At 41.6% G+C, this 72,089-nt stretch overlaps 1 protein-coding gene and 1 pseudogene across 2 annotated transcripts; both read right to left on the bottom strand.

Moving 5' to 3' along the window:
* Nucleotides 1-21,386: 21,386 nt before the first annotated feature.
* On the bottom strand, nt 21,387-25,765 carry LOC308385826 (B-cell receptor CD22-like). The gene is made up of 8 exons (XM_080865007.1): nt 25,735-25,765; nt 25,516-25,591; nt 25,005-25,388; nt 23,964-24,269; nt 23,630-23,890; nt 23,459-23,549; nt 23,258-23,303; nt 21,387-23,120 (listed from the first exon to the last, which is right to left on the bottom strand). The coding sequence occupies exons 2-8, from the start codon at nt 25,586-25,588 to the stop codon at nt 22,809-22,811; spliced, it is 1,473 nt and encodes a 490-aa protein (XP_080721133.1). The 5' UTR covers nt 25,589-25,591; nt 25,735-25,765; the 3' UTR covers nt 21,387-22,808.
* Nucleotides 25,766-39,298: 13,533 nt separating this feature from the next.
* LOC308385832 (B-cell receptor CD22-like) lies at nt 39,299-46,480 on the bottom strand (annotated as a pseudogene). The gene is made up of 6 exons: nt 46,438-46,480; nt 45,645-46,036; nt 45,030-45,335; nt 40,165-40,425; nt 39,875-39,966; nt 39,299-39,547 (listed from the first exon to the last, which is right to left on the bottom strand). The product of its transcript is annotated as a B-cell receptor CD22-like (transcript).
* Between the last annotated feature and the right edge of the window lie 25,609 nt (nt 46,481-72,089).

The raw sequence follows: 72,089 nt of genomic DNA, 5'->3' as shown, positions 1-72,089 counted from the left end.
CGCTGCTAACTTATCACCCAGGAGGGTCGGCCTGATGGTGTTGAAAGCACTGGAAAAGTCAAAAAACATGACCCTCACAGTGCTCGCCGGCTGGTCCAGATGGGTGTAGACACGATTGAGCAGGTAGATGATGGCGTCCTCTGTTCCGAGACGAGGCTGATAAGCGAACTGAAGGGGATCCAGATGTGGTCCACACCTCTCTCATGCTGTTCTGCTGGAGTTTCCACTCCAGCTTCCTCCTGTAATTGTCCTTAGCCTCTCTGATCTTGTCCTTTAGTAACACCTGGATCTTCCTCACCTCCTCTTTGTTGCCCCCTCTGAAAGCCCTCTTCTTGTTGTTGAGGAGGGCTTTGATGTCCTTAGTCACCCACGGCTTGTTATTTGGGTAACAATGAACAGTCTGAGCTGGAACAATGGAGTCGGTGCAGAAAGTTATGTAGCCTGTGATACACTCAGTAAGCCCATTGATGTCCTCGGCGTGAGGCTCACAGAGTGTTTCCCAGTCGGTCACCTCGAAACAGCCCTGTAGTTCCGCTATTGCCTCCTCTGACCACCTCCTAACAGTCCTGGTGGTCACAGGTTCCCTCCTCACAATTGGCACATAGCGGGGGGTGAGGTGAATCAGGTTATGATCTGACCTACCAAGTGGGGGGAGGGAGGAGGAGCTGTATGCATCCTTGACGTTAGCATACAGTAAGTCTAAAGTTTTCTCTCCCCTGGTGGGACAGTCCACATATTGTTTGAATGTTGGTAGTGTATTGTCCAGTGATACATGGTTGAAGTCACCCGAGATCACAATAAAGGCACTCGGGTGCTGAGTCTGTAGCCGAGCTATGGCAGAGTGGATAGTGTCACATGCAGCTGTGGGGTTAGCAGAGGGGGGAACATAGACAGCCACCAAGATGACGTGAGAGAATTCCCTGGGTAAATAATACGGCCTGAGTCCAACAGCACACAGTTCAGTGTCCGGGCAACAAATCCTTTCTTTGATTGTTATGTTGGCAGGGTTACACCACCGGTTGTTAACTAAAACAGCAAGCCCACCTCCTTTACGCTTACCGCTAGCGATGCTGTCCCTGTCCGCCCGAACAGTGTGGAAGCCTTCCACGGAAGCATTCTCATCGGGAATGTCCTGGTGCAGCCATGATTCGGTGAAACACATCAGGCTACACTCTCGGTATTCCCTCTGACTCCGTACCAGTGCTGAGAGCTCGTCGATTTTAATTGCCAACGATCGCACATTTCCCATCACGATAGACGGCAGACACGGTTTAAACCTCCTCCTCGCTTCGAGCCTCCGCTGTCTCACCGTCACCTTTTGTCTTCTCTTCTGTCCTTGACCTCTGCATCCCCGATGTGTTTTCCTCCAAATTTCAGCTGGTACTTCTGCGGGCCTGGCCAGCGAGCCGGCCGGCATCAGGGCGATCAGCTGATCTCTGGAGTAAACAGTCCGTGCGTGTAGGAGATGTGCCGCGGTCCCGTTCCATGATAAAAGTAACAGTTCCACGGCCACCAGAAGAACAAAAACTCTCTCAATCCACATGATTGAGTAAGAGATAGAAAACGGAGGAAAATACAAGTCAGAAAAAAAAAGAATACGTAAGAAAAAAGAAGAAAAAAGAGCTAAACTAAGAGAAAAGCAGGAGCGACTGTAACAGGCTGCACGCTGGTTGGCGCATGCGCCTCGGATGAGCGGCCCGTCCTTTGTTGTTCTCCGCGCCACGTAGAATCTCTGGCGGCCAGGAAGGGTCAGGTTTAAAAGTGTCCAAGATTAGATGTGCAACCTTGGCACCGATGTTTACAAGTGATCCGCTGTCGTATACTATAAGACTAGAGGATTTTGGGATGTAAACCAGAGCAAAAAATAAGTAAAAAACAAGAAAAGTGGATAGTCGGAGCGGAGCGGTCAGGAAGGCGTCTGGACGTGGCCGCGCCATCTTGCTTCTCCATATTGTTGGACAGTGCTCAGGGTATTTTATGAGTGTGTTGTGACCAGTGCCATCCTCTATGCTGGTGCATGCTCGGGCAGCAGGTTAAGCGTTGCAGATGCCAAAGGACTCAATAAACTGATATGCAATGCCAGTAATGTTGTGGGGACGGAGCTGGAGCTCCCTTAGGGTGGTGTCTGAGAGGCGGATGTTATCAAAAATAAGGACAGTGCTGGATAATAACTCCCACCCACTCCATGACACGCTGGCTAGTCACAGGAGCACTGCAGTGAGAGACTGAGATTACAAAAAAGGACCACTGAAGAAAAGAAATCATTCCTGCCTGTTATATCTCCCTGTACAACTCCCCCATCTAACACACCGTACACACTCCAATAGTTACACCCTTTTGCACATGCTTTACAGTAAAATAACAAATGACAAAGTTTCGCAGGTTAGAGTAAAATGTCCATCATATATACTTCACCTCTGTAATATTCTTGAAAGTTATAATTGAGCGATTTGTACTGAAATGTTCTGAAATGTTTAAACTTTGTAATATATTGTATTAATCTACTGTAATCCACATCATTTCCTTTGGGATTATTAAAGTATCCCAATTCTGATTATCTAAAACTAAAAAAGACAAAGAATGGTAAATGGCCTGTATTTATATAGTGCTTTACTAGTCCCTAAGGACCCCAAAGCGCTTTACATATCCAGTCATCCACCCATTCACGCACACATTCACACACTGGTGATGGCATGCCACATTGTAGCCACAGCCACCCTGGGGCGCACTGACAGAGGCGAGGCTGCCGGACACTGGCAGCACCAGGCCCTCTGACCACCACCAGTAGGCAATGGGTGAAGTGTCTTGCCCAAGGACACAACGACCGAGACTGCCCAAGCCGGGGCTCGAACCAGCAACATTCCGATTACAAGGCGAACTCCCAACTCTTGAGCCACAATCGCCCCAGAAGAAATAAGTTTATCTATTTCATGTTTGTGTATTTTGTTACATTTAGTGAGCCAGTGACATTCATTATCCAAGTTGTAGCTGACCTTAATACCATTTTAGATTAAAAACCAGAGATGGGTAAAAACCTTTCCAGGCTGAAAATTGAATTTGAGGTTTTATGCATCACTTTTCTTGTAAGGGAAATTGGTTCAATTTTTTTTTAAACATTATTAAAAAAAATTCTTCACATTTACACATCTGTTGTATGCTTTCATGACTGTGGATTACAATTTTACAACTTAGAAAATGAAATAAGTTTATAATGGGAGTGTGAATGATCATTATTCCATATTATCAACAGGCAAAACTAATTTTGCTTTGGGCTCTGACTCTTTCAGCTCTCTGAGGCCATCCCAGGCATTTTTTGTGATCTGTATCACATACTAATGTTTCAAGAATTAGTGAACATATGAAACATTCACACAATTTTAGACCAAAACTTTGAACCTAACCCACTGTGGACCAGCTTATGTTAACTATGAATATCTTTGGTGATCTGGGCAGAATAAAACATCATCTTCAAGACACTGAAAACTGACTTTAAGCTCAACATACCACACTACCCTTTGTAATACACCTACCCAGGATTTACTGTGTCACAAAACCCTTAGTGAGAATTCTGTGACTGTACTGCAAACACAAAGCATGTAGTAGTTCAACAACTGAGCAACCCAATTTTGGTGGCTATTGTCAAAGTTGGCAGACAGGAGCCAACATGCAGGACTCAGAAAACAAGAAACAAACTTAAAATCAGCTTTAATTACAAGACAGATCAGGAATAACAAACCCCAAAGTACTACTTTTTGGGGAAAAAAAACCCTATAGCAAGGCAGGGCACCAGTAGATAAATAGTGTATGAACATGATGATAAGAAACTAATTTTAAAAATGCTACAGTATTTGGAGGTTTTGAGTCTTCTGCTGAAACTTCCTGAGTTTCATGTAAACTAGTTCGTTATTGGACAGCTGCGACACTTTATACACTTTAACAGTTACCTAAAAACAAAAGATGTCAAAGCAGACATGTTGACTTTCACCTGTGCATACACTGTATCCTCCTGCTGTCCTTTGTCCTGATCTGATGCTTCATTTCTCAGCACAGAGAAGCTGATCTCTCCATAATGGATGTTTTCTTCTTCTTCTGATTTACTTGCTGGCTGCTGACTGGAGGTTTGGCTCTGCTGGAGCAGGTCAGGTTCACCCAGCTGCCTGCTGACACCAAACCTGATGGACTGATGGATGCTGAGGTGTTTTTAGGAGCATCTGGAGAAAAAATAAGAAAGTCATATCCCATAAATCATGTTGTCCTATAGGATTCAGTTCAACAACAAACTCTGATTGTCTTACATGAAACACTGAGAGTCTCATCTGTCTCTGCTGTCTTGGTGTCTTTTCCTTGGTTCACAGGATATCTGGCAGAGCAGCTGATCTTCTTTCCATCATGTGTGTCTGACAGAGTGATGTTCTGCTGGATTTTAGTTGTAAAGCTTCCATCTGTGTTTTCCTCTGTTTTGTTGTGAGAGTCTTGTTGGAGATTCCAGGTGAGTTGAGGAGGGGAGTGTGGACAGGGAGTGAGAGCTGAGCAGGTTATAGTGACAGACTCCTTCTCCTTCAGATCACCTGGGATTGCAATATTGGGCCTCCAAGGAGAATCTGTGGTTTCACATCAAGCTCAATTTTTACACTGATAATACAGGAAACACAGTCAAGTAACAGATGAAGATCAGTGTAGTTGTGTTAAAGTCTTAATTTTACATGTTCATGCTGTTCAGTCAGGAAATTATTTTATTCTGAGTTTATTATTTCCTCCATGTAGGAGAAATACCTGAGCTTTGGAATCAGCACAGTAAGCAAACTTTGTTTTTGGTTTTTTTTGCACTGAACTGGACAACACATTTTTAACTGCCAAATATAAAGTTAGTACATTTATGTCTTAGCTGTTAATATTCAAATCAGATTTTTTTTTTATTATCAACAATAAAATGAAAACTTTCTCACCTTTAATTGTTATTTTAAGAGGATCACAAACAGCTGTTGCTCTGAACGGCCAGTTCATAATTCTGAAGTAGTATGTGTTTGAATAAGTTGTGGTTAAGTTGGGAAACAGAGTGGTGCAGTTTTTCTCCTTCAGGTTTCCTGTAATATTCATTGGATAGATGTTAACTGTCCCACTGCTGTTGAAGATCACGTTTTCTGGATGAGCTATAATGTTGTTATCATCTTTAATCCAGACTCCAGAAACAGGTCTTGTGCTGTCAAACTTTTCTTGTCCAGCATCACTAAAGTTACATGGGATTTGTAAACAAGATCCACTCAGAGCTTCCATCTCTGTTGGTGCAGTGATGAACAGGTTTGAATCTTGAGGACAAGCAGCCAAAGTACCTGGAAAAAATCATACACATGATGGGAAACAGAATTATGATACACTGAGTTTATTAGACGTGTGTTGCAGTTCAGTTTCAGTTTTATTTGTCATATGCAAGTTAGCACAGGGTCAACATTGCAATGAAATGTATTTGACAAGCAGAAGACAAGTCACAAGACAAATGGAATATTGCACATGAGATAAAGTGGCAGGAGTGAGCAGCAGCACAAACTGAGCAGTACAAACTTTTTGAGTGGCAGTTAGTACAGTATTGCACGGAGTGATGTTTTTTTCTGTAAAGTATCTCCATCTGCACTGATCTGTCAGACTGTAAATGCCTGAAATGAGACGACTCACTTGGAATAAAGAGGAGACTCAGTAACATGATGCCTGTCATGATGTTCACAGACTGGACTGTCACAAAACTCATCACCTGTATAAAAAAAAACATAAGATCACATAAAGGTTTGATCAAATCAGGAACTTGCATTGTTTTATAGAGCAATACAAAATTTACATTTATTTTAAATCAGACAAACAAAAATAAAGCAGTTCTTTTTATTGTGATATAAAAATCTTGTAAGATGCAAAAAATGTTTTCTTACCTAATAATCAGACTGCTACAGAGGAGAAATGACAAAATAAAAGTCCGTGTGTGATTCCAGCAGAAACACAGCGAGTGAAACACTTCTCCGTTTAGATGTTGTAATGTCAAAGCAAACAGACCTGTGAAGCTTTTGTCTTTCTTTTTCAGTCAGTCTGCCTTTTATGTTCCCATTATGCACATGTTGTCAGTTTAGTAGCCACCACTTCCATCTGCCTGTTTATAGATTCACTTGACCGCCCACTCACACACTAACCTGTTCCTCATTCTCTCATTAATATTAATATTTGTGTCTTAGCTTTTCTGTTCTTCTTTTTGTGTCTCTGTGTGTGTCTGTACTCACACAGGTTACAGCTTTGTGTTGATCAACTTCCTCGATGTGTTTAGATCTTTCTGCTTTCATTTAATGATTCCTTCTTCAGTTGATCCACTCGGCCAATAGATGTCTAAATGTTTTTATATTTATTGTTTGTAGTGTGTTTCCTTCAGCACCAAAATAATTGCATATAGAGAGAAGGTAATTATGGAGAGAAGAAAACAGTTGGAAAAACAAAATGCAATGAACAGAATATTACTGACAAAGTGACAGCAAAACTAAAGAAAGGTGCCAGAATAGACAGTCTATTGCAGTTTGTTGTGTATGGGGCATATTCAGACACATATTCAGTAATTGCAAATTATTTACATGGCAGTGCACTACAGGCATAAATCTAGACCCCTAGATAAAACATTATGGGTCATTCCCACAACCACACACAGCTTTACTGTGTTCCAGAAAAGTATCCAATAGCGGTGACAACTGCTCCACAGTAGCAGGTGGGATTTTTCTTTTTTGAGGACGGCTCCTTTTACCTGTCACTACGGACGGTCTCTTTATGTTTTGATCAAGAGCCTTTTTTGGGCAGCTGAAGAGGAGAAATCCATCTTATGGCCAACCTCTGGCTGTATCTTGGTCATATTACCCAGCGAAACCCAGTATGCAGGTTCATCTGTAACAGTCCTCGTGCCACAGATCCGCACTGTTGCTTCTACAATAAACAGAAGATGGGTGCAGGTCTCCACGACTCCGGCCATACAGGTGCAGTGGGTGGCTTCAACCTTCCCTGTGATGCTCACAATCTACTTTATCATAAATGTAACAACGTGTTTATAAAGTTAGCACATGCATGTAATTTTTCATTTTTTATGTGTCCATCTAAAGAACGCTGTATGTTATAGTCTAACTCTTCCTGTTCTCTCTCAGAAACCTGCCTGCAGAAATTGAACCTAAAGTATGCAGTGCAAGGATGTAATCACTTTAGAGATGAAGAAAGCATAACGTTTGACTTTAAGTGACAATTATGGACACCTAATATGATAATGAGATTCTGCAGGTCATTAAAACTAAAATAAAATGTACTTTTAGTGACACAGGACACAAACACGGAAGAAAGATGTATAATTAGAATTATTTATACTAAACATGAATAAATCATTGCAATTTCTTTAACCAGAAAGAATAACTAAATCCTTCAGGACAATATCACATCAATGCACTGAATTCACTATGTTATCCCTCTAACAGAGCCTCCACATGTTCTCACTGTAATTTCCCCCTCATGACTGAATTTATGCTGCACTAATTTGAATGTTCGGTGGAAAATCAAACGCATTTTACTCACAGTACTCGAGCTGACTTACCTTTGTTTGAATGATGACGTACTCACAAATCTTGTACCCATGTGTGTGTGTGTGTGTGTCCCTCCAGAGATTTGTAATTGCAAAACTGGTTCACCTTGTACTCGCTGACTCCACAGACATGGTAGGTCTCCTTATTTCATACGGGTCCACATTTCCAATGCACGCTATTTTCTCTTTGCATTAAACTGCTTTTGCTTTTAAACATGTTTCTAGCAACCATCCTTCCAACATAGTGTGTTTGCTTTGATTCGTGGCCCAGGAAGATGGCGCCGCGCTCCCACAATGCATTGCGGGTTGACGTCAACTCCAAAGCCATATTCTGTGTGTGTGGGTGCATGTGTGTGTGCTTCCAGCCATACTATACATAGACATATGACCTTACAATGAACTTAAACTGCGTGTATGAGGTATGCAGAAAAGCAGAAGTAAACGTTTTGCTAAACTATAAAAGCAGGAATTTGTAATAGGTCATATCTCAAATGCACATTTAAAGGTGTGAAATCTTCACCTCAAGAAACAGAAAGGTTTGGTATCAAAAGCTATAATGGGATTATAACGTCGAGGCTGCTTCCTGTCATCTCATGGTACACAAGTGCACACAGAATCTTATCAGACCTAATAAGGAGATGATTCTTATCAGCATACAAATGATTATATGTTTCTAAGCACAAATGACAATATAAGAAAAATCTATTTCAACAAGCTGTTTAAAAAAAATATGATAATGCCTTATCGCCTCTTGGATGAACCTTTCAGAAAGCTAAACTGAAGACACCTGATTCTCCCAGAACTAGCCAGAGTTTATGTTGGAAAAAGTCAAACGCAAATCTATTTCTAAATCAGCAGTCTGGAATAATTTTACTCTATTTCATTTTCATTTTTGTTCCTCTTCACAGACTGAAGGAAGAACAGAAGCTGAACCTGAAGCTTCTCAGATCCAAAGAAGTGACATCACAAGAGTTCGTCACAAATGACACATTTCCACATGAATTTAACTAAAAAAACTAATGTCCAGCAACAAGAGATGAAAAGACTGTTTGAATGTTTATTAAAAGGACGTCACAGGAAGAATCAGAATCGGTATACTTTATTAATCCCGAAGGAAATTATGGGTTACAGCAGGCAGCACACTAATGGCGCATGCGCACTTACAAAGGAACCTTCTGACCATTACACAGGCATCACATTGGCATCACAATGTCAGTGAGGTAGGCTGATAGTAAAAAAAACAAAAAAAACAATGAAATACATAACATTAGGTGAGAGGAGGAGAAAAATATTCCACTCAGACTCCTAATAGGAGAACAGTTTGAGAACAGAAAAAAAACACCCCAGCACAAAAAGCACTTTGTTGGGTCCTCAGCTTCCATCTCGTCGACGCTCTTCTTCTTGTCAACGCTCTTCCTTACTCGCTTCTTCTCATGGTACCTGACACTCCTCTTGTGCCACATGGCTCACGCCATGTGTCAACTCCCCAATGAGACATGTACAAGAGTGTTGCACAGTCTCCTTAAAACAATCTCCAGGGTTTGTCCTTTGGAGCAGCTTCACTCCAACCTGTAACCCTGTGTATAAACATTAGTCAGTAATTAAATATTTAGCTTGTTTAACTCCCAGCTCCACCTGGAGCCTGTATCCTACAAGTCTTTAAGTTAAAACAACTCACATTTGCAACCAACTGCAACTCATAAGTGTAATAAAGTATTCAGCAACACAGAGAAAAGTATCATTGCAGGTTTATTCTAAACTCATTAAACCCCTACTTTTTTTTTTTCCATAATTTGCTCCAAATCATTGAACATCTCATCGTCATTCCACATTATAATCAGTGACTTCCCTTAAGTTTGTCACTCACCATGAGCCCAATAGTGGTCAGATAATGAGCCCAGAGATGGGCAGTTACTGTAATCCTGTACTGTATTACAGTAACTGTACTGTACTGTAATCCTGTTACTGTAATTCGATTACTTTTTTCAAGTAACGAGTAAAGTAAGGGATTACTATTGCAAAAATGGTAATTACATTACCGTTACTTTCCCGTAGGAACGCTGCGTTACTGCGTTACTAAAACCGTGATTTTTTTGCGAGAATGTCTCATGACAGTGACGTAAGCAAGTGCGACGTTCGTGACAACAGCTGTCTGCAGATCAACAGTGGATAATATATCGAGTGCGGAGAGAGTATGAGCGTGCAGCGTTTAAAGCGTGGAAGTACTGACCTTACTTTAAGTTTGATTCCATAAAAAGTGACAAAAACATTAGCGTCCGTTGTGCGTGGGAAGAAAACTTCTTTTTACAGCGAAAAAACCCTTAAACTTCCAAGCAAGCACCGAGTGCGCTACGACGTAATGGGAAATTCACAGAGAAACCCGTGGATTCTTCCACTGACCGCCGCGGCACACCTGCACCAGGGTAAACCTCCGCCTACCCTACTCCTGCTTTACAGGTGAAAATAGAGCAACAGGACCGCTAGTCTTTGATTTTATTTATTTTCTGCTGTGTTTTACTTGCATCTATTTGAAAGAGTGAGTGTAAACACACACAATATCTATATCTATATATATCTATCTATATATATATATATATATATATATATATATATATATATATATATATATATATATATATATATGTGCTGGAATGTGCAGAAAATAGGTTTAAATATTAAACAAATTTCTTCCAGTCAGAGAATGTTGCATATAATTAAATTTTTGCTTGATGCATAAAGTTAAAAGATTAAAACTAATAAAACAAGTTTTAAAAAGGGACTTTTCCATTTGATTACATTTTGTATGATGGATTATGTGGAAAAAGTAGAATTGGGCTGAAAGAGCTATTGCTTTATCACCTATTCAGGTTGTAAATCATGTTTTTAACAAGTAACTAAGTAATTAAGTAATTAATTACTTTTGAAAATAAGTAATCAGTAAAGTAACTGGATTACTTTTTGGGGGAAGTAATTACTGATTACTTTTTCAAGTAACTTGACCAACACTGAATGAGCCCTATGTAACTATTCTGTAACCACTGCACATCTGTTCAATTGTCACTTGTCTGTCTGTGCTGAATCCTCTACAAGCACTCTTAAAGGAAAACAAACATTAGCCAAACACACGGTTCATCCTGGTGGTCAGGCGTCGGTCATCCAGATTCCAGAGGTGCTGTAAAAGGTCATAATGTTAACACTCTGCTGTAAAAAGAAGCAACACTAGTTTCAAACACAGTATCACACTGTATTCACTTTCTCCCCTGTAACATTCACATTTTCTCCAACATTTTCTCAACAATACAGTGGGATTTCATCACCAACATATAGCCTGTAACCACAGTTTCCTTCACACAAAATCTCAGTAATCCTGTGGTAGAAAAACATTAAGTTGTGTCCTGCTGTAAATCACATGATCAAATCACATGATTAATCCTCTGTTGTAGAAAAGAAATGTAAATGTTATCGCTGGTGTATACACTCTTTCTCACAGTGATCTCTGTGAGCAACACAAGGTAGTGAATAACACACCCACGGTAAATTCAAAAATTACAGTTAAAAAGGTTAAATTTGCAGAGTTCACATAGTCATGTAACCCAAGTTTCGTCTCCTTCTGCTCCTGCAACAGAGACACACACAGATACATCCACACCTTTGTCACGTGGATGGGGGTTAACTTCACATAGTGGTGTTAAGTCAGTCAGTCTTGTCAGCTTTAACCAGCTTTTACCAGTCAGTCAGTTCCCCATTTTTTTTATTTTCACTCATTCATTCATCCATTGATTCTTTCTTTTGCTTATAGTGGAAATTATAGTCGCATTTCGTTTCCACCCTCAGCAAAACGACGACAAAAGAAGAATTTTAGATCGGATAGCCTCGCTGAATCCTTTTGGACAGGGACTTGCTTCCTTAATTGTCCCAAATAAGTGGCTTTCTCTTGAGCCCGTTTTAATTTTGGAGAAACTCACTTTGCAACTGTTCGCAACAACATGGTGTGTAGTTCTTCCTATTCAATGTTCAGATCTGCTTAGATGACAAAGAATATTAAACAAAACTTTCAGTGCACTGTGAAAGTAACAAAATAAAAAGAATAAAAGAAAGGAAAGGAAAGGCCTTCTTAAATCATGACACGTGTTCTTCATCTCAGGGGGATAAATCATACCACACCCAATTGGCAGGCTCAACTTAGTAATAAAAGACAAATCAACAGCCAGTTTAATCTCAAACATTCATCCAATCAGCCACACCACACACAACATACAGCATAACCCTGTTGTCTCATTACATAATAAGTTTCTTCTCATCTATAGGGAGTGCAGAATTATTAGGCAAGTTGTATTTTTGAGGAATAATTTTATTATTGAACAACAACCATGTTCTCAATGAACCCAAAAATCTCATTAATATCAAAGCTGAATGTTTTTGGAAGTAGTTTTTAGTTTGTTTTTAGTTTTAGCTATTTTAGGGGCATATCTGTGTGTGCAGGTGACTATTACTGTGCAGAATTATTAGGCAACTTAACAAAAAACAAATATATACCCATTTCAATTATTTATTTTTACCAGTGAAACCAATATAACATCTCCACATTCACAAATATACATTTCTGACATTCAAAAACAAAACAAAAACAAATCAGCGACCAATATAGCCACCTTTCTTTGCAAGGACACTCAAAAGCCTGCCATCCATGGATTCTGTCAGTGTTTTGATCTGTTCACCATCAACATTGCGTGCAGCAGCAACCACAGCCTCCCAGACACTGTTCAGGGAGGTGTACTGTTTTCCCTCCTTGTAAATCTCACATTTGATGATGGACCACAGGTTCTCAATGGGGTTCAGATCAGGTGAACAAGGTGGCCATGTCATTAGTTTTTCTTCTTTTATACCCTTTCTTGCCAGCCACGCTGTGGAGTACTTGGACGCGTGTGATGGAGCATTGTCCTGCATGAAAATCATGTTTTTCTTGAAGGATGCAGACTTCTTCCTGTACCACTGCTTGAAGAAGGTGTCTTCCAGAAACTGGCAGTAGGACTGGGAGTTGAGCTTGACTCCATCCTCAACCCGAAAAGGCCCCACAAGCTCATTTTTGATGATACCAGCCCAAACCAGTACTCCACCTCCACCTTGCTGGCGTCTGAGTCGGACTGGAGCTCTCTGCCCTTTACCAATCCAGCCACGGGCCCATCCATCTGGCCCATCAAGACTCACTCTCATTTCATCAGTCCATAAAACCTTAGAAAAGCCAGTCTTGAGATATTTCTTGGCCCAGTCTTGATGTTTCAGCTTGTGTGTCTTGTTCAGTGGTGGTCGTCTTTCAGCCTTTCTTACCTTGGCCATGTCTCTGAGTATTGCACACCTTGTGCTTTTGGGCACTCCAGTGATGTTGCAGCTCTGAAATATGGCCAAACTGGTGGCAAGTGGCATCTTGGCAGCTGCACGCTTGACTTTTCTCAGTTCATGGGCAGTTATTTTGCGCCTTGGTTTTTCCACACGCTTCTTGCGACCCTGTTGACTATTTTGAATGAAACGCTTGATTGTTCGATGATCACGCTTCAGAAGCTTTGCAATTTTGAGACTGCTGCATCCCTCTGCAAGATATCTCACTATTTTTGACTTTTCTGAGCCTGTCAAGTCCTTCTTTTGACCCATTTTGCCAAAGGAAAGGACGTTGCCTAATAATTATGCACACCTGATATAGGGTGTTGATGTCATTAGACCACACCCCTTCTCATTACAGAGATGCACATTACCTAATATGCTTAATTGGTAGTAGGCTTTCGAGCCTATACAGCTTGGAGTAAGACAACATGCATGAAGAGGATGATGTGGACAAAATACTCATTTGCCTAATAATTCTGCACTCCCTGTATGTGTACCCGATGGCGCGATATGGCAGCCTCGCTTCTGTCAGTCTGCCCCAGGGCAGCTGTGGCTTCAACCGTAGCTTGCCTCCACCAGTGTGTGAATGTGAGAGTGAATGAATAGTGGCATTGTAAAGCGCTTTGGGTGCCTTAAAAAGCGCTATATAAATCCAATCCATTATTATTATTATTATTATGTTAAAACTTCTTCACACACTAGAAGCTCAACAATCAGCTCACTCATTGAAAACCCCTCATCAGCATTCTGTTTTCTCCCAGGTTATGATGCAACCATCTGACCTAACCTCCAACTTGCAGTTGTCACACATGGAAATCAAATGTGTGAGAAGCTGCAGGATTCAAACAGAAGTGTAACTTATAAATACATGTTCATACTTTTATTCCACAATCAGAGAGAAAGAAACAGAGAGAGAGTGCAGGACAGACAGACAGGTGACAGTCTCAGGTGTATACATTGCTGCAAAACAGCACGAGAGAAGGAAGATTTAGTGTTTGTGTTATTACGAGTGCTAAACAAGAAGAGTTCCCAGATGGTACAGTGGACACATGTGTGACTCCTGTGATTAAAGCATCTTTCTTTCAGCTTAACGAGTGAACCGTCAGCTTGTTCAAACACACGTTAAAGTCCGTTTGGCTCGACACCACCGAACAGAGGCAGCAATATAACATAGCTAACATTAACAGTGCAGTGAATCCTGCTTGTGCCGTGATATTCAGGACTGCAAACCGAGCAGCATCACTGACTTTCAGCTTGTTGTGTTTGTGGATATATGACTGACTTTAATTATCCATAAAATCATCACATTCTCTATAAGATCAAGGTCAACTATTGAACGGCGTATATTTTGAAGTAAAGGCTTTTAAACCAAGTTAGTACAAACATCGCTAATGACACATAACTTTCCCGACATTTAGCCAACAGTAATGTTTTAATGTTCTTCATTCTTAAACATTTGCAAAAAACTAAGTGACATAATATTAAGTACTTTTACAAGTTTACTCTTCGGCCACTGCATTTCGAGCAGCGTTTGAATTGTACCTTAAAATGCGGCTTTGGGATACAGCCGTTGAGTTAGATACCGGTGGAAAACACCTACAAAGATAGAACAACCATACTCATATATATTCAAATAATTAAAAAAATGTTAATTTACCTGTTACTACCACACACCAAATCCAGTCATTGGTACTTCCTGGCTTGTGTAGTTACTAGGTAACAAGAGCTCAACACTGCCCCTAGCATCCTGGAGCACTTCCATTGTGTTTTGGAGTTTGCATGGGTTTTGGAGTTTGCATGTGTTTTGTCTCTAGGGGCCACTGTAGGAGGGGCCTTCGGCAGCGCAGTGGCTCCAATCAGGCGCTCCAGAACCTGGGTCTGCTGGTCCGCCTGCTCCTGCAGCTTACCGGAATGAAAATGTCGGGAGCACAAAAAATGATGGCAGAGAACTCGATATCAGCTCGTCTCACTGCTGCTATCCAAGCCTGACGTCTTTGTTTGGTAACATCAGATACATGAGCTCCGTCACGTTGCTTTTCCAGTCCATTTTCCAGCTTATTCCCTTCCCGATCGTGCAATCTAACATTGCAACCGACAACACAGCAAGTACGAGCCATAGCTGATGTTTCCGTGTGCTTTCGCTCCTGTAGCCCTTTGTTTGGCCAACTAAGGCTACGTTCACACTGCAGGTCTTGATGATCAATTCTGATTTTTTGATCAAATCCGATTTTCTTGTCTACTTGTTCACACTAAAAATAAAATATGACATCAAACGCGCTCTAGTGTGAACCCTCAAAGCGGCCCATATGCGCAAAAGCAGATGTCACAGACAACGCATTCCGTTCAGACTCAGACCAAACAGTATTGTTTGACTGATGGATCTTAATATAAAGACTTGTTTCGTACTTTACGTTCCCCAATTGTGCTTTAATTTATTTTGTTATTTACATATGGCCTAATAATTATCCTTATTGCTATTTTAGAGAGGAGCGGTGCTTCAAAGGATAGCGGCAGATTTCTGTCAGAATTTGCAGATTATACAGTACAAATAAAATGTTCACGTTTCTCCAACGTTGTCTTCCCAACAGTTTCACTAACATCTACACTGGATGGACAGGAAGCGTTCACGATGTCTTCTCCAGCACTGATAATTGGCATCTGTTTTGTGTCAGTGATGTAAAAGACATGACCATTCAAACAGCAGTCGCTTTTTAAAACATCAGATATGTATCGGATTCAATACCACATACGAAAGTGACCCAGATCGGATTTGTGCTGTTCAGACTGTCATACCATGATCGGATATGGGTCGCATAGGATCAAAAAAGTCGGATTTGATAAGCTTTTGCCTGCAGTGTGAACGTAGCCTATGATGGTGGTGATGATCGTGACCTCGCCCCCTCCCGTGACATCACGCTCCAAAGCCCTGTATGAGGTTAGTCATTAATATATTTCAACAACATGGGAATAGAGCAGCTAAAAGAGAATTCAAGATTAATAAATCAATTGGAGGAAGCAATAAGAATCAATTGTGTAAAGTTTGATTTATCTGACTGATTTGTTTCACTTAGTGTGCCTTATAATCCAGTGCGCCTTATGGTCCGAAAAATACAATAACGTTTAAACCAAAGCAGTGGAGTGGTTTGGTTTAAACTAGATTAAAACCAACAATGGTCTTAAAAAATTATATATTTTAAAACAAAAGAATTAAACACACTAACCGAAATTGGATTTAGCTAAATTCTGGACCATGTTTCAAGATTGCAGTAGCTAGATGGCTGATTGGAGACCATAACAGCTAATAAGAATTTTTGCATCCAAGTCTGTAATTGGTTGGGTTAGTGGCACACTTATAACGTGTATAGAAAGAGTTAAGGGTGCAGGGTGCAGAGGTGTGGAGAGCAAGAGTGAAACTGAGAGCAGGTCCACAGATGTCTATTATGGTCTGTCAGCACACTGATCAGAGATCTGAGCATGAGCCAATGCCAACAACTGAGCAAGAGGGGCTGTTATTGTGTGTGTGAAATACATTTCTTGCTCAAATTAAACTATTCTTTGCTCAAAAATAATTTTCTCCTCAAAATGTAACATTAGACTTGCCAATTTTCTTAGATGTGCTCAGAATAGAGGCAAAAAATAACAGCACAGTTTATTTTTGTGTTTTTGTCTCCCTCTAGGGTTTCCTGTGAAACAGTTGGATCCACTTTCAAGTTCACTAAACTGTTGAGAGAGAACAGTATTGGGCTTGGTACTAAAGAAAAATAATGTATTACACATTACCAGTTACTTTTCTTAAAATTAATGCTTTATGTTACTTAATTACTCACTGGAGAAAGTTAATTGTTACACTACTTATTACATTACATCGCTGTCACTCTAAAAACTGACACTGTCACATAATTAGCAGTTAACAATAAAAACTTAAAGATTACAGGCCCACACACCCACACAATGTGTGTCGCCCTAATGAAGACACACATACAATCTTTCTTTTAGTTTGTATGTATGAACACAAAGTCGACAACAGCGTGTGTTTTTCTTTGTTAACACGTTTCTGTAATGTGATCTCCTTTTAGACATTCATATTTTCTTCGCCTCAGAGTTGCTCTGTGTTGAACTGTTTTCTGGCTTGTTGACTTTCACCTCTGCAAACACCAAATCCTGCTGTTGTCCTCTGTCCTGCACTGAGTCAGAGGATGCTTCATAGCCTAGCAAAAACACGTTTATATCTCCATAATGGATGTTTTTCTTCTTCTCCTTCTGATTTACTTGCTGGCTCTTCAACAACCAGCTCTTCACTTATTTGAATCTATAAAATGAAACAAATAGAAAGTTTCATTTAAATCTATTAAGCAGCTGGTGGAGGTACTACAGTTCCTCACCGACCGCAGACAGAGAGTGAGAGTGGGACATTACACATCTCCAGCCCTAAATCTAAGCACTGGGTCGCCACAGGGCTGCGTGCTTAGTCCACTGCTCTACTCGCTTTATACACACGACTGCACCCCCGCCCACCAGAGCAACGCCATTGTAAAGTTCGCAGATGACACTACTGTGGTGGGGCTCATATCTGGGGGAGATGAGTCTGCCTACAGAGATGAGGTGGAGCGGCTGTCTTCATGGTGCAAGGATAACAACCTTCTCCTAAACACGAAAAAGACCAAAGAACTCATAATTGACTACAGAAGACACAAGACAGAAATCCAACCACTAATCATCAGCGACGACTGTGTGGAGAGGGTGGCAGACTTCCGCTTCTTGGGAGTCAGCATAGAGGGAAACCTATCCTGGAGTGTGAATACCTCTGAGCTACTGAAAAAGACACAACAGAGACTGTACTTTCTGAGAGTGCTTAGGAAGAACAACATCACACAGAGACTGCTGGTGTCTTTCTACAGAGCCTCCATCGAAAGCATACTAACGTACTGCATAGGCATATGGTACGCTAGCTGCACAGTGGCTCAGAGGAAAGCACTCCAGGGAGTAATCAACGCTGCCCAAAGGACAATCGGCTGCCCTCTCCTCAAACTGAAAGACCTACACAGTTCCCGCTGCCTCAAAAGAGCCCATAACATCATAAAGGACACCTCACACCCTGGACACTCCATGTTCGAACTGCTGCCTTCAGGTAAACGGTATAGAACAACATACACAAGGACTAACAGACTCAAACACAGTTTCTACCCAATTGCAATATCATGTCTCAATGCTACTAAAAGCAGATGACTTTCATTGCCCCTGTTGTCATTTGTGCCCTTGATGTTGGAATGCTTTCAGACATGTTTTGTTGGATGCGCTAACAAATTGACTGAGTGATTGATTGTTTGAGTGATATATCAACTAGGTCGTATGTTGAGTGTCTGTATGGGGCCTTAGGCCTGGATTGCTTGGGTGTATCTACGGTATGAGTATACTGTATTTTATATGTATTTCTAGCTTTTATATCCTATCATTATAGTTTTTAAGTATTTAATTATAGTTTTTAAGTATTTATCTTTTGTGATGTTGCACTGACCAGAGACATCTTTCAATTTCATTGTACCTGTGACAATGACAATAAAGAATATTCATTCATTCATTCATTCATTCATAACCTTCTGAACAGTTCAGTAAATTACAGGGAAGTTTAGTATTTCCTTAGAGTCTATTGTTGAGTTTGATGCTTTAATTTTAAGCACTTGTAAGACATAAGAGGCCATTAAACATGACTTAACTATCCTGTGTTTGAGGTTAAATATATGTGTAAGTAAACAGATAATTTAACATGCAGGTAACGTGTCAGTGACAGCAACTGATCATGTTTTCTACTGTGATGTAATATTTACCAAACAAAGATGATCAAGAAGAGTGACATCATCCCGAGGATTCCTCCAAGAAGTGACCACAATGGGAAGGAGCTACTATCCTGCTCTTCTGGTAAATAAACAAGATCAATATGAAACAAACAAGAGTTAAAGTAAACACTTGCCTTAATAAATATGATTCATTTTTTTTAAAAGACATAAATCTGTCACATAGAAATATTTTCTGAGCTTAGTTCATTACTTTTGGTACTTTTCGGAGTTCAAGTGGGTCTCAACATCCACAGCCGTAGTATTTAAGTCAGAGTTATAGATATACACAGTTATGTTTAATAAGTGAATAACACTCATCATCTTGTTACAGTCCAGTGTTCTGTTGGGTTCTGATGCAGGTATTGTAAGAGCCACTAATAGAAATAATGGCAGACCAAATGATTAAGCAATCTTCTTGCATAAACTTGTGTGCTTGCAGTCACTTTGCACAGACTGTGCCTTCAGCTTCCTGTTGACAAACTTCCTCAATGTGTTTAAATGTTTCTGCTTTAATTTAATGAGTCATTTATCAGTTGAACCACATGGCCAAAAGCATCCATTTAAATGTATTTTCTTTCTTCACCAGCACCAAAATCATAATCACATATTGTGAGAAACATCTCAGTTACACCACAGTAAGTACAGTTTGGCTGTGATGCAGCAAAAGCAGGTGGCTGATTCTTCACAGCTGAATTTATTAGTTACAGATAGCAATTATTTTAAGCCTGCTATAAGTAAATGTCACATATTCTTCTGTTTCTTTGTTAGCTAACTTTAGAAGTAAATATTATGAATGTTTTATGTCTATGCTTTGTGTTAACATAAGTGTTTGGGAATCATACATGTGAGCATATTTTGCAGCTTTAAATACTCAGCTTCACAGAGCTGCTTACATAGCAGCAGACTCTAGTTTTACTGGATAAAAGAACTTGTTTCCTTTGTTATAAGAACTCAATGATCTATCTACAAAGAAAATTCAATAATCAATTCTTTAAAAAAAAACTAGCATGATGTTTTTGCTGTGTGCTTTGTACCTAAGATCATTATTTAATTAAATGCATTTATTCATTTTAATCTTTTTTTTCCTTTTGACTGCTCTATAAAAGTTATTGTGTGTCATTATGTAGCCACACCCAGGCCTGATTACTGCCACACCTGTTTTCAATGAAAAAATCACTTAAATAGGACCTGCCTGACAAAGTGAAGTAGACCAAAAGAGCCACAGATCATGCCGCCATCCAAAAAAATTCAGGAAATGATAAGAAACAAAGTAATTGAGATCTTTGAATCTGGAAAATAAAGTTTGGTATAAAGACATTTCTAAAGCTGTGGGAATCCAGTGAATCACAGTGAGCCATTATCCACAAATGGTGAAAACATGGAGAAGTGATGAATGTGAAGCTGATTAATATTACCCCAAGAGCGCAGCAATGACTCATCCAAGAGGTCACAAAACCCAGAAAAACATCCAAAGAACTGCAGGCCTCACTTGCGTTTATTAAGGGCAGAGTTCATGACTCCACTATAAGAAGGAGACTGGGCAAAGATGGCCTGTATGGCAGAGCTCCAGGATAAAAACCACTGCTGAGCTAAAAGAACATGAAGGCTCATCTCTGTTTTGCCAGAAAACATAATTTTGATGCTCAACACTTTTGGGAAAAAACTCTGTGGACCAACAAGACTTTTGCACATCTGAGTTTGGGTTTTCTTAGGAATAAGCAAAAGCATCAGGTCTAGACATACAGATCCAGCAGTTCAAACTGATACAATGAGTTTTGGACAAGTTGTAGGTGAGCAATAGAGAAGAAAAGAAAAGAAAGAGAAGGTTGATGCAAGGGGTTCTGCTGTTGAAACTGGGTCTAACAACATGGCTTCTATGTGCCATCTACCTCTCGATGTCACTAAAGCAGTCAAGGAGAGGCTGGACGGAGTATATACCAGAGTACTTTAGTGCAAAATAAACTTGACTGTTGTCTGCCAAACAATGAAAGGAAATATGTTTTGAGAAAATAGTGTCAAGTGGCAGCAGGTGAAAGGAGAAAAGGAGAGGTCCAAGAATTAAGCCTTGTGGTCCTTACTGGGGGGGGGGGGCAGAGGTGGCGATAAAACCATCATTGCTGACACAGAGATGAGGATCTCATGGTCCAATGTGTCAGAGCACACAGTTCCCGAAATCAGTTGCTGAAGGAATATCATTAAATTCCCTTAGTAGTGTTGTGGTAAACAGTGTTGTGGTGAGTTTTATACGCAGACTGTAAAACTTTCAGGATTGCATGTTCATCTAAGAAGGATTTAGATTTTGGTTTAGGCATTTTTTCCAGGAGCTAAACAAAAAAGGTTGCTTTGACACAGGGCTAAAGTTTGACAAAGCAGAAGAATCAGGCTGGAGTTTTTCAGCATGTGTTGCACAACAGCATGTATAAAATGTTTGGCACTACTGAAAAATTCAGGGTCCTTCAAAGTAAACCAAATCACTGTAACACCATTTTTAAAATATAAGACGTTTTATAACAAAGTCATGTCAAGTCAATTTATTTATAAGAACAATATTGAAAAACCAGTAAAACCATAAGACAAGAAATAGAGAGAGTAGAGAGCTGTTGTTGTGGTGTGAAGTACTTGCGGCTGGTAGCTTGTGAGCTGCAGCCGCGGTAAATAAAATGGCTCAAAACCTCGACCCGTGGACTCGCCGTGTCTCATTCACATTCTTGAAGTCAGTAGATGATAGAACTGGAAAGTTGTCCAGAGTTCATAAGAATCTGACCAAAAATAACTCATTTAAATACCATTTATTTAACACCATCACTCTGAAATATGACTATAATTGATTTCAGTTTCGTGGGTTCTCCTCAAAGGATGAAGAAAGAAGTGAAGCAGAGCCTGAAAACGGCACTCAAATCCAAAAAGTGGCATCACAGGAGATCTTAACAACAGACACATTATTGGTTAAATTTCACTCAACACCAAAAGACAAAACTCTAAATCACCATTTGAATTTTAGTGTTCCATCACTCCACACTAACATGAAAAAACAAGAACACATTTCACTGAGCTCATCATCAGACAAAGCATCCACAACAATACTTGGAGGAACAAACAGGCACTAATAAGAGCCTTATTAGAACATCCAAATCAGAAAGCTTACAGTAGTTTATGCTGTGTCTCGCAGTGGTTTTTATATTATGCCATACGGATTTAGGGATATGCTGGTTAGACATGCAGCTCATACATTTAAAGATAAGATACGAATGTAGTCTGATTTACAGAAAAGTAATGGCATTTGCTCTTCAATGTGATCAATGTACTGTAACTTTGCAGCAGAAACTGAACTGCTGGGTCAATATTGACTTGTTTTAACATTTGTGGTGTGCTCAAGGCCAGAAAGGCCACTTTATGTGCTGTCTGGATCATATCACTCGGAGGAGTATTTGTAGGGTTCAGTGCTTTGTGGTCTGGGCAGTGGTATATGCTCATAAATAAGGGCTGAACATCAGACTAAAACAAAATCTGCAAATATTTGAAGTTTACACTCTCTAATTCTTAAGAGTTTTTTGTAAATCAAGTTCTATTTTCATGTGGAGTTTTCCTTCCTTTTAGATGTTGCAGCCAGAGATTAGGGAGACACTGTATGAATTGCAATATTGTTTTGTAAGCTTTACAACAGAGCTTGAAGCAATATGTGTTGGATTAAAATCCACCAGAAACTTTCTCTGTTCCATGAAACGTTGGGCGTAGTCAAACAATCATATTTGATTAGAGGGAGATTCATAATGAAGTGAGGTGATCTGGAAGTATCTGACTGGCCACTTTAACGAGAGCTGGTCAGATTATCACTTCACAGGTGAACTCTCAACATCATGTTGGTGATGTTTCTGATCCAGTGATGTTTCCAGAAATCTTATTCCACTAGTGAGACAGATATGCAAGCATCTAAATGAAGTTTAAAGGGAAAGCAGAACCCCCCCCCCCCCCAAAAAAAAATATGCAGGAAGTGGTTTGCTGGGTTAACTTCATTGATTTCTGTGTTTCTTTGTTAATGGACTTTGGTAATGTAATGTCTTAACACAGCTGTTCTCACTTATTCGGACCTCAGCGTAGAGTTCCTCTTGGCCATGAGCTCTCTGTGTTAAGCTGTTTTCTGGCTTGTTGACTTTCACCTGTGCGTACACCGTATCCTGCTGCTGTCCTCTGTCCTGCACTGAGACAAAGGATGCTTCATATCCAGGCTCAGAGAAGTTGATCTCTCCATAATGGATGTTTCCTTCCCCTCCTTCTGTTTTACTTGTCGGCTCTTCAACAACCAGCTCTTCACTTCTTTGACTCTATGAAATAAACCAGGAGGGTTTGTGGCTGCATTTCAAACTATTCTTATTGCTATTTTCAGACAATTTAAAGTGAACATATTGCCCTGATGAAATTAGTAATCATCTGAACAAACTAAAACTTCGTATTTTCCTACCTGAGTCTCTTGCTGAGTTTGGTACTTTAACAACCTGAGAGCTCTGCTGTAAAAGGTAGACACATCAACTATAGTCACTTAGTTGTTAAATATTTTTGTGAGTAAAGTTAAGCCTGAAAGGAAAAGGACATTTTTAATATGTAGCTAAAATATCCGTGACAGTAGCTGAACATGATTTCTGTTTTGATGTGAGATACTTACAAAGCAAAGATAATTAAACAGATCAGTAAGACCAACCCAAGGATGCCTCCAAGAAGTGGACCCAGTGGTAAAGAACCATTATTCTGATGTCCTGATAGAAAAATATGAAAAAAATAATGTTCCCAAAAAAAGATGTTATTTAATTTGCCATATGGTGTAGTTTAACTTTACCTGCAACAGTCACGTTAATCTCTGCTGATGTCTGATTACCCAGATCATTAGTGGCCACACAGTAATAAACTCCTCCATCTGTTACATTGAAGCTGTAAATCTCTCCTTCAGATACGTTCACAGCTCCATCTCTGCTCTTCTTGAACCAGGTGAAATTGCTGACTGGAGGTTTGGCTCTGCTGGAGCAGGTCAGCTTCACCCAGCTGCCTGCTGACACCAAACCTGATGGATTGATGGATGCTGAGGTGTTTTTCGGAGCATCTGGAGGAAAAGATAAAGTCCCATAAATGATGATATGTTGACAAAGTCCAACAACAAACTCTGATTGTCTTACATGAAACACTGAGAGTCTCTTCTGTCTCTGCTGTCTTGGTGTCGTTTCCTTGGTTCACAGGATATCTGGCAGAGCAGCTGATCTTCTTTCCATCATGTGTGTCTGACAGAGTGATGTTCTGCTGGATTTTAGTTGTAAAGCTTCCATCTGTGTTTTCCTCTATTTTGCTGTGAGAGTCTTGTTGGAGATTCCAGGTGAGTTGAGGAGGGGAGTGTGGACAGGGAGTGAGAGCTGAGCAGGTTATAGTGACAGACTCCTTCTCCTTCAGATCACCTGGGATTGTAATATTGGGCCTCCAAGGAGAATCTGTGGTTTCACATCACAAACGTATTTGTAAATCGATAATAGAGAAATACAGCAAATACAGACAGAGCTCAGTGTAGGTGTTTGAAAGTCCCCATACATGTTTCTACTGTACAATCGAGAACAAATGTAAAATGTATTCAGGTTATATTATTTGCAGAAAGTAGCAGACATGTTTGAGCTCTGGATTAGTGTTGTGATAATACAGGAAATACAGTCAAGACACAGAGAGTAATGTGGGACTTTTGCTGCATTCAGGGAATATATTTTATTAATTTTTTTTTACAATATGTTTATGTCATCTATCCTCTAAATATTGTTAATTACTTATTTACTTTTTTGCACAGTTTCATGTCTTTTAGGGTTTATTTTTCTCTTTCTGTTTCTTGCAGTTTTGATGGAGTCTTGGTATTTGCATAATACAGACTATAGTCCATATGTCTATGTATGTTAACATTGTGCAGTCAGGTTGTGTTTCGTATGTGTTTATAAACTTTACTAAACAACATTTATGCTGAAATGAAAACCTTTTTTATTTTTGACTAAATCCTTTTATTGTTCACAATAAAGAACACAAAAAATCATCTAAATACAAAACAATTACAGAAACATATTTTTGTTATATTGGACTTTGTTGTGTTGGATTTGTTTTTTGTTGTTTAAAACAAGGCTGCATTTAACTTTATATTTTTGTTTCAATAAAAATTGCATCGACTGATGAAAAGAAATGTATCTTACCTTTAATTTTTATTTTAAGAGGATCACAAACAGCTGTTGCTCTGAACGGCCAGTTCATAATTCTGAAGTAGTATGTGTTTGTATAAGTTGTGGTTAAGTTGGAAAACAAAGTGGTGCAGTTTTTCTCCTTCAGGTTTCCTGTAATCTTCATTGGATAGATGTTAACTGTCCCACTGCTGTTGAAGATCTCATTGTTTGGAAATTTATTAACATTGGAGTGATTTTTAATCCACACTCCAAAGACAGCTCTTCTGATGTCAAACTTTACTGGTCCAGCATCACTAAAGCTACATGGGATTTGTAAACATGATCCACTCAGAGCTTCCATCTCTGTTGGTGCAGTGATGAAGAGGTCTGAATACTCAGGACAAGCAGTCGAAGGCTCTGGAAAAAACAAACAAACAGAGTATATCATTAAAATGTTGAAATCTCTCAATTTTTTTCTCCTGTCCTCTCAACATCTTCAATATAAAGTTAACTGAATGTAAATGACTGAAATGAGTCGACTCACTTGGAATAAAGAGGAGACTCAGTAACATGATGCCTGTCATGATGTTCACAGACTGGACTGTCACAAAACTCATCACCTGGAAAAATATGAAAAAATACATGAATCCAGTGATGAATAAGGAACATGTAAATTCTTTAAAAAAGTAATTTGTTATTAAAAATAGAAACACAATATCACAGTCTGATATAAACAAACAAAACTGCAAATGTGTTTTCTTACCAAATGATCAGACTGCTTCAGCAGAGAGACGACAAAATAAAAGTCAACGTGTGATTTCAGCAGAAGCAAAGTGAGTGAAACACTTCTCTGTTTGGATGTTGTAATGTCAAAGCAAACAGACGTCTGATGTTCCCATCATGCACTCCAGTTTTTCAGATGCTGTACTCCTCATCTGTCTGCCCTTAGATGTTCTGATTTTAACTGTGTTTGTGATTAATTTATAGTTTACCTGAGTTTATCAATATCTCATGTAGACACAGGATTAAAACCATAGATGCGTGAAGTAAATAACACTGATCACTGATCTCACAGTGCAATGTGCTGCTGGGTCCGTGCATCCATGTGTGTGTTACTTTGACATAAATCAATTTTAGATGCTTAAGAGAAAACAATCTTAAAGCAAACATTACACAAAAAGAAGTAATAAAGAGGCCAAATGAAGAAATTGTGTTGCAGAAAGCTGTATGTCTACAGCTTTGTACACACACAGGTTGCAGAAACCTGTTGACCAATTTCCTCAGTGTAGAAAATATTTCTTCCTTTGCTTTGTGCTTCAGTCGAGACATTCAACCAAATGCAGATATTGGAATTTATTTAACTTTTTTATTTATTTCACGAGTGGCTCTTTCAGTGCCACAATTAGACACTAAACATGAGAAACTACACGCTAACAGTAAGTGCACAACACACAGACAGAAAGTATGAAGTTTAACATCCAAATGTTAACACTGAAAGGCTCAAAGGGCCCACTGGAACCCTAAGTTATTTTTCCTTGACCTTGTGTGTGTATTTTCTTCCTTCCCACTCCTCATAAGTGTTCTGGTACCCCAACATCTGACACAGACACTCATATTTTTGAGTTAGGTAGTCTTGTGTAGCATTGATTGTTTAAGCTGGGGACTGTTACTGGAAGCTTGCCCCGATTGGGAAGCTGCTGGCTAACACAAGCCAGGGCACTCTGATCATGAAGCATCCCCACCAGGATTATTTGTCTGTAACACTGTGGCTCTGATGTATCACACTTTAGGCCATTACTATTTTACTTTCCTATGTGCACCATGGTTTAATCATGAAAGCATTGTACATCCTCAGAGGGTAATTCTACAAGCACTAATAATAACATTAACCTCCTAAGACCCGAACTCTTCCACAGCATGCATTTTTAATTTCTCTTTGATATTTGGGCATATTGGGACCCGATGAATGTAAAAACAAAGAATTACCTGATTTTGGGTTTTTTTTTTTACCTGATTTTTGTTTCTAAGAAAAATGAGAGCAACATATGAGGATATTAGTTTAAAATTTCGATAGAACAGTAGCAGTATAATGTCCTCGTAAGTGGATATCAGGCTCTTCAATGCAGCACTGAACTCAATACATCCCGTAATAATATTTAGGAAGGCAACCCGCTACTGCAGTCCAAATTTGGAAGTTGGCTTATGTTTGATAATCAAAGTAGGAAATACTAATGAAAATCTTTCAGCTTTGAGATGAGATCATAGAAGATCGTTCATTCTGGTAAATGTCCCTGGTCATGTGTGTGGAGCAGCAACACGTGATATCTATCTCTCCTCTCTTCAACTGCTGTACAAGCACTTCTTTTTCTACAGCACAGACGAGTGTGCTGCTGGTTGTTTTGAGAACTGTTCATCGAAAGTGTTTGAGCACTGACTCAAGAAACAAGCTGCGAGGTTTGTTTTCTTTTTCTCTCATGTTTAGATTATTTTTCTAAATGCATGGCTAAAGACAAAGGGTTCAGCTGCTAAGCAGTCACATAGATGTGGTTAGTACCTGACAGTTAGATTTGATAGGCTAAACTGTTGCAGGAGGAATCTCGGTTGAGAGTGATACTGAGGTTGAGCTTAATTTATTTCTTCTTCTGCTCATGATATTATTTTCTGACAAACTCAACCTGCTCTGTTTCACCATCATTTTTAACTTCATCTATATTAAAAGCAGCAAGCAAAACATAAATTTCTGCCCTCATTACAAAGCACAGCTATATACTGAGTGAACACAAAATATCACTCAAAACATTTCCACTCAAAGGTTACTTGACAATTAGAACCAGAAGACAAATTGCTGTTTGAATATTTGGTGTTTATTTAACACATTTAAACAAAAGACAAGAGACATTAATACATTTATTCAAAATTAAATTAAATTTTAGCTGACAAACTAATTTTCAGTTATGACCAATAATATTGGAAGAAATCCTCTGCTGTTAAATATTCCTTGAATGAAATAAAGAAATTACTATTTTTATTAGAATGTACTAAAAGTGTTCAAATGCAGTAAATAAAGTGCTATTTTAAGGCACATTGTCCTTACTGGATGTGTTATGGTGTGACTCTACTCTTCTATCAGTTTTCTGTCTCTGGTTTGTTGGAGTGTTTTGATGAACCATCTGACAGAAATGAAAAAAAAAAAACCTTCCTTTTTGACTTATTACAGACAAGTTAATCTGTAGATTTGTCCTTTGTTCACAATTCAAAGACATGCTCACAAGCATTAAGACTACTAATGTCTTGAGTATATGAAGGACACCAAATAATATCTCATAATAATATGTTCACCTGTAATGCAACAAAGGTCAAAGAAGTTTGAGCCTAAAACCTCCTAAAACATAAACATTTAGACAAAACACTGTCTCCATTACCTTGCAAGGCATACTACCAAGAAAAGAGGTAAATCATGAAAAGATTGAACTCAGTAAAATAATTATTACTAACTTTACCTTTAACAGTCACATCAATCTCTACTGTTGACCCTGATCATTAGTGGTCACACAATAATGTTACATTGAAGCTGTAAATCTCTCCTTCAGATACTTTCACAGCTCCATCTTCTTGAACCAGGTGAAGTTGCTCACACCAAACCAAATTTCAGCCATCATCTCTGACATATTAACATATAACATAATGTAGTCCATAATCACTTTGTATGATTGAGATCAGGACTCTGGGTGAGCTATTTATGTTGAGTGCAGTGATGCTGGAACAGGAAGACATGTTCTACTAGAAGGACGTCCTGAAGTAGACTCAGGAAACACAGATTCACATAATGAGAAAAGGCTTCTTACAGACAACTGTACAAGAGTTCAGTAGAGACACATATTACTTGTAGAAACACACAACAAAGAATCAGCTCTTCTGCCCCACTCTGTGATGATTCAACAGCACATGAATAAATATTAATAATTCAAATTTAAGTCATTTCCCCTTCCCATCAGCCTCAGGGTAACCTTCATTTCCTCTGCTCTGTATTCCTCTCTGTCACATACTCTTGCTCACTGTCTGCTACACAGACACACGCTCTACAAAAAATGAAGTGGTTTAGTAATACACGAAGATGTTAATGAGAGTGTATCACTGTGGTATTTTAAAAATGCTATTTCATCAGCCTGAAACACACTGGCTTCCTCAAAATGCTTTCCTTACTGCTTGACAGCCACTGGTAAAACATACAATTAATCTAAGGCTTAACATTAGTAGTGCTTTTACTTACCTTAGTCCCCTTCCAGTAAAATATGTTGGTGGTAGTCCGATGGTATCAGAACTCTGCCGTCTACTAAAAAATGCTGAATGACAATGTTCAGCCATTTGTTTGAGAGCTCAAGCTAAAGCGCACTTAGGTTCAGCAGCAGGAACAGGATCCAAAACACATCAGTACGTCCACCTCCGAATGGCTTAAGTAAAACAAAATGCTGACTTCGGATCAGCCTAGTCAAAGTCTTAACCTGTACCTGAATCAGATGCTGTGGCATGACTTCAAAAGCAGTTCATATTGAAAACCCTCCAATGTTGCTGAATTACAGCAATTCTCCAAAGATGTGTGGGCCAAAATTCCTCAACATAGGTGTAAAAAACTCATTGCCAGTCATCGCAAATGCCTGATTGCAGTTGTTGCTGCTAAGAGTGCCCCGACCAGTTATTAAGTTTAGGGGGCAATCACCTATCAAATCAAATCACTTTTATTGTCACATCACATGTGCAGGCACACTGGCACAGCACATGCGAGTGAAATTCTTGTGTGCGAGCCCCACAAGCAACAGAGATGTGCAAACACAACAACACAAACGAGCAAAATACAAGAATGGCCAACCTGAAACTAATAAATATATGTACAATATATAATAGTGTATGCATTTCTGGATGTGTATACTAAATATTTTCCTGTGTGTGTGTGTGTGTGTGTGTGTGTGTGTGTGTGTGTATACACATTTTTACAAATTAAATAGTAAAAATAATAATAATAATAATAATAATAATAATAATAATAATAATAATAATAACAATAATAATAATAATAATAATAATAATAATAATAATAATAATAAAATATATAAAATATACAGAGTTGAAAATGTGCAAAACAAGTGGCATTTATATACAGTGTGGAGTGCATAATGTTGAAGAAAAGCTGTCTCTCAGTCTGCTGGTACGGGACCGGATGCTGCAGAACCTCCTTCCTGATGGAAGCAGTCTGAACAGTTTATGGCTGGGGTGACTGGAGTCCTTGATGATCCTCCCCGCTTTCCTCAGGCAGCGCTTCCTGTAGATGTCTTGGAGGGAGGGAAGCTCACCTCCAATTATCCGTTCAGAGCACCGCACTACTCGCTGGAGAGCTTTGCAGTTGTAAGCGGTGCTGTTGCCATACCAGGTGGTGATGCATCCAGTGAGGATGCTCTCAATGGTACAGTGATAGAAGGTCCTGAGGATGCGGGGGCTCATGCCGAATCTTTTCAGTCTCCTGAGAAAGAAGAGGCGCTGCTGCGCCTTCTTCACTGTTTTGTTTGTGTGTACTGACCACGTAAGATCCTCAGCCAGATGTACTCCAAGGAACCGGAAGCTGCTCACTCTCTCCACAGCAGCGCCGTTGATGGTGATGGGGGTGTGTACTTCTCTGCACCTCCGGAAGTCCACTATCAACTCCTTTGTCTTTGCGACGTTGAGGGTGAGATGGTTGTCTTGACACCAGTGGGTCAGGGCGCTGACCTCCTCCCTGTAAGCCGTCTCATCACCGTTGGTGATAAGACCCACCACTGTAGTGTCGTCCGCAAACTTCACAATGATGTTGGAGCTGTTAGTGGCTGTGCAGTCGTAGGTGTAGAGTGAGTACAGGAGAGGGCTCAGTACACACCCCTGTGGAGCACCAGTGTTCAGTGTGATGGGGGATGAGGTGATGCTGCCCAGTCTGACCACCTGGCGTCTGTCAGACAGGAAGCTAAGGATCCAGCTGCAGAGGGAGCTGCTCAGTCCTAGATCCTGCAGTTTCCTGTCCAGCTTCGAGGGAACGATGGTATTGAATGCTGAGCTGTAATCTACAAACAGCATTCTCACATACGTGTCTCTCTTCTCCAGGTGTGACAGGGCAGTGTGTAGTGTCAGGGCTATGGCACCATCAGTGGACCTGTTGTGGCGGTATGCAAACTGTAGAGGGTCCAGTGAGTCGGGTAGTGCAGAGCAGATGAAGTCCCTGACCAGCTTCTCGAAGCATTTGCTTACGATGGGGGTCAGGGCTACAGGTCGCCAGTCGTTCAATGAGGAGATGGTGGAGGATTTGGGTACAGGGACGATGGTGGCCATTTTGAAGCAGGCTGGGACTACAGACAGAGAGAGGGAAAGGTTGAAGATGTGTGTGAACACTCCAGCCAGCTGAGCCGCGCATGACTTGAGGACGCGGCCGGGAATCCCGTCCGGACCAGTAGCTTTGCGCGCGTTCACCTTCCTGAAGCACTTCCGCACATCCTCCTCAGACACAGTGTGTGCACTGACGTCATCCGCGGTGCGCACACTGTCCGGTCTCATGGTGTTCGCTGCGTCGAATCTAGCGTAGAATACGTTTAGATCCTCACACAGAGAGGCCGTGGTCTGCGGTGTGCTGGTTTTCCCTCTAAAGTCTGTGATCGTGTTTAGTCCCTGCCACATACTCCGAGGGTTGTCAAACTGTTGCTCCACCCTGTCCCTGTACTCACGTTTGGCTGCTTTGATCGTCTTCCGGAGTTGGTAATGTGCGTGTTTGTAGTCCGATGTGTTCGCGGAGGCAAAGGCGGTGTTCCGTGCCGCCAGTGCCGCGCGAACATCTCCGTTAATCCAGGGTTTTTGATTTGGGAAGGATTTAACTGTTCTGGATGGGACGACATCTTCCACGCATTTCCTGATAAATCCACAGACTGAGTCTGTGTACTCATCAATGTCTCTGGCGGCCACGTGAAACATTTCCCAGTCCGCGTGATCAAAACAGTCCCGCAGCGCAGACTCCGATTGGTCCGTCCAACAGTGAACCGCTATTCACACACAGCTATGTAGGTTTGGATTTTTTCCCCCTTAATCATAAACACCTACATTTAGTATGGAAGAGGGTTAGGGTCCCTGAAAGAAAAAACAAGAAAAAGTGGGCACGTCTTTTTTTTTCAGAATTCTGGAAAAAAAAAAAAAAAGAAAGATCTGAAACATGTAAGTGTGACAAAAATACAAAAAAAAAAAAAACAAAAAAAACAAACCCAAACAGGAATTCAGGAAGTAACACGTTTTCACACCATAGAGAGTCTAACGGTGTCATCTTTGGTGACATCTGGTGGTCAAAATTATGAAGAGCAGCTTAATCCTAAAAACTTGAACTGGACTGCTTCATGATGATGACCTGCTCTGCAGAGCTGAGCTAAAGATTTTGTTTAACATCACGTGACAGTTGTAATAGCAAGCTAAAACTTTGGTGCTTTGAACATTATGTCTATTTGAATAATAAAGAATTTCATTATAGGTTGGGAGCAAGCTTGTGGTGTGAGGTCCATGCCTCTATGTGCTCATGTAAATAACCAGCGGACCATTTATATAAAATATACAATAACTTATATGTATAGTTTATTTCTTATGTATATTTTTGACCTGGGGTTGCTTGTGAACTAGTTTTTATTTATTTGTCTATCCATGAAGCCAGGCATCTAACCAGACGCTCACTCTGGATTTCATGACCTTAGCCTCCAGTAATACAGCGAGGAATCTTGGAGGCGTTTTTGACCAGATGTGTTTTTATTCATCTTTTAATGCCTAAAAATGAATACTTAAAATACATTAAAAAAAATTAAAAATACTTTTTAAAAAATCCATTTAATACTGATTGGGAACATTTCCTGCAAAATGGAAACAAAATGGCATTGTTGGCTGGCTGCCACGAGATGGCGCCATCAACACTAAAGTTAGATGTTCAACGTGCCCATAGAGCTGAGAAATACTACAGTCAGAAAGTTGGAGTTGACCTGTCAGAGAAGGTGAAGACTGAGCTGAAGACACTGTAGGAGAGAGTTTAAAAGCCTCTTGACAGGAAGCCCATGATCACCAAGCTCACCAAGAATTATAAAATGTTAATAAATAAATCAAGAAACAAATTTATGAATGAATATGGAGATAAATTCTTCTTAAAAGGTTGATAAATGCATACAATATATTATAGTACATAACCCATAAGCCTAAACTGAGATATACAAATGTTTGTGAGTAATTTTACAAATGCATGTTTGAAGCCACACACAAATTCAAATTGATTCAATCACACATAAAATTGTCTGTGAAGGTTCTCAGTCATCCAGGTCATCGTAGTCAAAGGAGCTTGCAAAGAAAAGCGTCTGGACTTCTTTAAGTTGCTTGAAGACGTTTCACCTCTCATCCGAGAAGCTTCTTCAGTTCTAAGATCAAATGGTGGAGAGTCCCACACTGGAGAGACCAAACAGCCACTTCACAAGCGCATGGCACAACACAGAAGAGCCACCTCCACAGGACAAGACTCAGCAGTCCATCTGCATCTTAAGGATAAAGGACACTCTTTCGAGGATGCCAATGTTCACATTTTGGACAGAGAGGACAGATGGTTTGAAAGAGGAGTGAAAGAAGCCATCTATGTCCACTGTGAGCGACCATCTTTGAACAGAGGCGGGGGTTTACGACACCAACTCTCTGCCATCTATAATCCAGTTTTGAGATCCCTTCCTTAACGCCCACTCACATCCTGGGCCATCTGACCTCAGGAATTCGCATGATAAGGTGGGGCCAGGTTTCACAATGAACTCACCCGAAACGCTGGCTGATTGGAACCCACACCCAGTTTCACACCTTGGCTCAGGCGATTAGAGGATCATCAGGGGGTCCTTTTGTCCCTCTGTGGGGGGTTCCTCCCACTAGGTTTATATCTGGGACTCTCCACCATTTGACCTTAGAACTGAAGAAGCTTCTCGGATGAGAGGTGAAACGTCTTCAAGCAACTTAAAGAAGTCCAGACGCTTTTCTTTGCAAGCTCCTTTGACCACACATAAAATTATTTTACAAATGCATTTATATGTACAAAGCTGAACTTCCTACTGTATCTTTACAATTTCTTTGTTTCATATCAGACATAATGGCAAAAATAATTTGTGTCACAAATAATCTGAAAATCTGACACTTTTATCAATTAAGATAAAATATTTATATTTAAATAAATAATTTATAAACTGAAAATGTTTGCAGATGTGTTTTTGTGCTAGCTTCCCTATATGGGACATTAATTTTAACAAGCCTGCTAAATAAATAACAAATCAAACAAGAGCATGTCAATGTGTAAATACTGCATTAATTTGGCAACAAGTAAAATAATAGTAATGAAAAAGATCACTTTGCTCAGGTTGAGGTGTGGGTCATCAACCAATTGGAAGGACAGTGGATTGATTGCTTTCTCCACATGATAAAGTATCCTGACCAAGATGCTCGACTCCAAGTTGTTCCTTGTTCTTCCATCAGAGCCTGAATATATGTAACTGCAGTTACATATATGCATAGAGAAATGCTATATATGTACACTATATTGCCAAAATTATTCACTCACCCATCCAGATTATTGAATTCAGGTGTTTCAATCACTTTCATGGTGATAGGTGTAAAAAATCAAGCACCTAGGCAAGCAGACTGTGTCTCCAAACATTTGTACAATGCAAAGTGTTGGCTGTAGTGGTGTAAAGCATGCTGCCACTGCACACCACAGCAGTGGAGATGTGTTCTCTGAAGAGACAATTCACGCTTCTATGTTTGGTAGTCTGATAGACAAATCTGGGTTTGGTGGTTGCAAGGAGAATCGTGGATTAAAGACATGGATGAGCGAGTTTTGTGTGGAAGAACTTGACTGGCCTGCACAGAGTCCTTATCGAACACCTTTAGGATGGATTCGAGTGGAGACTGCGAGCCAGGCCTTCTTATCCAACATCAGTGTCTGACCTCACAAATGTGTGTCTGGAAGAAGACACTCCTAAACCTGTGGAAAGCCTTCACTAAAGAGTTGAAACTATTATGTGACGTCTGTGGCAGCAACAGAAGTGTGTATCAACAATGGATAATATGGAGTGCGGGAGAGAGTACCACCGTGCAGGATTTAAAGCGTGGAAGTACTGACATAACTTTAAGTTTTAGTCCGTAAAAAGTGACAAAAACATTAGCATCCACTGTACACGTGTGGGAAGAAAACTTCTTTCTACAGCAAAAATTAAACTTAAATTCTGAGCAAGCACAAGGAATGTGAAATTCACAGAGAAACCCCCGGATCCTCCTGCTGACATCCCCACTGCAGCACTGGGCAAACCTCCACTGGCCCCACTCCTGCTAAACACGTGAAAACAGACTTAAGAGCGACAGGTAGTGATGGCCCGCTTGAAGCTGAAGCTCCGGTGCGTGTGTCAAAAAAACCAACACACTGCTTCAGAAGCACTGTGTCGAAGCTTGATTCGTTTGGCTAGAGTCACGTGATCAGTGACGTCCGAAGCTTCATTTAGAACCTAACTGCTTCGGTATCTGATTCAATGGTTTATAAGGAAGCGAATCATTCACGGGATTTGTGGAGTGTTTTGATGGTGACAGATAGCGAACCACTGATCATTCCACTGAGAGATTTGGAGCCAGCGAGGAATAGAGGAGGTTCTGTTTTGTGGGAGAATTTTGAGTTGATTTTTGTCAATCGGGTAGGTTTTCCAGCTTTGTGTTCTTGTTGTTTGCTTTTGTTTTGTGCGTGTTTATTATATCTGAAAACGGGAAAAAGGTAAAATGTAAAAAATCTGCTTCCATAATATAAATATCATTAAATAACTTTAGACAAACTTCCACTCGACTCTTTACATGTAATGTTGTAAAAATATATATTTTATTGTTTAATTAATCTGAAAATGTTAGTCTGCCAAATGTGCAGCAATTTAATCTATTTATTCTCTTTAGCTGATAGTTGGTGGGGCCCAGGTAGACTGTAAAACTGCATCTCTACCAGTTTCTCTGCACTCCAGCCTCCTCTGTTCCATGTGAAGGGATTTTCCTTAAGGCAGGATAAATGATCTCCACGAAAAGGAACAGGTTCGGCCATCGCACACTAGAACAAATTCTCTTTTTAAATAAAAATGAAAAAGGGCTACCTTAAATGCATCATGTTTTTAATTTGCAATTTCATAAGCATTTTTCCTTTCCATTTCACAATCAATTCTGCCCCCAGGTCAAAAATATGTCTGGGAAAATTTCCCTAATATAATATTATTTATAAATACACCTGTCTAGCGATTAATTGCATAAGTGCATGGAGGCAGGACCTCAGAGCAGAAGCATACTCCATAATGTGTTGTACATTTTATATATATATATATATATATATATATATATATATATATATATATATGTAACGTGGTATTTTTCAATTATTGTATTTACTAACATCAAGAAGTCACAAGCAAAGGAAGACCACACCATGGTGCATGTTTAAACAAGGAGAGTTTACTGGTCAAAACTATTTATTAAACAAATAAAACACATTTTTTTAACCACCAAAAAATACACGTTCAAAGCAACACAACAGCGGCCCAATATCAGACAAAACTCCACTCTGTAGAGTGGGCAATCATAATGAAGCAGTTGGTTTTATTTTGTGGATTCAAGCTGCTCTTTGTATTTTTGGCCACCAGATGTCACCAGAGAGGACTGTGTTGAAAAGCTTCGAGTAATGAACCGTTTTTCAATACAAGCTTCAGTGCTTCAGAAAGCTTCATTTGGCCATCACTAGCGACAGGACTTAGTGCCACTCAATCTTTGATTTTATTTATTTTTTGCTGTGTTTTACTTGCATCTACTAGAAAGAGCGCGTGTAGACACAAAACATTATTTTATTTTATATGCTAGAATGTCGTGATTCGGCTGTGTGGCAGGCAGGAAGTGGACCCAAACGCAAGCTCACAGAAGCAGGAATGAACTCAAAACACAGCTTTATTGCTGGAGGGAAACAGCGAAACAAACTGATAAGAAACTACACTGGGAAGCAATACACTAGCACACAGAGAAACACACGGCCATGAATGAGGGAGAATGCGACACTAAACAGAGGGAGACGCGGACATAAATACACAGAGGTTTAACGAGGGAGGTGGGAGCACACGGGGAACACAGCTGACACAGATAATCATAACGAGACAGGGCAGGAGCAACACAACATGACGCATACTGACGGGAGACTGTCAAAGTAAAACAGGAAGTACACAGAGGCGCAGACAGGAGGAGAGAGGGAGCACGGGGAGAGCACAGACATAACGGGCTGGGGAAAACATTAAATGAAACACGAGGGGAAACGAGGGCTCACAGATACACAGAGAGGCACACAGGGGGTAAAAGTCACAAGGGGAAATCAAATAAGGAACAAAACACAAAAATACATGAAACTAAGAATGCTGGGCCAACATGGCCCAGGATCATGACATAGAATATGCAGAAAATGGGTTTAAATGTCTTCAAGTCAAAGACAGTTGCATATAATTACATTTTTTTTAAAAGATTAAAACTCATAAAACTATTTTTAAAAAGAGGCTTTCCATTTGATTCAATTTTATATGATAGATTATGCATAAAAAACATAATTGAGGCCGCCTACAGGGAGGAGGTGGATCGTCTGGCTGAGTGGTGCGACAGAAACAACCTGCTGCTTAACACCGAGAAGACCAAGGAGCTCATCGTGGACTACAGGAGGAATGCTGACCCACATCCACCCATCCACATTAAGGGGATGGCTGTGGAGCGTGTGAGCAGCTTCAAGTTCCTGGGAGTCCACATCTCCGAGGATCTCACCTGGACGACCAACTGCTCCAAGCTGGTCAAGAAGGCTCACCAGCGCCTCTTCTTCTTGAGGACTCTGAGGAAGAACCACCTGTCCTCAGACATCCTGGTGAACTTCTATCGCTGCACCATCGAGAGCATCCTGACCAACTGTATAACAGTCTGGTACGGGAACTGCTCTGCCTCGGACCGGAAGGGGTTGCAGAGGGTCGTGAAAACTGCCCAGCGCATCGCCGGAGCACCACTTCCTGCCATAAAAGACATCTACAGGAAGCGGTGTCTGAAAAGGGCTGGGAAAATCATCAAAGACCCCAGTCACCCATCGCATGGACTCTTCACCCTCCTGCCCTTTGGGAGGCGCTACAGGAGCCTCCGGACTAAGACCGCCAGGTACCGGAACAGCTTCTTCCCCACAGCTGTCAGACTCCTGAACTCTGCCTCCTGACATCTGACCCACGTTAAACTCATGGACTGAACATACACACACACACAATGGACAACTGTACCCTCAAACACACAATAATAACATGGACTGAACCACCACTCACAACCACTAGCACTTTATATAGCCTCTGTAGAAACTATCTACACCCTCACTTATCTTAACTGCACTACTGTATAGCTCTGTGTAAATAATCATTCTGTACATACGATAATTTTTAACCCTACAACTGTTTACAACTTGCATAGTTCCCATTTCTGTATAGCTGTATATCTCAGATTCTGTAAAGTTATTTATTTCATATTCTGTATAGTTTTTCATATTTATATCCTGTTCATATCCTGTACATAGCTTGTACTCACTAGCCTGTACATACTTATAGTTATAGAATATTCACAACATACTTCATACCGTGTACATTATAACATACCATAATAGACCCATTTCTGTAATATACTCACATATCTATATTATTGCTAATATATGTTGTAATATATCTATATCACTAAAGCACTTCTGGATGGATGCAAACTGCATTTCGTTGCCCTGTACCTGTGCATGTGCAATGACAATAAAGTTGAATTCTATTCTATTCTATTCTATTCTAATTGGCCTGAAAGGTCTGTTGCTTTATTCAGGTTGAGTATATATATTTCTAAAGTAACTAAGCAACTAAATACTTTTGAAAATTAGTAATCAGTAAAATAATGGGGTTACTTTTTGGAGAAGTAATCAGTAATTAGTTACTAATTACTTTTTTCAAGTAACTTGACCAACACTTTACATAAGTACCAGTCACTTTACCGTTCCCTGCTGAACTGCTGCAACTTCTATTTACGCATATTTAATATCATAAGAGATCGAAATCTGAAACCAGCCGTATGGAATTACTACAGGAGGGTGAACATAAAAAAAAGCTTTTTTTTACATCACTGAATTGTTCGGCAGTGACTATGACACATTTTCATTTAAAGGCTCCACATTCATATTTCATTCTTTACAGTTTGTAAACGCATACTTCTCATTTTTTCTTCACCTCAGCGTAGAGTTCCTCTTGGCCATGAGCTCTCAGTGTTAAGCTGTTTTCTGGCTTGTTGACTTTCACCTGTGCGTACACTGTATCCTGCTGCTGTCCTCTGTCCTGCACTGAGTCAGAGGATGCTTCAAATGCCAGCTTAGAGAAGCTGACCTCTCCATAATGGATGTTTTCTTCCTCTTTTTCTGTGTTATTTGCTGGCCCTTCAACAACCTGCTCTTCGTGAGGTTGAATCTATGAAATAAGCAAAGTAAAATCTGTGATTTAGACCTATAGAGTCCATTCTTAATCATGTTTTTAGACATTTGAAAGCATGTGACTAGGTGGCTGTTTACAATCATGTAAACAGCTACAGAGTTCAGTATTGTCTTACCCAAGTCTGTTGTTGAGTTTGACGCGTTGACTTTAACCACCTGGACGACATAAGAGGCAATAAAAATTTATCTGTTTATGTTGAATATATGTGTGAGTAGATTTCAGCTTGATGGAAAAAAAAACATTTTAAAGTGCAGCTAAAATATCACAGTTAAATATCATGTCTTCTAATGTGATGTCTGATACTTACCAAAGAAAGATTATCAAACAAATGAGTAAGATGATCCCAGAGATTCCTCCAAGAAGTAGGACCAGCATGGAGTGATTGTTCTGCTTTCCTGGTACATGAAAAATAAACTCTGTGTGAGTCGAACAATATATAATAATGTGGAGTTAAAGATACCCTTGTTAAAGTTGTTTTGGTTACATTATCGTCAAGTTTCAGTGCACCAATGTTATTAATAGATCAACAAGGAAAACCTAAAAGATAAATGGGAGAAAAGCATGGCATTAGTGGCTTCAGCCTTTATCTTTACCTCCAACAGTCACATGAATCTCTCCTGATGTCTGATTACCCAGATCATTAGTGGCCACACAGTAATAAACTCCTCCATCTGTTACATTGAAGCTGTAAATCTCTCCTTCAGATACTTTCACAGCTCCATCTCTGCTCTTCTTGAACCAGGTGAAATTGCTGACTGGAGGTTTGGCTCTGCTGGAGCAGGTCAGGTTCACCCAGCTGCCTGCTGACACCAAAGCTGATGGACTGATGGATGCTGAGGTGTCTTTAGGAGCATCTGGAGAAAAAAGAATATCCCATAGATCAAACTCTGACTGTCACCACTCACACTGATCAGTGTGCTCACAAGCATTATGATTCCCACAGTCTTCACTATAGTGAAGACACCAACCAGATTTCTGTAATGCAAGAAATTAGAGCAAAGAAAACTTTTTGAAGTAACAGAAGAAATGTTTAATAGTAAATAAGACCATTTAAAACGAATCAAAGTGATGGAAATGTTTACTTTTAAACAACAGTGTAAAGGATGTTGCAGTAAAAAACTTGTATCTTTAATGTTTAAAAGCTGAATTAATGCACTGTGAGAGATGAAGTATAATCTTGATTTTTATCAAATAAAATTCAGTATCTTATAAAGCAAACTTCTTTTTATCCTCTCTCATAAAGTATATCACAAAGAAAACTAGAAAAGAAGGAAAATGGAATTTAGAGGATTCAAGATGGCTGCTAGGGTGCAGACACACAGCTTGGCAGGTCCTCTGCTTTTTCAAAAAAAAAAAAAAAATCTAAAAAAACATCTAAAAACCCCTGGATATTGATATCAGCTTGTTTTTTTTATACATTTTTATCTTCTGTGGAGTTCGACATGTCCAAGAAAGCAGGATAATTATACCATTTTCCCAGCCAAATGGAGTCAACATCTTTTGTTCACAAGATTCTTGGATTTTGGTCATGCTAGACCACCCCCAGGTAAACATGAACAATTAAATACACCACAATTGTCCCTGGAGATTCTGAAACTTGTTCTGATGGTACTTTTGGCTGGTGATATAGAACTAAATCCTGGACCTAATTCAAACATTAGTGATTTGGACTGGCTACAGCTAATTAGGCTAGTTAGCCTATGGGCACAGCTGTCTCTGCATTGCTTCCCACCTCAACTAACTGTGCTCCAACCACCGTCCCAGTTAGTAAGGCTACATCTGCAACTAATAGTGTTTACGCCCCTGTTGTCCGGGCCTCCGCTTCTGCTGTTTGGGTTACCACCTCAGCTGCTTGGGAATACGCCTCATTTGCTTGGGTTTCTGCCTCGGCTGCCTGGGCCGCCTCAGTTGCCTGGGTTTCTTCATCAGCTGCCTGGGCCTCCATTTCAGCTGCCTGGGCCGCCATCTCGGCTGCCTGGGCTTCCACCTCAGCTGCCTGGGTTTCAGTCTTGGCTGCCTGGGCCTACACCTCAGCTGCCTGGGCCTCCACGTCAGCTGCTCGGGCCTCCACCTCTGCTGCCTGGGCCTCCACCTCGGCTGCCTGGGCTTCCACCTGCTGTACCCCAACTACAGTCTCCGATAAAGGGTTTCTCATCATTAAATGCTCATAGCATTGTCAACAAAAGGACAAGAAATCCTGCTATTAAAAGTTACAGAGGAACAATGATCTGCAAGACACTAAAAATAAACCAAAGGGGCTTCTATGTGGACACGTTAACATTCGCAGTATGTTACCAAAGCATGAGCAACTGGAACATATTCTAAGCAATTCCAATATTTCTATTTTGGGTATCTCTGAATCTTGGCTCACAAGTTCTTCTCCTGAGTCTGCGGTTGTCTTTCCAGAGTACACAGTATTCAGAAGGGATAGAATTGGAACAAGAGGAGGAGGAATACTTATGTATGTAAAAAACACACCTGGATTGCTCTTTACTTAGTTCACCAATAGATGTTGAAATAGGACATATTTCTGTTAAAATCACTCTTTCCCCAGAAATGTCATTTACGTTGATCTGTTTATATCGCCCTCCTTCCGCAAAGAATATTTTTTATGAACAAGTACAGATATTACTTAAATGTCATACTATAAATAATAAGTCTAATGAAATAATTGTAATGGGAGATTTTAATGTCAACTGGGACTGTTAAAAGAACAGAAAAACACTCAAGGACATAATGGAGACTTTAAACTTTACTCAACACATTGAACAACCCACAAGAATAACGAGACACTCTAGAACTAAAATAGATGTGTTTTTCAGCAATAAGCCCGAGCAAATTATTAAATCTTATAATTTTATCACTGGTATTTCAGACCACAATTGTATATTATTTTCTAGAAAACTTTTAAAATCACGGGTTAAGAATCACTTTCATAGTTCATCTAATAGGAGATCCTTTTATGAATTTATACCAAGAAGTCAGCAACAAAAGTAGCAGAAGCATTAGCATCAGCTAACTGGGAGCGTTTATTGTGTAGTGAAGATCCACAATTCTGCAGCAGTCACTTCACTGACACTGTCAAGGATGTTATATCGACATACTCCATTAGAGGTCGACAAAAAATAAAGACATCTAATCTGCCCTGGTTAACTCTCTCAGGCTCAAATTAAGTTTTTGAGAATACCTGCAGTGGTACTTCTGAGTAAAAAAACTCATAAAATATGGATGTGGGGTAATCAGGTTGTTAGCTTTTACTTGTTGCAAATCTGCAACGCCCTTGAGAGGGTTAAACAAAGAGTGGAAGAATCTAATGAAAACAAGAGATCAATTACTAAAGCAGTTCCTGAAAACAGGTCTAACTCTAGATAGACAGAGATTTGCTTCAATGCGGAACAAAGTAACAAGAAGTTTGAGTACAAGCCAAAGCAAATTTTTTTATAAATGTAATTGAAAGAGCCAAAGGTAATGGTAAAATTATCTGGCAACACTTAAATAAATTACTTGGCCATCATTCAAACAAAAGCAAAAATACAATTGAACTTTATGTAAATAACTCTATTGTTAGAGAGCCTCTATCTATTACCATTAACTGAAACACTTTCTTTATTTCATCTGTTAAGGAAATCAGTCAGAGCTTTGACTCAGTCGTATGCTCTGATAGTGTGAATGATGCTGTCAAAATTTGTTCACCATTACTCATATTTCAGACACTGAAGTTGCTAAACTAATTACAGGTTTAAAACAATCTAAAGCACTTGATGTATATGGTATTAACACAAATTTCCTAAAGGAACATATGAATTTGCTTGTACGTCCAACAACTCATGTTTTGAATATGTCTTTCGAACACTCCATTGTTCCAACAGATTGGAAAATTGCTGCAGTTACACCAATTTTCAAAGCAGGTGTGAAGACTGATATGGCTAATTATCACCCCATAAGCATACTCCCGGTCATATCTAAAATAGCTGAGAAGTGGGTGGTTAAACTCCTCACTGCTCACCTAGAAAACACCCAACCCTCATTACATCCATTGCAGTTTGGCTTTCGGGCACATCACTCTACAGATACTGCAAATAGTGTCCAGCAGGTGGCAAAAGATCTTACAGCTGCTTTAGCATTAATGCATAGCTGGCTGGAGGACTCATGCCTAATGTTGAACACCTCAAAAACTGTCTGCATGTATTTTTCCAAACACCCCTTAAACTTGAAGCAGTCAAACACATTCCTGCATGGAGTAGAGCTTGAATTACCTCCAGAACTTAAATATCTTGGGGTCATTCTAGACCCAACATTATCCTTCAAGAGTCACATAAATAAAGTGTCCCAGGTACTTAAATTTAATAATCGAAATTTTAATCATATACGTAATAATTTAAAGATGAATGTTGCAAAAACTTCGTCCTGGTCACTTGCTTGTCCAACAACACTTAAAACTGTTGAAAACATTTATAAAAAGGAGTTTAAAACTACTTGACAAAAACACGACTTCCCACCACCACTGTCATGTGTTAAAAAAAACATAAATTACTGAACTTCAATAACTTAGTGAAACTTAAAAGAGTGTGTTTAATATATAAAGTCTTACACTCCCTTGCTCCACCACCACTAAAGCAGTTCATTAGGCATAAAGAAAGCTCAGACAGGACCACTCGAGCTACAACCTGAGGAGACTTGTTTATACCCCACAGACGGACATCATTTGGGCAGAACGTCCTTTCTGTCCAGGGTGGCCATCTGTGGAACAGTCTTCCTCAATCCATTAGAGAATGCTCGACGTTCAACTTGTTTAAGGCACAGGTTAAAAACTGGTTATGGACAAATCAGGTGTGTGATCATGTATAAGTTTTATAGTTTTAATGTTTTATTTGGGAATAAAATGGTGTGTATGCGTGAGTTTGGTGATGGAGTTTTTATTATGAATGAATTATGATTTTTTATGAATTATTATGTCTATTTTTTTATGTTTTATGGACAACAGATGGAAATTAGCCCTTGGCTATAATCTGGTATGTTTACATTCATGTATTTTTTTTACATGTATATTCATTAACATACACTGTCCTAAATAAATAAATGAAATAAATTTTTTAAAAATAACTGGTGAGTAATTTTACCTGCAACAGTCATGTTAATCTCTGCTGATGTCTGATTACCCAGATGATTAGTGGCCACACAGTAATAAACTCCTCCATCTGTTACACTGAAGCTGTAAATCTCTCCTTCAGATACTTTCACAGCTCCATCTCTGCTCTTCTTGAACCAGGTGAAGCTGCTGACTGGAGGTTTGGCTCTGCTGGAGCAGGTCAGGTTCACCCAGCTGCCTGCTGACACCAAACCTGATGGACTGATGGATGCTGAGGTGTCTTTAGGAGCATCTGGAGAAATAAATTATATCCCATAAATCATGTTGTCATATGGGATTCAGTTCAGCAACAAACTCTGATTGTCTTACATGAAACACTGAGAGTCTCTTCTGTCTCTGCTGTCTTGGTGTCTTTTCCTTGGTTCACAGGATATCTGGCAGAGCAGCTGATCTTCTTTCCATCATGTGTGTCTGACAGAGTGATGTTCTGCTGGATTTTAGTTGTAAAGCTTCCATCTGTGTTTTGCTCTATTTTGTTGTGAGAGTCTTGTTGGAGATTCCAGGTGAGTTGAGGAGGGGAGTGTGGACAGGGAGTGAGAGCTGAGCAGGTTATAGTGACAGACTCCTTCTCCTTCAGATCACCTGGGATTGTAATATTGGGCCTCCAAGGAGAGTCTGTGGTTTCACATACATATTCATTATAAAATCACAGTGACATTTGTACCACTGATTCAAATCTGCAAACTTGTTCTAAATTCATACTTTGATTTATAAATGTTATCAAGTCCTTAAAATAAAGGCAGAGTAGAATTCATAAAAAACAAGCAATCTTCTGAGTGTCATGCTGGGACAATCATTACTACTGTAACACAAAATTTGCTCAACAGATATTGATTATAATCAAACAATACATCAAAGTCCTGAATGAAGGTTTATTAATAGGCAAAACAAAATACTGGAAAAACAAAAACAAAACACTATTACCTCTGACTGTTATTTGAAGAGGATCACAAGCAGCTGTTGCCTTGAATGGTTCACTCTCTACTCTGAAGAAGTATGTGTCTGTGTATGTGGTGGTTAAATTAGAAAACAGAGTGGTGCAGTCTCTCTGACTCAGGTTCCCAGTAATACTCATTGGATAGATGCTAACTGCTCCACTACTGTTGAAGATCACATTGTTTGGATATTTGCCAAAATGGGATTTATTTTTAATCCAAAGGTTTTAACTCCAAAGGTTTTTCTTGTGCTGATAAATTTCTGTTCATCTTTGGGTCTGAAGCTACATGGGATTTGCAAACAAGATCCACTCAGTGCTTCCAGTTTCTTTGATGCATTTATGGAGAGGTCTGTTTTATTAGGACAATCAGCCAAAGCATCTGTAAATACAATTTAATTATTAATCAATTCACAAATTAATCTTAGTTGACTACATGTTTCTTTATGCCCAAACACAACTTTACAAACAATTTATTTAGGGAGTTAATATTTTTGTATGTGAATATTTTCTTGTAAAATTAAACATTTAGCTGATAATCCAGCGATAACAGGAACATTTCAGCCACCATCTGCTGTTTGGATGTAAAATGAAAATATTCATAATCAGAGTTTCAACACTTGTCTATTGTAATGCTTGAAAGTGCCAACACTTAAAACACCACTTAAAACATTTTAATTTAAAGTCAGCACAAACCGTAGCTCCATGTTTTCTTTGTTACTACATGAAGTTCATGATGTAAAATTACTCTAATAATGCCTTTAAAATAACTGAAATACTCACCTGAAACAAAGAGGACAATCAGTAACATGCTGACTGTCTCCATGTTCACACACAGACTACTCTACTGCCTGGATTAAAAAAAAAAGACAATTTCACGTATGAAGCTCTAACACTGTACTTTTTTTTTTAGTGTTTTCGATTTGTACATCTCTTGTTTTCTTTTCTTGTAGTGCTATGTTGAAATAAAGAAAAATGTAACACAAAGCAGTAAAACTAAAACATCAGTAAATAAAATTACTTTACACGTACCTGTCAGTGTAGTAAAAGAAATATAAAAAGTTACTGAATAAAAGCAATAAAATGTTTCCTTACCAAACAAGCCCAACTGTAGTCTTATCACTTTACAGTTTTAGAAGAATTACAGTGAACTGTGTTGCCCAACCAATGTTAGAAAGAAGGAAGTACAGAAAGAGAACATGCTGTTTATGTGCATTAAAGTCACAAAGCTGTTGTAGGCGTCACCTGATGCCTCTGAGAAAAAGTCTTCAGTTCTGCTGCATACTGTGATAGAGGAAGGCAGACAGTACATTTAAAGACACAAATTACCTACACACCCTCAAAGACCTCTTTATTCACTTTAGTTTTTTTCAAGCTTGCAAACTTTTATAGAATATATTAATCAACATGAAATAATTATTGATTACTAGGAATTATATACACATGTATGTAGAAAACACAAATGATGCAGAAAGGATAAGTAAGATACCAATTTCCTGAAAAGTGATTTTTTTTTTTATTCACTTTCCTTGTTTCATTAAAAATGCATGTTTATGTTATTAAATACATTTCATATATTCATTTGGTGGAAATTTTTAGCTGATATTTACTCTCATGAATCGACACAAAAGACTTTGTTGACCAACTTCCTCAAAATCCAGTCACAGTGAAGTCCCTCTGTCACAAGCACTTACATTTACATTTATCTTGTAGCAAATCTGCAGCGACTGCATCAGAACTAAAATAAATCACAAAGTGTGAGAAAGGGCACAGTAACAGTACAATTTGGTTGTTGAGCAGCAACACCAGGCATTTGTCTTTTGACACATGAGTTTAGTTGTGGACAAAAACAATTTTATATCTGAGCTCAATAAATATTCAGCCATTTTTAATTAAGCCATGAATTCAAATATAGATGCTAAAATAATAATGAATATGACATAAGAAATATAAGCTATTAAACCCCACCATCTAATATAACGAAGTTTTTCTAGATACACTCAATGATAAATCATTTCTAATTTAACTGGTCTAAATGCAAAATGATTATAAATCTGTAATTAGTTCATCTAGTAGACTTATTTAATAGAATCTAAAACAGAATTGGTTTGTTCCTCAAAATCAGATCTCAGTGAATGTAATGGTCAGTGTTGCCAACTTAGCGACTTTGTCGCTATATTTAGCGAGTTTTCAGACCCCTTACGCTTAGCGACTTTTTTTCTAAAAAAAGTCGCTAAAAAAAGACGTGAACGCGCGTATCGCTTTTACCCTCAACAAGCAGCGGGTGCTGTAACGCAGTCAGTTCTTCTTTTACTCTTTTACTCTTATGCTGTTTTGTGGATCACAAGGTTTAAAACTACTTATAAACACACACACACAAAGTAACTCCACCAGAGGGCCTATTTCGGGTCACTTTTGCCGGTCCAGTAAAGGAGCAGGGTTGGAATTGTGACATTAACAAAAACAATAATTGCTAAAAGAAATTTAATTTGTAGTTCTAAATAAACTCTAAATGCATTTAGGACGTTTTTTACTCACTTTATGTCTCTTCCACGATGTTATTTCTCTCTCCAACAACATAGGTTACAATTAGATTAGCATGACCAATTATGCAAATTAGGCAATGACGTCATTTAGCGACTTCTAGCGACTTTTAGGACAGCCAATAGCGATTTTCCTTACTGAGGAGTTGGCAACACTGGTAATGGTCTTTGTCTTAACCTCTTAAGCCCCCAAGGGTTTTTCTGAGCTTCCTGCTCAAAAATGAAACACCCCAAATTAATTGATTATTTCTCTGCAATTATAATCCCTGTGTCTATAATCTTGGTATCAAAATAAAGCTAACACTTGTGAAATTCCATCAGAGGTGTAAATATTGCAGAAGATGTTAGTGTGTCAAAGTTACCAACACTGGAACACAGAAAAAGTAAGTCAATTTTTTCCTCACCCAATTTGTTTATTTATTTATTTTAGCATATAACCCTTTTAAAAATATTCTTCACTTTACATTACATAGTCCAGAAATTCAGTAACTAACATATAAACATCATCTGTTCAAAGATTTATGTTTCTGAAGTGAAACAGTGAAAAATGACAGCACTGTCTATCCGATTATTAAGTGATGCCGTGACGAATCCTACTTCCAGGCTAAAGTAGTCTGCATTTAATATGGCTTTTGTGTTGTTAACATGTTTAATGCTTTGTATTTTCTTCTATTTAATCTCAAAAAGCTCCTAAAAAAAGTCAGTGATCACCGTTGACCTCCCTCGGCTTTTATTACCGCTAATCATTTATTTAAGCTCAGTTTTTAAAACCTTAGGATGTAACTACAGCACAGCCCATGCAGCAGTAAATGAATGACTAACCTCGTATTGTGGATGGATTATCTCAGTTGTTCTCCTGGCTGAAGTTTGGTCCTTTTACAGCATCCTGCCATGCGATTACATTTGTTCCTGACCACTGAGAACCCTCACGTTAACTTTTATCGAGTAGAAAAAAAGTTAGCTTGTTTATATTATGCTAACATAGCTGTGTCGCTAGCGGTCACGTAGCACATCATTATATACCAGCTAGCCAAACTTCAGTAAGCCTACAAACGTCACTGCTGTTTAGTTTTCTGTCTTCATTTATGTTGGAAGTGATAAGAAAGCTGTACGTTTTAATTTGTTTCCAAAACCCCGCAGTCAGGACATGCTATATTGTATTTAGATGGAAGCTAGCGAGCTAACTTCCTGCTAACTTCTAACTCCGTTAAATGTCATAAATTCCATTTTCATGGATACCTGGATGTTAAACTCAGTTGTTACACCTGGTAGAGCAGAACGCTGATCATTTTATTAAAGATGAAAGACTTAAGACAGTGTTTTAACTCTCAGTAATGCCATAGTGATCATTTGATATATGGACCTGCAGCAGAGTTTAGGCCCAGACACAGCTGACTGAACGATCAGATACATAAATACCCAGACTTTGTACAAAAATGTCCAATTTCGGCACACAATCGACAACATGTCAGTTGAATTTTTCAGGTATTAAAGAGCAGAAATGATTTAAGTTTATTATCAGGATCTTGGAGCTACAAGCTCCCCACCTGATCCAAGCCAACTTAAAAAAAACAGCCCCCCCTCCAACTTTTACTCAGTGACAACAGTTACACAAACACCCCATTGTAAAACAAATATGGTGCGTCGTAAAAGCTAAGCCACTGTGTGTGTGTGCATGCATGTGCGAGCATGTGAGTGCATGCGTGTGCATGTGTGTCTATGTGCATGACTTCCTGGTTACAACCATTTTAACAACATCTCTAGTCATAAAAGGGTCATCTGCCCTCACCCAATATATGGCTTAACCCATTTAACGGTCCACCATATACAAGCACAGGTGAGCCCATAAATGGCAGGAAGTAAACATTCCTTACTAAATAAGGAAACCAGAATATTTCATGCAATGTTCCTGCAGTTAAACACTATAGATAATAGCTTCCCCCAACATCCTACATGTAGGGATTAACCGAAAAATATCTAATAGTGCAGTTCAAGACAAGGTTTACAAATTGTAAACACAACAATCACAACTTTTAACGAAATCACTCCAACAACTACACATTCACTTGGCAATGGGCCTTTTGTGCCATGCACATAGAGCAATTAACTGGCCTCTGGCCCTTTAAACTCTGAGGGGCTATAACTTTGGTTTCTTTTGGCCAATTTGCATGATTGACACCTTCTTTTAATCATTTGAGCCAATAGGATCACAGTAATAATGCCAGGTTCACGTCACTTCAACCAATTAGAAGTTGCAAGGCCAAACCCCACGGGGGCCCAAATTTACTGCATGTGGCATCTATCCAGTCACGTGTCTGTAGCTGGGTCTAAAATGGAGGTTGTTGACGGAAGTGGCTCTGATGCAGCTAGTTAGCCATGGTAGGTGGTGATAATCATAAGGCTATCGGCAACCAGCGAAAATGACGGAGGAAATCAAGATGGTAAGCCAATTTCTGTCTTAGCACATTTGTGGTTGTCTTTTGCAGCTCCTTCAGTGAATTATGATCAGAGCGTGGCAAAACTTGGTGTGAGGAATCCGTGATAGCTAACTAGGCTTTCTTTAGCCAGTTACATTAAGTCTGAAGAATTTCTGGTTTGGTTTTGTTTGTTTAGTGGACTTTTGTGCATTTACGTAACTGCTCTTTTATATGGTTTATATGAGATTTTAGCTGAGGTTCAGAGGTTTCTGTGGATACCATAAATGTCAGGACTGTTTCTGACCCCATGTTATAACTGATTAAACATGATCTTCTCCCTTTTGCCCCCCGTACCAGGGGCGTGGGGCTGGTCCTGCCCACTTAAGATCAAAGAGCTGTCACGGTTCTGGGTCCGTTGGACCCAGTATTTTGAGTTTATTGTGTTTTGATTTAAGTTTGCATCAGGGATTGTGTTCTTGTTCTCTTGTCGTGTTATGGTAATGTTTATGTCTATTATTAGAGTTCCATGTTTCTGTTTATCTGGGTTTAAGATGTGGGTTTAGTTTCATATGTCATTTCAAGTCTGTCTCTGTCTAGTCTGTGTCTTAGTAAAGTGTGTTTTGTTTCCTGTTTTATTGTGAAGGTCTGCGTCTCATGTGAGTGTGTTCAGTTTTACCTTTGTCTCGTCTTGTTGATTATTCCCAGCTGTGTCCACCACCTGTGTGTAATTCCCCCTGTGGTTCTCTGTGTAAGTCATGTCTTCCGTCATTGTTATTGCTGGTCCGTCTGTGTTTCCACCCTGCCTCATCTGTGTGTTTCCCTGCAGTCAACCATCATCTGTTTCCGCCCGCTCTCATTCAGGTTTGTGCTTTGTAGTTTTAGTTGTTTCCCAGTATAGTTTAGTTCTCCGTGTTGCCGTTTGCCTCTCTTTTTGTGTTCAATAAATCACCTTTTACACCTTCACGACTGCCTGCGTGTGGATCCTCCTTTTCCTCCTCCGCACGGCTCCTCTCACTCACCGTGACAGTACGGACCAGCCAGATACGGATCCAGCGGCAGTCACCCCACCCAGGGAGCTTCAGGAGGCCGTTATCCGCTCCGCCTCTAAGTTGGTTTACCGGCTGCTTGAGCATGAGGGAGGGGCGCCTCTTCACTCCGTGGAAGCCGATCTACAACACCTCCTTACCTGTTATCCCTGGCTACTGGACTCTTTGCATCCGCTCGTGCAGGATTACGTTCTCCACGAACTTCACCTCCATCCTCCAGCCGCTACCGCTTCCCAACCCAGCCGGGCGGTGAAGGTTTTTCCCGGCCCGCCGGAGGTTTTTCCCGGCCCGCCGGAGGTTTTTCCCGGCCCGCCGGAGGTTTTGCCCGGAAGGAAGCGACGATCGCGCCGCTGGCGCGTCACCCCACAGCCGGAGATTAGGACTCCTGAGTTGCCGGCTGTGGTGAGTGGAAAAGACACACTGTCTGTTTCGCCAGATCTTGTGACTGTTTATACCGGGGCTGGGTTTGTTGAGTTAGCTTCCCAGCCAGAAGCTCAGTTAGCTGCCCAGCCGTCACCTCCATCACATTCAGCCTCACTACCCATAGCCCAGTTACAGTCTCAGCCAGACTTAGTAGACACTATGTTACAATCCATAGCCCAGTCAATAGCTCAGTTGGTAGAAGACTCATCAGCCTTATTATCAGCTCAGCCACCTTTTCAGCCATCATCTTCACCAACTCCTCCTGCACAACAAGTTAAGTCCATTCAACCCGAAAAGAACTGTTTTTCATTTGTTCATTACAAGCAGGGAACACACTCCACCACAACATCTGCTGGTTCTCTTACGCTGGCCATGTCAGAGACAGTTGCTCCCTCTAGGGCCTCCCCAGAGGCTGGGTGTCAGTCACCAGCCAACTCTGGACCCCTAGAGGTCAAGACGCCAGTGCCAGCAGCCTCACCGGAGAACTCACCTGACCAGTCTCAGCTCTCAGCACCCCCTGAGAGTTCAAGTGAGTTCACCCGTCCGCCTCAGTCCTCTGCTGAGCGTATTGGGGAACACTTTCAGCCCTCTGAGGACTGCATCCCACTGTTGCTGCCTGAGTTTAGCCACTGTGCTGCTCAGTCCCAGCCAGTGTCCACACTGGCAGAGGTCTCCGTACCTGCTGCTTCAGTGTCTGTTTCCACTGGAGGGCCAGAGGAGCCCGTCCAGGCTCAGGCCATGTTAGCTGGGGGTTCAGGTGAACCCAGCCAGCGTCCTGCCTCGTCGGCTGGAGGGCCTGAGGAGCCCATCCAGCCTCAAGTGTCATCTCAGCTGGGGGTTCGGGAGAACCCAGCCAGCCTCAAGTGTCGTCTGCTGGAGGGCCCGAGGAGCCCGTCCAGCCTCATGCCACGTCAGCTGGAGGGCCCGAGGAGCCCGTCCAGCCTCATGCCACGTCAGCTGGGGGTTCAGGAGAACTGCACCAGCCTCATGCCACGTCAGCTGGAGGGCCCGAGGAGCCCGTCCAGCCTCATGCCACGTCAGCTGGGGGTTCAGGAGAACCGCACCAGCCTCATGCCACGTCAGCTGGAGGGTCCGAGGGGCCCGTCCAGCCTCCCGTCTCCGCTGGAGGGTCCGAGGGGCCCATTCAGCTGCCTGCTGCTCCATCAGCTCCGCCCACGCCGTCGTCTGGTCCAGCCTCTGCTTCGGCTTCAGCTTCAGCTTCGCCTGGTCCAGCCTCCGCTTCGGCTTCAGCTTCAGCCTCGTCTGGTCCAGCCTTCACTTTAGCCTCGTCTGGTCCAGCCTTCACTTCAGCCTCGTCTGGTCCAGCTTCAGCATCCTCATCAGCCTCGTCTGGTCCGGCCTCCGTGCCTTCATCAGCCTCGTCTGGTCCGGCCTCCGTGCCTTCATCATCCACGCCTGGTCCAGCCTCCGTGCCTTCATCCACGCCTGGTCCAGCCTCCGTGCCTTCATCCACGCCTGGTCCGGCCTCCGTGCCTTCATCCACGCCTGGTCCGGCCTCCGTGCCTTCATCCACGCCTGGTCCGGCCTCCGTGCCTTCGTCCACGCCTGGTCCTGCCTCCGTGCCTTCATCCACGCCTGGTCCTGCCTCGTCTGGTCCTGTGGTTGCCACGCCGCCGTCAGAGCCAGCTCGACCTGTTCCGCCTAGCCTCTGCCGGCCGTTTTCCAGGCCTATAAGGTGGCATCATGGCCTTCGGGGACGGCCTCCGGAAAAGGTTTGTCGCCGCCGCTGGCATCGTGGCCGCCCTCCGGACTTCTGTTGCCACCCCCGCCTTCTGCGTGGACGACCTCTTACCCGCCGCCACTGCCTTCCGCATTGCCGGCCTCCAGAACTGCATTCGCGCCGCCGTTGCCGTCCGCACGGCCGGCCCCCGGACCTGCTTCCTCGCCGCCGTTGCTGCACGCACGGTCGGCCTCCAGAACTGTTTGCCCGTCGCCGCCGTTGCCGTGTGCACGGTCGGCCTCCAGAACTGTTTGCCCGTCGCCGCCGTTGCCGTGTGCACGGTCGACCCCCGTGCTTTGCTGTGGACTAGTGAATAGTCTTGTTTTGTGTTGACCTGTTTTTGGTTTGTTCTGGTCTCTTGTGCTCCTTGTTTTTTGTTTCGGACCCTCCTTCCTGGACCCCCTCCGCCCGCCCTGGCTTGGTGCTTCATGCTTTTTTATTTTGTTTAGGGCTGTCGGGAGCCAGCCCTTAGAGGGGGGGTACTGTCACGGTTCTGGGTCCGTTGGACCCAGTATTTTGAGTTTATTGTGTTTTGATTTAAGTTTGCATCAGGGATTGTGTTCTTGTTCTCTTGTCGTGTTATGTTAATGTTTATGTCTATTATTAGAGTTCCATGTTTCTGTTTATCTGGGTTTAAGATGTGGGTTTAGTTTCATGTCATTTCAAGTCTGTCTCTGTCTAGTCTGTGTCTTAGTAAAGTGTGTTTTGTTTCCTGTTTTATTGTGAAGGTCTGCGTCTCATGTGAGTGTGTTCAGTTTTACCTTTGTCTCGTCTTGTTGATTATTCCCAGCTGTGTCCACCACCTGTGTGTAATTCCCCTGTGGTTCTCTGTGTATTTAAGTCATGTCTTCCGTCATTGTTGTTGCTGGTCCGTCTGTGTTTCTACCCTGCCTCATCTGTGTGTTTCCCTGCAGTCAACCATCATCTGTTTCCGCCCGCTCTCATTCAGGTTTGTGCTTTGTAGTTTTAGTTGTTTCCCAGTATATTTTAGTTCTCCGTGTTGCCGTTTGCCTCTCCTTTTGTGTTCAATAAATCACCTTTTACACCTTCACGACTGCCTGCGTGTGGATCCTCCTTTTCCTCCTCCGCACGGCTCCTCTCACTCGCCGTGACAAGAGCGCTATATGTGACCTGCAATGTAAAATGAGTTTGACATCATTCATGTAGAGACCTTCGTGGAATGGGTTTCCATGCTTGAGCAGCTTCATCATTACATCACCAAGCACAATGCAAAGCATGGACTACAGTGGCATAAAGCAAACCACCACTGGACTCAATGCAATGGAGACGTGTTCACTGGAGTTATGACCTTTGACATATACCAGGATTTACTCATTAAGTCCATACTGGTCAGTGCTGTTTCCCTTGTATTGTAGCCTGTTGTTATCCAACTTTGATAGTTGCTTCCTGTTGCTGATGGCAGATCACTGAGCTAACAGGTGCTTTATAGTCATATAATTGAGAAGAAGACCAGCTTCCACCTTGTCTCACATGCATTACATGTCACGTTTTGCTACTATAGTACAGATACAGCAACTTAAAATGGACAGCAGATCTGTGATGGGCTCCCAGCTGGGCCTTAACCAATCCTTGGCTGGTCTTTGGACTTGCTAGTATAGTATAGTAACATCACAAATGTGTTGTGACACTCACAGTGCAGCTCTCGTGCAACTTACCGTATTTCTCGGACTACAAAGCGCACCTGAATATTAGCCGCACAAGCTAAAATCAGGGGAAAATCCTGTTTTGTACATACATTAGCCGCACCTGACTAAAAGCCGCAGGTGTTTCAATGTTGACTTATCATATGTAAGAGAATATGCACAAAGGGAATTGTCAGGAAAGAGATGGCTGTTTGGAGACACATCACTTCTATTAATATTTTGAAAAACAAGTTATGGGCACATATTTGCATAACATTTTAGGTATATGTACAAGTAGCGGTAATTACAAGTACGAAACATGTACTGTACTTCATAAATGAGTAACAAATGTAGTACATAACAATAACCTACAGCACACCAGAAAAATAGATTCGGACTACCTTTTTGCCTCAGGTGCAGTGACACGGCTTTAATAAGAAGAAAAGTCAGTCATTCACCACCATCCTTCTCTTCTTCCTGCGCACTAAATCCACCGAAGTCCTCTTCTCCAGTGTCGGATATGAACAGGCTCAGGGTGGCTTCGTCATCCACTCTCCGCTTCTTTCCTTCATTGTCACTTTCAAAACCAAACAAATCCTCGTTGTCAGTGTTGGAGTCAAACACCCTCAGAATGGCCGTGGCGGTGTCCTCCTCTCCATCATGCAGCAGTCCAGGCCTACGAAATCCGTTGGTGATCATGGATGTTTTCACACTTTTCCACGCTGTCAGATTCCACCGGTGGAGTTGAGCATAACTTGCTTTTCGCAAGTTTATCGCCGCTCATCATCCACGCCTCCTGCTGAACGCGTAGCGCTACTTTGAAGTTTGTTTTTCGTGCTACTTGTACGGCACTATGTTGCCTGGCGGATGGACATGTGACCAACATACCACTCTTGAATCCCGATACTGTGTGTCTGATCACATGCCCTTCCGCCAGGCAACGTAGTGCCGTACAACAGAGGAAAAAATAAAACAAATCGTCTTACGATATGACAAAAATCATGGACAATCCATAGAAAAGCCGCACCTGACTAAAAGCCGCAGGGTTCAAAGCTTGTGCAAAAAGTAGCGGCTTATAGCCCGACAATTACAGTGGGGCAAAAAAGTATTTAGTCAGCCACCGATTGTGCAAGTTCCCCCACTTAAAATGATGACAGAGGTCAGTAATTTGCACCAGAGGTACACTTCAACTGTGAGAGACAGAATGTGAAAAAAAATCCATGAATCCACATGGTAGGATTTGTAAAGAATTTATTCGTAAATCAGGGTGGAAAATAAGTATTTGGTCACCTCAAACAAGGAAGATCTCTGGCTCTCACAGACCTGTAACGTCTTCTGTAAGAAGCTTTTCTGTCCCCCACTCGTTACCTGTATGAATGGCACCTGTTTGAACTCATCATCTGTATAAAAGACACCTGTCCACAGCCTCAAACAGTCAGACTTCAAACTCCGCCATGGCCAAGACCAAAGAGCTTTCGAAGGACACCAGGAAAAGTATTGTAGACCTGCACCAGACTGGGAAGAGTGAATCTACAATAGGCAAGCAGCTTGGTGTGAAAAAATCAACTGTGGGAGCAATCATCAGAAAATGGAAGACATACAAGACCACTGATAATCTCCCTCGATCTGGGGCTCCACGCAAGATCTCATCCCGTGGGGTCAAAATGATCATGAGAACGGTGAGCAAAGATCCCAGAACCACACAGGGGGACCTGGTGAATGACCTGCAGAGAGCTGGGACCAAAGTAACAAAGGTCACCATCAGTAACACACTACAACGGCAGGGAATCAAATCCCGCAGTGCCAGACGTGTTCCGCTGCTGAAGCCAGTGCATGTCCAGGCCCGTCTGAAGTTTGCCAGAGAGCACATGGATGATACAGCAGAGGATTGGGAGAATGTCATGTGGTCAGATGAAACCAAAGTAGAACTTTTTGGTATAAACTCAACTCGTCGTGTTTGGAGGAAGAAGAATACTGAGTTGCATCCCAAGAACACCATACCTACTGTGAAGCATGGGGGTGGAAACATCATGCTATGGGGCTGTTTTTCTGCCAAGGGGACAGGACGACTGATCCGTGTTAAGGACAGAATGAATGGGGCCATGTATCGTGAGATTTTGAGCCAAAACCTCCTTCCATCAGTGAGAACTTTGAAGACGAAACGAGGCTGGGTCTTCCAACATGACAATGATCCAAAACACACCGCCCGGGCAACAAAGGAGTGGCTCCGTAAGAAGCATTTGAAAGTCCTGGAGTGGCCTAGCCAGTCTCCAGACCTCAACCCCATAGAAAATCTGTGGCGGGAGTTGAAAGTCCGTGTTGCTCGGCGACAGCCCCAAAACATCACTGCTCTCGAGAAGATCTGCATGGAGGAATGGGCCAAACTACCAGCTACTGTGTGTGCAAACCTGGTAAAGACCTATAGTAAACGTTTGACCTCTGTTATTGCCAACAAAGGTTATGTTACAAAGTATTGAGTTGTATTTTTGTTATTGACCAAATACTTATTTTCCACCCTGATTTACGAATAAATTCTTTACAAATCCTACCATGTGGATTCATGGATTTTTTTTCACATTCTGTCTCTCACAGTCGAAGTGTACCTCTGGTGCAAATTACTGACCTCTGTCATCATTTTAGGTGGGGGAACTTGCACAATCGGTGGCTGACTAAATACTTTTTTGCCCCACTGTACAGTACTTACATTTTCAACCTGTCACAGTCTGGCGAGGGCAGACTGTATGAATTGAAAAAAGGACCCAAAATGCAGACTCCAAGGAACAGGGAACAAAACTTGAATGTTAACAAAAGGTGAGCCGTTTAATATGGCTGGTAGAAAAGGTACAAACAAAGGGCAAGGCAAACTGAAGCAAAATTAACACAAACCTAAACTGGGGAATCTAAACAAACTGTTACGACCCCCTCTGCTAGGCGTCAGGGAGGGAGTAACATACACGAGCCCCCCAACACAAAACTGAGTAAAGCAAAAGGTTTTAATTCCAAACTTTAAACAGAAAACCGACAGGGCTGTGCAACAGACCACTGGGCAGACAATTATTACATAAAGAAAGAACAGTCACGAGTAAAAGTTAAAGGGTAACTAAGGCAGGCTGGCCGCACACAAAATAAAAGCTAGGGTTTTAACTAAGGCAAGCCAGCTTCACGCAATCCTACTCACAGCCAGCTAGCAGCTCAAAACTCTAATCAGGCTAGGTTTAAAGCATGCACCAAGGTTCGACAAAGGTCAGCAATATGAATAAGTTCAACAAAGATCGACGAGGGAGGCATGAAGGGCAAACTGCATGTTCAGTCCTAAGCAGCCGCCACTGAGTGAAGGACCTCCAGCCTTTTGTAGCCACAGGTGGGTACGATCAGCCACTGATTGCCTCTTGGAGCATCATGGGATCCCGGGGCAGCCAATCGTCCGTGTGGTCTGGCACACTTCATTCTGCATAAGTGAGGGTTGGCACGGGTCTCCCTGTAACCAATCACACACGAGTCCTGGAACACATTGATTTACCTAGAGGAAGGCGGGGCCACCTGAGGCCGGAGGCCGTAACACCCCTCCCCTTAAAACACCAACTAAGTCGGGCAGAAGCGGACGTTGCAGAGTGTGAACAACAACAAAGAACAAACACAGTAAAACATGTTTACAAGCGGGACAGACCATCAGCTAAAACATTTTCAGACCCCCTTTTATGGCGAATACTTAAGTTGTATTCCTGCAACAACAAAGCCCAGCGCATAAGGCGCTGGTTATGATTAAACATACGAGCAAGGAACACAAGTGGGTTGTGGTCGGTGTACACAACAAGAGGCAACATGCTGGACCCCAGGTACACGTGAAAGTGCTGAAGAGCCAACAACAAAGCCAGGGTCTCCTTTTCAATGGTGGAGTAGTTTAGCTGATTTTTATTGAACTTGCGGGAAAAGTAACAAACGGGGTGGTTCAAACCCTGCAAGTCTTCTTGCAACAGCACTGCCCCAGCCCCGACAGCACTGGCATCAACCTCAAGTTTGAATGGTCGCGTCAAATCAGGTGCAGCTAACACAGGAGTATGGCAGAGGAGGGCTTTTGCACTCTCAAAAGCATCCTGACACTCACTTGACCAGCCAAACTCAACCTTCGGGCTGAGTAGGTCAGTCAATGGCTTGACTACAGAGGAGAAATTCTTACAAAAGTTTCTGTAGTAGCCCACCATCCCTAGAAACCTACGCAACTCACGCCTGGTGGTAGGTGTGGGAAACTCTTTAATCACTGCCACTTTGGCATCTATGGGCCGGACCTGTCCACGTCCCACCTCCCGGCCTAAGTACGTCACTGTAGCTTTGGCAAACTCACACTTAGCTAAGTTGAGAGTTAGAGTAGCTTGAGCCAAACGGTGAAATACCTGCTGTAACGTTTCCAAATGATCTTGCCATGTTTCAGTGTAAACTACTAGATCATCTAGGTAGGCACTGCAGTTGGACAGGCCACGGAGGACTTTATTTACTAGCCTCTGGAAGGTGGCAGGAGCGTTACACATGCCGAACGCCATGACTGTGTATTGTAGAAAATCATCAGGTGTAACAAAGGCAGAGATGTTAGAGGCACGTTCAGTTAAAGGGACCTGCCAGTAACCTTTAAGAAGATCTAACTTTGAGACATACTGAGCAGTCTCAATACTGTCCACACAATCCTCAACTCTTGGGAGAAGATGTGAGTCAGCCACAGTCACAGAGTTCACCTTCCGGAAGTCTGTAATAAAACGGGGCGAGCCATCTGGCTTAGATTCCACTATACAAGGCGAGCTCCAGGGGCTTTGACTGGGCTTCGCTAAGCCATGTTGCAGCAGATAGTCAGCCTCCTGTTTCATGAGCAAGCGCTTATGGGGGCTGGCTCGATACGGATGCTGCTTAATAGGTTTAGCTCCCTGGACATCGATGTCATGCTCCAGCACCGTAGTGGAAGTTGGCACATCCCCGAATAAACAGGTGTGTTCCCTAATCAAGGCAATTATGTCTTCTTGCTGCTCTGAAAACAGATGCTCAAGCAAACTCGGCAATGCCTTTAGCATTTCAGAGTTAGGCAGGCGGGGTCTAGAACAGGTGGGATAACGTAGTTTTAACCCATCAACCTCGTCCACCCCTCCTTCCTCTAGGTGGCTTGAGGCTACAATAGGAGCACAGAACCCCGCAGGCTCTGGCGTTGACCGAGGATGGTACAGTTTCAACATGTTTATGTGACAGACGCGTGTTTTGCGTCTGCGGTCGGGAGTGCAAATTACATAATCTGTCTCCCCTCTCTTTTCACAAACTTTAAAGGGGCCACTATACCTAGCAGACAAGGCTGAGCCTGGAACAGGCAAGAGCACAAGAACCTGGTCCCCCACCTGAAAGGTTCTTTTAACAGAAGCCTTATCATAATGGCGTTTCATCTTTCCCTGTGAAGCGGCAAGGTGCTGTTTAGCCAGAGCGTTGGCTTGATTCAAACGCTCACGGAAGTGCTTTACATAACTGCTGACATTCACTTTGAAGACCCCATGTGGGCTTAAAAACGCCTCTTTCAGAGCTTTGAGGGGTCCCCGTGGCCTATGGCCAAATACCAGCTCAGAAGGACTAAAACCAAGTGACTCCTGAACGGCGTCACGGGCAGCAAATAACACAAATGGAACACCCTCATCCCAGCTCTTTTCACTCTCCAGGCAGTATTTGCGTAGCATCGTCTTTAAGGTCTGGTGCCACCGCTCTAATGCACCCTGCGATTCAGGATGATACGCAGAGGACACGACATGCTTGACACCTAGAGTGCTAGCCACTTGGTTGAACAACTTAGACTGAAAGTTTGAGCCCTGGTCGGTCTGTATGACCTTTGGCAAGCCAAACACTGAAAAGAATGTTGTCAACGCCTTAACGACTGCTTTTGCTGTAACCTTATGTAACGGGACAGCCTCGGGGAAACGGGCAGCTGCACACATGATTGTGAGAAGGTATTGCTTTCCTGATTTTGTTCTAGGTAGTGGACCCACACAGTCTACTATGACATGGTCAAATGGCTGATCCACTACAGGAATGGGACACAACGGAGCCAGGGGTATGACCTGATTAGGTTTACCTGCAACCTGACATACATGGCAACTGTTGCAAAATTTAGAAACATCACGCTTCATACCAGGCCAAAAGAAATGTTTTAATAGTAGCTGGTATGTTTTCATGATGCCCAAGTGTCCTGACCACTGGCTTTCATGGGCAAGGGCCAGGATCTTTTGCCGGTACACAGAGGGAACTACAATCTGCTTGACCTTACTCCAATCTGCACCTTCTGCACCGGGTGGAGACCACTGACGCATTAGAACATCATTGTTGGGTCTGTGTTTCCACAAACCCCGCTAATTCTAGAGACTTATTCATCATGAAGAAAACAAGACAGTCGATCGATCCATTACTTGCACAAGGGAGGCCTCGTCTGTGTCCAGCACGACAAAGAACCCCAAAATGGTGGCCTCCTCTCGCTGCCTTTTATTGACAAACTTCAAACAATAGTTTACAAAGCACCTCCCCTTGCAACCCCCCTTTGGTTACAAAGACAAGGCACTGTATGTAAATGTATACACTGAGTGTGTGTGTGTGTGTGTGTGTGTGTGTGTGTGTGTGTGTGTGTGTGTGTGTGTGAGACCTCCTGCTGACCAAAGGGTCATAAACCCAGGAAGCTTACATCAAAAGAAACAGATCTTTCAGATAGGATGTATCTACAATAAAACCTCCCCCAGCACAGAGTGGCTGGAGAGGTGGTCAGAATCAAAGGAATGGCTTTGATCCTACTGCTTAAACTAAGACTGTACAAATTTAAGAAACACAATGGCAACATTCAACAATTAGACTTAACATTTCCCTCCTTTTTGTCATTGTTCTTAAATTTCAACTTATGCACCCTTTGTTCAGACAGTGTCAGTGTAGATTTCATTCATGCACAGTAAACTACATCCTGTACATAAGCAAATCAATGTCAACAGTTCAAAAACAGGAATTAATATTTTCAAAAGAAGATGCCACCAAGGACCAGACGGTAACCAAGCTATCCAGCCTTGTGGCGGATCTACTCCTGTCGTGCAATTCATTATGTATTTCTTCAAGTAAACAACTGAATGTCAAAGGTCAAACAAGAAGAATCATCATTCTCAAAAATCATGTGTCACTACAATCCAACTGTATATAGACATAGGTATTTAAATGCATCAGTTGACTTTATTGTTTGTCCATGTGGCTCTCAGCTAACTTCAAAGCTGCAGCAAGTCAACACCCTTCTTTATGACTCCTATCAACCCCCCAAATCTTCTCACTGTAGGCATCCTGTGGGGGTTAGAGTCAACTTGTGAATTATCTGCATTTACAACTCTTCTCCTGTCCTGTTGTCACCGCAGAAAAAGCTTTGTAAAGGAAATTGGATCAAGCTGTTTTGATCTTCTTGGCTCAAAACCTCAAGTGTTCATGATGTAAATGTAGACAAAAGGCTTCTCTGTTTACATCCTTCTTGCAGAAGACAAAAGAATAGGTGATGTTTCTATGGTTAATCTCCAACTTGGACTAATCCATTGTCCTTCATACACATAGGCAATTGGCCTGTTTCCAGTTCGTTTAACTGTATAATGTCCTGCAACAAGTCATATTCTTTGAGTCAGACGAGCAGGTCTGTCCTACCAGAGCAGTTCACCTTCCCAGCTACTGGTGAATCAACCTTCCATTCAGGTTCAGAGCAGTTGAAAAGTTGGCAGTGTTCCTGGATGTGTTGCTAAAGCAACCAAACAAACTGTCTCGCTCTCAGTGATGCTACAGGGCCACAGTCCAGAAGAATGTGTAGCCAGTGGCATCACAAGCATAACCATTGGTCTCGTTGTTTATGTGAGCGGTTGTGTTCTTAAACTGCCACCAGTAGTTGTTGAAAACCCATGCGGGTACCTGGTGTGGTTCGCTCTGTCCCAGTGCGCTCCCTGTCATCCCACTCAGGGTCCACAGGCACAAGAAGATGCACAGCACATTCCCAGCCATTCTGATGAGTACCTGTGGCTCAGTTGGTTTCTTCACCGGATTGAGACGAGGGGCCCTGGAGGCTTTCCCCCCCCTTTGTTCCCGGTCTTCCTGCCACTTACTCCGAGCTGGCCTGGATGTGTGTCACCTTCTTGCAGTGCGCTTGATATATCCAAGTGTTCCTTCCAGCAATCTTCACTGCTGTGGTCGTCGTCAGCAGCATCCGATATGGACCTTCCCACCATGGACTGGACCAGCACTTCCTCTCCATGGCCTTATCATCATCCAATCTCCAGACTTCAGGCTCTGCTCCTGCGAAGAAACAGAATCATCTGGCACATCATTTGTTCTCATGACTACTTTACTTTTAAACATTTTCAAGCATCTAATCTGCTAATATGCTCTCTCTTCTGCTTTTCTATCATCACTACAGAAGACTGGAACTCTAACTCTAACTCTAAATCCTCTAACATGTGTAATCTCAAAGAGTCAGACCATTCTCTGTTGGAGTAATCCTCGTGTACTTATTCTATACAGTCTAACCATGTCCTGCCTGCCTTCCTAAATCCTAACTTTACTGTTCCATTAGTTCTCTCTGCAAAAAAGTTTTTTTTTAAAAGTATTTAATAATCCTAGAGTGAGTATAACGACTGCTCATCTCCCTCCTGTTTGAGACATGGTATAGCCAATGGCTCAAAATAGCAGCAGTCTTATACAAATTATTAGGCAGTACTGGTTTATCACACAGATAAAAAATCATCCTGCAAGCTTGCTCCCTCTGTAAGTCACAACTATTGTCCTGCAGTAGGTGAGTGGCCCTATATGTCTGCTGATGCTGTACTGATAAAAGGTTAACACCATGTTTAACTAAAGCTGCCTCTTTTGCGATCTTATCTGCAAAAACTTTCCCTAATGCAACCGGATCTTTCCCTCACATGTGTGCTGCACATTTACAAACGGCAATTCCACTGGTTAATAACGCTGCCTCCAGCAGAATTTGCAAGAGTTTGGTGTGTCCTGCAGGTTTCCCTGTAGAGGTTGTCACCCCTCGTCTCACTCACTGCACTACAAAGAAATGTACAGTAGCAAATGTATACTGCCTATCAGTGTATATTGTCTCTCTACAGCTTTACACGCTTCCGTTAAAGCTAGCATCTCTGCTGCTCAAGCAAACATGAAACATGCTAGTTGTCCTACATAGATAACTCTCTCTCACTGTCAGCTACAGTAAAACGTGTTCTAGTCTGTCCCTCTGCTGTTGTAAAACTCAAATCATCAACAAACCAAACCTTTCCCTCAACGAGTGGCACATCTATTAAGTCATCCCTCAGCTTACACTTCTTCTCCTCGCGCTCTCTACTCTCATGAGAAGTGCCCTCCTCCGTTGGCAAAAAGGGTTTGGCAGATTCAGAATTCTGCACCACTTTATGGTAATATGTGTGGTTGTGAGAGTAACAGTAACATTAAAGACAAGTGTCTTGTAGGTGACAGAAATGTAAGTTTAGTCTGCAATAGTAAACATCTACCTCGTGTGGAACTAACAGTGTCAAAGGGTGAAATAAACTATTGAAACATTGTACAGCTTAAGCTGCTGCACATACTGGTCTCACGCATGGAGGTAAAGCACGAGCAACTAGAGCTAATCTTTTAGGATAGTAAGTTACTGGCTTCACTTGTGGAAAAAGTGCTGTTAGTTATTTTACAGTCACCTGGCATTTGTGCTGTTCACAGAACCACAAGTCCATCGCTGGACCTCCTCTGCGCTGTCACTTTTTGGAGCTTGGCACGCTCCCTCAGGTTCCATTTTGTGGGCGATCCTCTCAGTCACTCCTTCTCATCATGGCACCTCATGACATCTACAAATTGAAAAAATGACACTCCTCTCGCCACACGGCTTTCGCCATGTGTCAACTCCCCAATGAGACATGTACAAGAGTGTTGCACAGTCTCCCTAAAACAATCTCCAAGGTTTGTCCCTTGGAGCAGCTTCACTCCAAGCTGTAACCCTGTGTAAGAACATTAATCAGCACTTAAATGTTCAGCTTGTTTAACTCCCAGCTCCTGTATCACAGAAGACAAAGTCTTAAATTTAAACAACTTCACATTTGCAACCAACTGTAGATCATAAGAGTAATAAAGTATTCAGCATCACAGAGACAAGTATCATTGCGGGTTTATTCTAAACTCATTAAACTTCTACTTTTTCCCATAATTTGTTCCAAATTATTTAACATCTCAACGTCATTCCACATTATAATCAGTGAACTTCACTTATAGGCCATCAAAGCCTCATCTGAACATGGATGCACCACTTGCATAGGTTTAATACTTGTAAATAAACAGCTAATCACACAAATCACTGCAACAATAATAGTAAACATTGTTTAATATTAATTCTGGACCCCACCTCTTGACGCATGGACACTTCTCATGCGTCAACTCACCAAACCTGGATCCCTGTCTTAAAAACTGGCTCCACCAGGAGCCTGCATACACAAAATCTGGAATAAAATCAAACTTCACACGTATAAACAATTATATCAAAAAAGCAATACGCATTCAGCACGGGCGAGACAAGTGTCATGTGCAGGTTTTCTCAAATCATTAAATCACTATCATTACCATAATTCGCCTCAAACATGGATCATCCCATGTGCTCAGTTAACATTAATGTAATCGGTGACTTCTCTTAAGCAAAGTCACTCCACTCATATATTTATTATGGGTCCAAAAGTGGCCAGCAAATGAGCCCATAATAAACTATTCCATAAACACCGTAATCTCTTATTTGTTTTACTCATGTCACTTGTCCGTTTCAGCTGAATCTTCCACAGCATTCTCAGAGAAACAAACATTAGCAATACCCATTGACTGTGGTCAGACGGAGGTCAGACACAGGTCAACAGGTTCCAGAGGTGCCATAAAAACACCATAAAGTTAGCTAACCCTAGCCGTGGAAAGAATGTCATTCACATATAAACCCAGAAATCCTGTAGTGGGAAAGAACATCAACCAGTTGTCCTGGTATAAATCGCATCATCAATTCACATGAAGAACTGGCATGCTGTAAGAAAAGAAAATGCAAATATTAGCGCTGCGCAGGTGTGTGCATACTTTGTCACAGTTATCTCTGTGAGCAACACAAGCCTATGAATAACACACACATGGTAAATTCACAGACACAGAAAAATATAAACTAAAAGGTTAAATTTTCAGAGTTCACATAGTCATGTGACCCAAGTTTCCTCCTGTGGTCTCCTTCTGCTCCTGCAACAGAGACACACACAGAGATACATCCACACCTTTGTCAGGTGGGGGTTAACTTCACACAATGGTGTTAAGTCAGTCTTGTCAGCTTTTGTCAGTCAGTCAGTTCCCCATTTATTTTAAAATTCTTACTCATTCACTCAGTGATTCCTTCTTTTGCTAATTGTGGAAATTATCGTCGCATTCGTTTCCACGCTCAGCAAAACAACGTCATTTCAAAAAGAAAAATAATTTAGACTGGATTTCCTCGTTGAATCCTTTTGGACAGGAATTTGTTTCCTGATTGTCCCAAATAAGAGCCCATTTTAATTTTGGAGAAGCTCACTTTGCAACAGTTTTCTTGACGACGCTTCGATTCTAATCGTGCAGATCTGCTCAAACAGAGATCATCAAACAAAACTTTCAGTGCACCATGAAAGTAACAAAATAAAAGAAAGAAAATAAAAGAAATCAAAGAAAATAAAGGAAAGATAGGCCTTGTTTAAATCATGACACGTGTTCTTCATGCCAGGGGGATAAATCGTAACAACCCAATTGGCAGGTTCAACTTTAGTAATAAAAGACAAATCAAACAGCCAGTTTAATCTCAAACATTCATCCAATCAGCCATACACACAACATACAGCATAACCCTGTTGTCTTAGCACATAATAAGTTTTAGTTCTCATGTAACTAAATGTGTGCCATGGTAAAACTTCTTCACACACCAGAAACTCACAATCAGCTCACTCAACTCACTCATTTAAGACCTCTCATCAGCATTCTGTTTCCTCCTCTATGATGCAACCATCTGTCCTCCTATAATATTCAGTCCACTAGTCTATGTATCACTTTCATCTTACTAGTGACTTGGACAAGATGACAAACAGAATCTCATGCTTAAGATGCTGTCTGGTCTCATGAGTATCATTGTATGTGTATATGCATGTGGGGTTAGTATAGTTAATGCATTTTCAGTATGTTTTTGTGTTAGTCTCTCATCACACTTTCATTATTCTCATCACTGCTTAAAACAACACACATCTCTCTCTGTTTTTTTTCTTTAACTGTACTTTTCTCCAAAACAGAAAATAGCATTACAGCTGTTTCAGACTGAGAAACACCAAACACTCTTCGTGCCATCATTCATCCACACAACTATTTTATTTCTTTTTGTCCACTGGGCAGGTGACCTGCAGAATCACGTCTGCCCCAGCTGGATACCTTTCACACACACCATGACGTCAGACACTCTCACACTCGCGGAATTGATCAGGAGAAAAACTTTCTTCATCTTCACACTCTGTTACAGAAACACCATATGTTTTTTTTTTTTTTTTTTTTGTGTTGTGTCAGGGATGGATATGTAGTTGTAACGTTTGTGTTCACTTTCTTTCCTTTCTGTCTCCTCTCTTGCCTAGTCTGTCTTGGACTCAATGCTGCTCCTAATATGCCTCTAATCTCTCCTCCACTTCTACCTCTGCTCTCTCACGCTCTTCTCTGACTCTACTTTCTGCTAACATTCTTGCTTTTTCTAATGCTTTTCTACGGTGTTGTTCTAGAGTAGTTGCAGTGGATTGAGCTGTAGTTTCATCCTCAGGTTTCACAACTACTTCTTGCAATATTGCTCTTTTAACATTCTGTGCTTCTCTCCTCTTCTGAGCCTGCTCCAGCCACAACTTAGCAACTGCTAACTGCAATTCCTTCCTCTGCTTCGCTTTACCTGTTTTACCTGCTACACTTAAAGATATTCTTTCTACCAGCATTTTACACTTAACTTCCACTAATGTCCCTTCAAATCCACATTTCTTATACCAACAACCTACATACTGCGTGCTGCCTGGTAAAACTTTCTGCATAAATTTTACATCTCCTTCTAAGGCAGACTTACACATTTTATTCTCCATTACAAGACAACAATCAGCCACACTCACGCAGACCACGTCTGGCCCGCACACACACACAACATAGGCCTATCGCTTGCGTCTGCACGCACAGCTAGCGCTCTCTGTTGAAAACTCTCAAACGCCCCATATGGCGGAGAATTCAACCTTCGGACACTCTCCAACGCCCCAAATGGCGGAGATTCCGGACTCTGAACCTAGGTTCTCTCCACGCCCCAAATGGCGGAGAACTCTCTACGCCCCAAACGGCGGAGAAGCCTGCGTCTCTCTCACGCGGCTAGCGCGCTCCCGGACTCACGTTTAACGCACAGCCCGTAGCCGCTCTCTATTGTTTTGGGTCCACGTGCGCTCTCGTGACCAGCGCTCCCCGGGACTCAAACGTTTCACGCAGAATCACGGTGACGCGTTTCTAGGATCCCACATTCATTCACACGGTTATAGAGACGCTCTCTAAGGCCTTCTGTACTCACTGTTTGTTTACGTTCATGGGAAGAGTCTCTGGATCCCGTCAATCGTCATCCATCCCGAGGGGAGGTCAGGCGCAAACTTCCCGGCCTGGTGGCAAGCCAAAAACACCAGGGCTTTACGTCAATCATCCCAGACGTTGCGGTGGCGTCCTCTCCCTCTCCTCGGTGGATGCAATGTGTTAGGATCCGGCTCGAAGGACCAAATAAATGTTGGGTCTGTGTTTCCACAAACCCCGCTAATTCTAGAGACTTATTCATCATGAAGAAAACAAGACAGTCGATCGATCCATTACTTGCACAAGGGAGGCCTCGTCTGTGTCCAGCACGACAAATAACCCCAAAATGGTGGCCTCCTCTCGCTGCCTTTTATTGACAAACTTCAAACAATAGTTTACAAAGCACCTCCCCTTGCAACCCCCCTTTGGTTACAAAGACAAGGCACTGTATGTAAATGTATACACTGTGTGTGTGTGTGTGTGTGTGTGTGTGTGTGTGTGTGTGTGTGTGTGTGTGTGTGTGTGTGTGTGAGACCTCCTGCTGACCAAAGGGTCATAAACCCAGGAAGCTTACATCAAAAGAAACAGATCTTTCAGATAGGATGTATCTACAATAAAACCTCCCCCAGCACAGAGTGGCTGGAGAGGTGGTCAGAATCAAAGGAATGGCTTTGATCCTACTGCTTAAACTAAGACTGTACAAATTTAAGAAACACAATGGCAACATTCAACAATTAGACTTAACAATCATGTTCTACAAAATAGGCTTGTTGCTCTTTCTCGACTTGCTCAGCACTTACCGTATGTTTGAAACAGCTCTGTAGTGTTTCATCAGCTAATTGAGCTGCTGATAGCTGGTCTCTAGTTAAGGGCAGCAAAGAGACCTTAGGAAATGGATCAGGCTCCTCAGGTTTCACAGAGTCTGGGGGTGACAGAACATGGTTTCGGTTAGTGGGCACATCATTCTCCCCGGAAAATGAGGACATCAACACAGAATCAGAGAGGGCAATATCAGTATCTTTACGAGCTTGTGCTCGAGTAATTGCACAGGCTGGATACAGCCCAGGGTGCATAGAAACATCAGAGGCTTTCTGATTCAGGGGGTTGTCTAAAACCTCCAGACGAGGGAGCACTACCCCTCCTGCGATATCATTGCCCAACAGCATGGCCACACCCTCTATTGGCAAGGCCGGGCAAACAGCAACAGGGAAAAATCCTGTAGCAAGGTTTGATTTAATAAAAATTCTGTGAACTGGTCTGGGAGCGTAACCCATCTCTATCCCCCGTAGAACAGAATTAAAACCACATTCACTTTCAGCAGAAAATGGTAATACACTTGAGAGGATGACAGTTTGAGAACCTCCAGTGTCCCTTAAAATACGCACAGGTTTTAACTCAGATGGATTGTCTGTTAGCGATACTGAGCCATCAAAAATGAATGGTTCGAAACAGGGGTCTGGCACCCTACCACCACAACCATGGACCTCATGACGGGCCTCAGCTTTTACAAAACCCACCCCTTTGGGTTGCTGAGCATTTGATGTTTTGCGTTTTAAGGCTAAACAGTCAGCAATCACATGTCCAGTTTTATGACAGTAAAAACATTCACGGTTTTCCCTAGACCCAGACACTTTAGCTGTGTGGCGCTGTTGCACAGGGCTAACCCGTGGCTTCTCACTGTCAGTAAACGAGGCTTTATGAGTGAGTACAAACTCATCAGCAAGAACAGCAGCAGATGCGAGTGACGTCACTTTCTGTTCATTCAAATATAGCACAATACGCTCAGGAATGCACTTCTTAAAATCCTCTAACAAAACTAATTCGCGCAGAGCGTCATAGTCACTCGCTTTTGAAGCAACACACCACTTATCAAAGAGAACCCCCTTTTCTCTTGCAAACTCCACATAAGTTTGAGTTGGCAATTTCTTTTGCTGGCGAAACCTCTGCCTATAGGCCTCGGGAACTAGCTCATATGCCTGCAAGACAGCTGTTTTAACGCACGCGTAATCTAAACTGTCCTTTAAAGAAAGTGCAGCCACCACCTCTTGGGCTTTGCCGGACAGTTTGCACTGTAGCAAAAGAGGCCAAATCTCACTAGGCCACTGCAGCGCTCCAGCGATACGTTCAAATGCTGCAAAGTATGTATCAACCTCAGTTTCTCTAAAAGTGGGCACTAAAGAAATGCACTTATTAATTTTAAAAGCAGAAGCGGACGAGGAGGTGGGACCGGAATTGTCAGCAGAGACAGATGAGGCTTGAGACTGAGACTCCAGCTCAAGCTTTCGGAGCCTAACGGCTTTGTCTGCCTCTATTTCCAGCCTTCTTATTTCGAGCTGAACCCGCCTGTTCAGAGCCTTCTCCTCAGCCTCCAATTGGAGACGTGCCAGCCGCACCTTCAGCCGAGCTCCTTCTCTGCCTTCTGAACTCCCAGAAGAGAGTGGGTCATAGCGAGGAAGCGTGCGCGGCGTTTTTCCCCGCTCATCCCCCTCACCATCCCCACTAGAACCATTTTGGCCCTCTTCAACTACGGCAGCTTGGCTTGGCACACCAGAGACCACAGGTGAAACAGGCACTTGAAGCACACCAGCTCCCACCAACTTGTCCACCACTAAGGCTTTTATATCACACTTACGGAGGGTTTTTAAAACCTGCAGCTGAAAGTGATCCACAATTTGCAGCAAATCATTTTTGCGACAGCTATTAATAATCTCAAGAGATGGGGCAGCTAAAAAGTGCTGTAAACAAAACGCAGCCGACATAGTGCTTAATCTCTAGTGATTTTTTTTTTTTTTTTTTTGTTTAACCCCCACTCCCAGGAACAAAGACCCCCTATGAGGGATCCCGGACGAGCCCCCACTTATGTTACGACCCCCTCTGCTAGGCGTCAGGGAGGGAGTAACATACACGAGCCCCCCAACACAAAACTGAGTAAAGCAAAAGGTTTTAATTCCAAACTTTAAACAGAAAACCGACAGGGCTGTGCAACAGACCACTGGGCAGACAAT

The sequence above is a fragment of the Rhamphochromis sp. 'chilingali' genome, assembly GCF_963969265.1.
Source record: "Rhamphochromis sp. 'chilingali' genome assembly, chromosome: 18".
NCBI classification, from domain to species: Eukaryota; Metazoa; Chordata; class Actinopteri; order Cichliformes; family Cichlidae; genus Rhamphochromis; species Rhamphochromis sp. 'chilingali'.
The sequence above is the reverse complement of the archived record's forward strand: the minus strand, read 5'-3'. Positions and strand labels throughout refer to the sequence as shown.

Coding starts and splice junctions, on each gene's coding strand:
- LOC308385826 (XM_080865007.1), bottom strand. CDS start 25,588: ATGAGTTTTGTGACAGTCCAGTCTGTGAACATCATGACAGGCATCATG. Junction 23,891..23,963: donor AGAGACTCTCAGTGTTTCAT/GTAAGACAATCA, acceptor CTTTTCCTCCAG/ATGCTCCGAAAAACACCTCA. Junction 23,550..23,629: donor GATTAACGTGACTGTTGCAG/GTAAAGTTAAAC, acceptor TTTTTCTATCAG/GACATCAGAATAATGGTTCT.